Raw genomic sequence first — 63,083 nt, forward strand, 5'->3', positions numbered from 1 at the left:
CATGGAAACGTTCCCACAACCCCTGCCCCTCTGAACTGTGAAAGAACACCCTAAATTATTCATTGACTCTCTGGGAGTCGGAGAGGTCTGGATCGTGTTGGCAGCCTTTGCCTGTCCCGTGTTGGGGGAGGGATGTTAAGAGACGTCATGTCGTGTGTGTCATCTGATTTTCGTTTTTGATTTTCGTATTATCCCTGCTTCTTGGGACTGACAAAACCAACCCCCCCCCCCAAAAAAAACTGTTCTTGGTCAGAGGCTTCGGGACTTGGTAGGGGTGGGATGAAGGAAGGGATTTCTTTCTTTCTCTCATGAAGTTATCAATAAACATTTTGGTGCTAAAACATCCCACCCATAGGGGGCTCTGTGTTGTGTGTAGGGGCATAGGCAGCGACTGTTGCTGGATGTTAGAATCAGGCTCATTCAGCCTGGTAGTGCTATAACCCTGTATCTCCAGCCACTCAAGAAGCAAATGTACCCAGGTGGTGGTGGCGCACGCCTTTAATCCCAGCACTCGGTAGGCAGAGGCAGGCAGATCTCTGTGAGCTCAAGGCCAGCCTGGTCTACAAGAGCTAGTTCCAGGACAGGCTCCAAAGCTACAGAGAAACCCTATCTTGCCGGGCAGTGGTGGCGCATGCCTTTAATCCTAGCACTTGGGAGGCAGAGGCAGGAAGAGGCAGGCAGATCTCTGTGAGTTCAAGGCCAGCCTGGTCTACAAGAACTAGTTACGGCACCAAAGCTACAGAGAAACCCTGTCTCAAAACAAAAACCCAAATACTAAACTGAAACTGGGCAACATGCCTTAAATCCTAGCACTTGGGGTGCAGAAGCAGGTGGATTTTGAGTTCAAAGCTAGTCTGGTCTACAAAGTGAGTTCCAGGACAGCAGAGATACACAGAGAAACCCTGTCTTGAGAAACCAAAAAGAGAAAGAAGAAGCAAATGTGGAAGGTTCACTTGAGCCCAGGAGTCTCTGGTCAGTCCAGGCAACAGCAAAGCCCACCATTTATTTATTTATATTATTTATTTGTTTATTTTTCATGCAGGATCTCAACATGTAGTCTTAGTTTGCCTGAAACTCACTCTGTAGACTAGGCTGGCCTCGAACTCTCAGAGATCCACCTGCTTCTGCCTCCCAAGTGCTGGGATTAAAGGTGTGCGGTACCATGCCTGACAAGGCACATCTCCTGTCTCATCCTCCCTGGTGCTGGGATTACAGGCAGGCATCACAGCTCTCCCAGTTCGTGCATCTTTAATGATAAGTTAGAGAACGGGGGAGGGAGGCACACACACACCCTCTTTCAAATATGGCTGCTTTTGGCAAGAAGGGAGACTTTAGAGGCTGCGATACCAGCTGTCTATCTCAAATGCATCTGAATATGTTTAGTTCTTTGTAGACAATTTTTTATTTATTTTTTGTAGACAATTTTTAAAGTTATTTATTTATTTATATTTTATGTGTGAGTGCTTAGAAGAGGGCACCAGGTCTCATTATAGATGGTTGTGAGCCACCATGTGGGTGCTGGGAATTGAACTCAGGACCTCTGGAAGAGCAGCCAGTGCTCTTAACCCCTGAGCCATCTCTCCAGCCCTGACAATTTTTATATAATATTTTTACATTTATATCATATGTGAAAGTCAGGGGTGCTTGTGTGTGTGTGTATGTGTGTGTGTGTGCGTGTGCGTGTGTGTGTGTGTTTGTAGACATCCTTCAGGAGTCTGCTCCCTTCTTGCACAGTGTTAAGTCCTAGGAATTTAACTCAGTCCTCAAGCTTCAGGTGGCAAGCACCTTTGTTTGTACCCACTGGGATAGCCTGCTGGCTACCCTTTATTTTTGTGTAAATGTGTGTTCTTGTGTGAGGGCTGATGTGTGGCTGTCAAAGGAAGACTTCCGGTGTTGGTCCCACCTTCTGATTTGTTTGAGGTAGTCCCTCATTTGCTGTAGTACTGTGAATTCCAGGCTTGCTGGCCCACATGTGTCAGGGGAATTCTTCTGTCTTTGCCTCCTATCTTGCTGTAGGAGTGCTGGCGTTACAGACATGAGACATTGTGTCTGACAACTCACGTTCTGCTCGCTTTGCGAGGGTTTTTCTCTAAGACATCTTCTTGGCTCCATGAATACTTTCAGTTCTTGATTTTGGATAGGGAGAATTCAGACAAGGTTACCCGAGAAAAGAAAAAAACCAAAATCTGTTTCAGATTTATTGGGTGAGGCTGAATGATACCAGCTCTGTGTCAAAGGGAGCATCCAAAAATATCTGTTTGATTCATTGCGGAGGAATACTTGTAATTATAACAGCAATGCACTTTGGGTACTGATACCCTGTCTGATGAATAATAAAAACCCAGAGACAGGTATTGGGGTTCAACATGAAGATCAGAAAAACAGCCAAGCCACTAGAGAAATCTTATCTCTACCAAGGCTGGGCAACTGCAGACTGAGCTCTGAGCGTCTGTCTCCTCCCGTTTTATATTCCCCTTTAGTGCTAGGATTAAAGGTATGTAACTCACTAGTACTGGGATTAAAGGTGTGAGCCACCACCGCCTGGATCTGTTTCTGCATTGATCTTTGGTAGTCCAGGGTGACCTTGAACTCACAGAGATCCATCTGCCTCTGTCTCCCAAATCCTGGGGTTAAAGGTGTGTGACACCACTGCCTAGCCTCTAGTGACTTAATTTTACCTTCTGATCTTCAGGCAAGCTTTGTTTATTTATTTGTTTATACAAATAAAATATCACTATAATACCCAGCCAGTTGCTGTATCCTAGCAAGCTTGGATTAAGTCAGTTGCTTGCGATAACTCTGTGAGCATCTGTTTCTGTTTTATAATTTTGTTTTGAGACAGGGTCTCTCTATGTAATCCTGGCTGGCCTGGAACTCATATAGACCAGGCCGACCTCGAACTCATAGAGAGCTTCCTACCTCTGCCTCCTTAGTTCTGGGAATAAAGGTCACCTATGCCTGGCAACTGTTTTATAAGTTATCATTGAGGAGTTCTCCAAGTTCCTATAATGTTCCCTTCACAGCCTCAGTTTCCCTATTTAACAGATGAGGACATTGAGGCCCAGAAAAGTGGTTTTTCTAAACAGTCACATAGCCAGTAAGTGACAGAGTTGAGTCCCTGACTCACCATTTGCTCTCTGTACAGCATTCATGTGTGTTTAGAGGTTAGACCTAGGTTTGTTCAAATTGTGGGGCTAGGGCTATAGCCAGTGGCAGAGTGCTTGCTTAGCATGCACAAGTGAAAAAATCATGAGTGGGGCAATGATGTGTGTGCGGGACTCAGTCCCACTTGTTTACTTGGCCCAGGAATTACTGTCTACTTCCCACTTCCTTCTAAACTAGTCTGCTTCTGTGGATTTATTTTTATTTAAATTTATTTTTATTTATGTGGATGTATCTATGTCCATATACATAACATGTTTACTGGTACGCACAAAAGTCAGAAGAGGGCGCTGGTTCCACACGAACTAGAGTTGAAGGTGGTTGTGAGCCACCAGTTATGGATACTGAGACTCAAACCCCAGTCCTCAGTCCTCTAGAAGATCAGCAAGTGCTCTTCAGCAAGCGCTCTTTTTTTCAAAATTTATTTATACATTGGTGTATTGCCTGCATGTATGTCTGTGTGAAGGTGTCCTCAGGTCCTCTGGAGTTGGAGTCACAGACAGTTGTGAGCTGCCACGTGGCTGCTGGGAATTGAACTTGGGTCCTTTGTTTTTTGTTTTTGTTTTTTTTTTTTGTTTTTCGCGACAGGGTTTCTCTGGCTTTGGAGCCTGTCCTGGAACTAGCTCTTGTAGACCAGGCTGGTCTCGAACTCACAGAGATCCACCTGCCTCTGCCTCCCGAGTGCTGGGATTAAAGGCGTGCGCCACCACCGCCCGGCTAACTTGGGTCCTTTGGAAGAATAGCCAGGGCTCTTAACCCCTGAGCCATCTCTCCAGCCCCTCAGCAAGTGCTCTTAACCACTAAGACATCTCTCAAGCCTCAGAAGCAAACAAACAGGCAAAATTGTTGGAGCTGGAGAGATGTCTCAGCAATTAAAAACACTAGCTGCCCTTCCAGTGGTCTGATTTGAATTCTCAACACTCACATGATGGTTTACAACCGTCTGTTGCTCCAGTCTTGGGGTCTCTTACCCTCTTCTGGCCTCCACAGGCACTGCAGGCACATGGTTTCCAGACATACGTTCAGGCTGACATTAGTGGCCTTTAATCCCAGGATTTGGGAGGCAGACACAGGTGGATTTCTATGAGTTTGAGGCCAGTATGGTGTACACAGCGAGTTCCAGGACACTCAGGACTAGATAGTGAAACCTTGTTTCAAAAACAAAACAAAACGAAAGTAAGTAAATAAATAAAATTTTAATTTTTTTTGAAACAGGGTTTCTCTGCGTAACTCTGGCTGTCCTAGAAATCACTCTGTAGCCCAAGTTGGCCTCGAACTCAGAGATCTGCCTGCCTTTACCTCCTAAGTGCTGGGATTAAAGGTGTGTACCACCACCACCTGGCCAATCTTAAGATTTCTTTTTTTTTAAATATTTATTTATTATGTATACAATGTTCTGTCTGTGTGTATGCCTGAAGGCCAGAAGAGGGCACCAGACCTCATTACAGATGGTTGTGAGCCACCATGTGTTGCTGGGAATTGAACTCAGGACCTTTGGAAGAGCAGGCAATGCTCTTAACCACTGAGCCAACTCTCCAGCCCCAATCTTAAGATTTCTTAAAAGATTTATTTTATTTTATTTTTTTGGTTGTTGTTTGTTTTTTCGAGACAGAGTTTCTCTGTGTAAGAGCCCTAGCTGTCCTGGAACTAGCTCTTGTAGACCAGGCTGGCCTTGAACTTACAAAGATCTTCCTGCCTCTGCCTCCCCGAGTGCTGGAATTAAAGGCGTGCACCACCACTGCCCAGCAAAAAATTTACTTTTTAACCCTGCGTGTGTGTGTGTGTGTGTTTGTGTTCGAGTACACGTGCACAGGTGCCCCCAGAAGCTAGAGGTATTAGACCCCTGGAACTGGAGTTATAGGGGGTTATGAGCCACGTAACATGGATGCTCAGAATTGAACTCAGGTCCTCTGGAAGAGCAGTATATACGCTTAACTATTGAGCCATCTGTCCAACTCCAAATTTCTTGTTCTTGTGAAGGGTTGTTAATGATTTGGTGTGAGTTACACGTACTATGAAATACCTTCTAAAGTTCCTTTTGTCTCTGTTGTCTATTTTGCTCATTTTACGAATGAGGTAACAGTTTTTGCCCTCCATTTTTATGGTAACCTAAACCCCCAAGGCTCCATCTGCATTATTAGCCAAATTTTCTCATTTCTCTTGTCCCTGATTATAGACATGCACTTTTCCGCCATGTCTGCTGACCTACAAGGGAGGCCATGGCCAGGAAGATAGTCCCCCACAGTATTCACCTGGCTGCTCCTGTCCCTGCCACTTGCCTCCACCAGTACACCAAAGGAGATCGAAACGGGGAAGGAAACGGCAGGGCCCTTTGTGGTGCACACCATAAATTTCACAACCAGGAAGAAAGGTGTGCAGGAAGCCCTAATAGCATGGGACTGAAGGAATCCTTCTCTGAGTTCTTCTCCCCAGCATGGGCGGGAACAGCCAAACAGCCATCCCTGTCCACACATGGCCTGGCCTTCTGTAAGGGATCTGGGTTAGGTTTGGGTTCTGAAGTCACAAAGCAGATCATGTTACCTGGAGTAGAAGATGTTTGGAATGTGCCCAGGATGGGCTTAGAATGTGCCCAGGTAGGGTTGTGTTGAGGGACATCATAGGGACTCAGAGTTCTCAATTTCCTTGTCTACCATAAAGCTTCGCTTCAGGCCACAAATGTTAAGCAGGAGGAATCTGGAAGAATATGCTAGGATACAGATGGCTGAGCTGTCTGTCTATCCCTTCTGCCTTTGGAAGCAGCCACAGGCTACCTCTAGCCCAGGGTCCAGCTCCAGCATTCTGATTCCAAACTCCTCCTCATGCTGATTTGGTTTTGTTTTGTTCTGGAACTTGCTCTTTAGACCAGGCTGGCCTCAAACTCGCAGAGATCAGCCTGCTCCTGCCTCCCTAGTGCTGGGATCAAAGGTGTGCGTCACCCTGCCCACCTTGTTGTTTTCCAAGACAGGGTTTCTCTGTGTAACAGTTCTGGCTGTTCTGGAACTCTGTAGACCAGGCTGGCCTCAAACTCATGGAGATCCCCCTGCCTCTGCATCCGTGTGCTAGGATTAAAGGTGTGCGACCCACCTCCTGGCCCCTTATGTTTTACATTATAATGTTCTAAGGCAGGCCTTTTCACCTTGCCAAGGCCCAGCTTCCCATCCTTTGTTCAGACAAGGCTCTTTCTGTGCCACCTCTCCGGTTTGTAGAGCATAAACCAGGATTATTTCTTCCTGGACTATGGAAGATGGTGGCTTGGGATCTGGTCTTTCCTTAGAAAGGTTAGCTTCTGCTGGGCAGTGGTGGCACATGTCTTCCTTCAATCTCAGCACTTGGCAGGCAGAGGCAGGTGAATCTCTGAGTTTGAGGCCAGCCTGGTCTATAGAATGAGTTCCAGGACAGCCAGGGCCACACAGAGAAACCCTGTTAACTTCTCTCTGCAGCTTAGAAAACCATTAACCTAATTACGGGAAAAAATTTCCCCAAGACCTTCTCTTATGCATTGCTGTGGGAGGGGAGGCTAAGAGTCTGGAGAGGTAATGCACCCTGCTCAGAGTAAAAAAAAACAAAACAGAGGTGTGTGTGTGTGTGTGTGTGTGTGTGTGTGTGTGTGTACGTGTACGTGTACGTGTGTACCTTACAGCTTCCTAGCCCCCATTCCCCTAGGTGCTACCTTGTATAGGCAGGCTCCAGTGGCCTGGGGATCTCGGCAGCAGGAGAAGCAGGAGAAGGAGTGGCTGCTCCTACAGCTCTTAGCGCTTCTTCCCCAGTTGTTTCTTAGGTATCTGCAGTGAGGAGAGAGGTTTATGCTTTCTTCTTGGCCCTGTTGGGCACCCTGAGTGAGGTACCTGGTCCCTGAGACTGCTTCCCCAGGAGTGGCCCTAGCCCTGGGAAGCTGGCAGGTAAGGGTTAAAAGGTATGGGCCAGCCCAGTTCCTGTCCAGGTAGGCTGGGCCTTTACCTAGTGGGAGGCAGCCAAGGCAGCAGTCACTGCTGTTCACTTCTACTGCCAGGAGAGCTAGGGCCTGGAGGAGACAACTGTGCTTTTTGAGCTATTCGAGGCTGTCATACAGCACTTTGGCATTGGTGAGTACCTCGGAGTAATGGGCCAGGGGTGTGAGACTGTGAAGGTGCAGGGATTGAGGGCTGGCGTGTAGTGTACTGAAGTGATCTTCCAGAGAGCCTGGTCCGGCGGGAGAAGTCCATCGACAATAAAGGGTTGCGATAGGAGGGGCAATGTTCGGTATAGGAGGAGCTGGGGAGCAGGGCAGATTCCCACATGCCCATTCTCCTTTCTTGATAGAGAGCAATTTTGGGTTGGAAATGGAGGAAGAGGAATGGAGCAAAGAGACTCAGCACCCTCTTCTCTGCCCCACCCCTCTCGCCTTTTCAGAGTGGCCTCTTTATCAGGGCTAGTGCCTCAGAAAAGGCCAATGGAACTATTTAGAAACCATGTTGTTCAGGCTTCTGTTCCTCCCTCTATTTTTTAACCCAGAGTGATGGAAAGGGGTGTGCTGTGGCGGGGGGAGCACTGGGGAGCAGTCCAGACTTTGCGTGTGTATTTGTTGAAGTGGTGGCAGGATGTGGAACTGGGGGTTCTCATTGACAGTGTTGGAGTGCCACCCAGGTGAAGTATCTTGGTTGTAAACAGTCATTACAGCCAGGAATTTTTCTCAGCTATGGTGTCAGAAGGGCAGACCTGAAAAACCTGCTGGGCCTGCCTCTGGGTGTGTGTGTGTGTGTGTGTGTGTGTGTGTGTCCCCCGCATGTGCCCTCTGTGACTTCTCTTACTACAGTCAGTCCCAGCAACGGGACGCAGAGTGACAAGGCCCTGGGGCAAACAGGAGGGTCTCATGGCCTGTGTGAGGGTGCGCCAGTGGCGCAGGGATGGTGGCGGACTGCTTTCTCACTATCTTATCTTGGTGGGAGGCAGCCCTAAGTCCCAAGGCAAGTGTGCAGAGCACAGCTGAGTAGAAGCAAAGGTTCCTGAGTCAGGTATGGAGGTGTGGGGCGTTGACCCATGTCTAGCCTGCCCAGTGACCCAATGACTCATGCCCTAGCTATGTCCCTGAGGTCAGGCTGACAGGGTGGAGTCGGGGTTCCTGTCTGGACCCTGTGTTGACGTCCACGATGCTCCGATTTCCGAAAGAAGGAAGGGTTGAGGCACTCGAATGAGGAGCATGAGACTGATGGTGGCGAATGGGGTGAATGGACCCAGAGGTCAGGGGAATTGAGTTTCTGTTTGGGGTAGAAAGGGGTTCAGGCCAGCCTTGTGAAAAGTTTCCCAAACTAAAAATGGGTCCTGGGAAAAGTAGGAGTTCTAGGAGCTGAGGGATAGAGGAAGCTGAGATAGGACATCAAAGAACCCCTGCTGTACTGAACCTCAGATGGGTGGGCTTGTGAGAACCTCTGCACTGCGTAGTGTCTGGATTTGGGGACTATCTCACGTTGATGTTGAGGATCATACATGAGTCCTTTGAGGGAGGGTCACAGACCCTGTGGGACAGCCAGGAAGACGACAGATAAACTGGGGGGACCTTGTAGGCAGTTTGATTATACCCTACAGTGTGAACATGGGGAAGGAGCTTAGAGCCAGGCTTCCTTGCTTGTCTGGGTCTTTTCTAGAACATCATGACAAGCTGTGAAATTCAAGGTAGGTTAAAATGGGAACTCTGCTGTCTCCATTAGGCCTTCCCAGTTACCTACCTTGGAGGTTAGCACAGGTGGTGGGAGGTGATGTCACCTGGTTGCCCAGCGGGGGACCAAGCAGGATGTGGGAGGGAGGGAGCAAACTCCAAAGAAGCAGAAGGAGGGCTGGCAGCTAGCCAAAGCAGGCTCCATGGTCATCCAGGGCTTCTACGGACAGAAAAAAAGGCAGCTAATGGGTTATCCATGGCTGTGGATGGCTCTTCTCACCCATCCCAGCAGGATAACTTCTGTGCTAGTTTCAGAAGAGGGTGGGAGGGAATAGGAGCTGGAGGGACCCTGAGGTCAAGGGGCACTCCTTGCTACATCAGGGCAGCAGGGTGGAATTAGAACCTGTACAGAGCCAGATCGGTCCAGATACCTGGCTCGGCTCTCTTGCATTTGTTCACTCGGTTACTTGTTCAGCCAGCTGGCGTACATTTGTGGGCTACTTGCTGTGTGCAGCAGCATTTGGGGTGCTGGAGCTACTGATTCCCTGGGGTAGACCTTCTCCCTGTCCAAATGGCAGTACAGGGAGGCACAGGCTCTTGTTCAGCGGAAGCTGGGAGAGGGCAGCACTCAGGAACCACCTCTGAAAGCGGCATCTAAGCCCCAGAATGAGCTGGGCATGGTAGTGCCTGCCTGTAATCCCAGCATGTGGCAGGCTGAGGCGGGAGAATCGCTGTGAGTTCAAGAGCAGCTTGAACACAGTTACTTTCAGGCTAGCCTAGTCTACAGAGTGAGACTGTGTGCTGAAACTCAAACAGCCCCAAAATAAGTGAGAAGCAAGGTTCTGGTGGTGAGAGGCTGGAACCAGTGCTCTAGACTGTGGCCACAGCCTGGGCAAAGACCCTTCTGATGGTTGGACCGAGGTGCTCAAGAGGCAAATGTCAGGATTGGAGCTGCTGTCTTGAGGAATTGTATAGAACCAGATGGGTTGTCCTATGTGAAGCCCTTTACTGGGCAATTATTTCACCTCTCTGTGCTTTCTACCCCTCATCTCCTAAGGAAAGGTAATAATGACGGAGCTCCTGCCTGAGGGGTTTCAAAGATTCATTGTGATAGAGCAGGTAACTGTTCCAGGCACCCAAGGCTGAATACGCTCACGGTTGGTATACTCAGTTGAACCTATACCATTAATTCTCTCCCTAGGTGAGACTCCTGGCTGTGACCTATGGGCCTCTAAGGAGGCATTGTAAGTCTGCCCAGCTTCCCACTCACTGTGTCAGCACTCAATGGGAAGGGAACCAAGGTACAAGGCCAAGTGGGTCCAGACATTGACACAGACTCTGAGTGGGCAGGCCAGGTAGGTAGGTGGGTGGGGCCCGGGGTACTTTCTATTCCTAGCTGGAAGATGGGAAGTAGGACCGGCCTTGGGATTGGGGGTGTCGTGGGATATGCCTCCTTAATGCCTTCTGTGCTGCGTCACTGCCAGGCTTTGTCCAGCCACCAGCCACAGCCTCCAGACAGTACAAGGATGGAAGTCAAAGGTCAGCTGATCAGCTCCCCTACCTTCAATGCCCCAGGTCAGTGGCTGCCTCCACTTCCTGCTGTCCCCTCCCTACCCCGAGTCTCCATATGTCTGCTTGGGAAGGGTTGGTCCCTGTCCCCACAGTTGCTCCAGGATGTCCTAGTTGTCTTCATCTTTGCTCCCTCCCCCTGTGCAGCTGCCCTGTTTGGAGAGGCTGCCCCCCAGGTGAAGTCAGAGCGTCTTCGAGGGCTGCTTGACCGCCAGCGGACCCTGCAAGAGGCCCTGAGCCTGAAGCTTCAAGAGCTCAGGAAAGTCTGTCTGCAGGAGGCGGTGAGGGCCTCACCCCAGGGCTATTAGGTGGGGGTGGGGGTGAGGGGGTGGGAGGTAGGGTGAGGAGCCAGGGTGTCTAGGCAGGCAGACTACCGTGATGGGTGCCTAACCAATTGTCTGGGAGTTAGGAGTTTTCTTGTTACCCTGTGTGTCCTCAAAGTTTGACTTAGACATCACAGTATCAATGAAATATGCCAGTGCTGATCCATAGTCACTTGTGAATAATTTTAAACCTCCCCTCCCCAAAGTGAAAACTGTTTCCAAAATTGGGCAACAGCGTTCATCCTGAACTGACACAGTGTGAATTATTGTTCCCTTCCCTCCACTAGCCCATCTATCCATCCGTTCATCTGTTTTCCGAGACAGGGTCTCACTCTGTAGCCCAAGCTGACTTAGAACTCTCACTGTAGCCTAGGGTAGTCTCTAGCTCATGCCTTAGCCTCCCCAAGAACTGGAATTCTAGGCATGATCTACCACAGCTGGCTATAGCTCTGATTTACCCTTCTCAGTGTGAGTGTCCACACGCTTTTCCTGAAGGAATAATAGGGTTCAGGGGATGGGGAATTTGCTCAGTTGACCATTTAAGCGTAAGGGCCTGAGTTCAACGCTCAGAAACTATGGAAAAAGAATAGCCGGGCGTGGTGGTCAGCACTTGTAATCCTCGTGCTGGAGAAGCGGAGACTAGATGACTTCCCTGGGGCGTTCTGACTAGCCAGGCTAGCCTAATCAAGTCCCAAGCCAGTGAGAAAGAAACCTTGTCTCAAAAAAAAGTAGATAGTATCCTGAGTAACAACATCCAAGATTGGCCTCTGGCCTACACATATGTACAGCTACAGGCGCACGCACACGCGCACGCACACACACGCACTGTAATGGGATTCAGAAGACCAGCCCCTGTGTTATATGTGCAGCATATAAAGTGGGCTTTTATAATTATAAAAACTAAGAACTCTGAGCTCCAGATTTTCAAGATACCCAATGGCCCAGAGATTTTTTTTTTGGAGCCACTGAAGGACTTAGGGTCCACACTTCTACCCTGGTGGTAGAGATCTTGATAGAAGGAACCTAATCTATGTGGAGTATTGGGCAAGGCCAGTCTCCTTGGGAGATATAGTTTCTTGGCCCCTTACTACTTTATGTCATCTCTCTAACTAACCCTTGTAGTTTCTGTCCCGGGCCCCTCCAGGAGCTAACTGGCCAGCTGCCCCCTGAGTGCCCACTGGAGCCTGGTGAACGTCCTCAGTTGGTACGCCGGAGACCCCCTGCAGCACGTGCCTACCCTCCACCACACTCGAACCCAGTACACCACTCCTTGTGTCCTGCTGAGGTAAGCAGTTGGGTGTGGGGAGCAGGATGGTGCTGATGAGGGGCAGGGACAAACAAGGGCAGAAGGAGGGTTATGGCCAGGAGTGGGAGGAGCTAAGAAGGGAAAGAGTTTGAACAGGTGGGTTCCTCGTGCAGTATGGGACCCCTAACTTTGTCAAGACAAGCTTCCTATCTTTAGAAGATACATAGGCCCACCTCCTCATCCTGTCCCTTGAGGCAAACAGACTCCCCCAGGAAGAACAGGCCCCATTTCCAGTATAGATGGGCTCTGCCAACTTCCCGCTACTTGGGTACTCATTTCTATGATTTAGCTCTGTTCCACCCCTCTTGGCTTGTGCAGGAGCTGGCTCTTGAGGCCCTGGAGCGTGAGGTGTCTGTGCAGCAACAGATCGCAGCTGCTGCTCGCCGCCTGGCCCTGGCCCCTGACCTTACTGGAGAGCAGAGGCGGCGGCGGCGCCAAGTGCAAGTGGATGCCCTGCGGAGGCTGCATGAGCTGGAAGAGCAGCTCAGGGACTTCCGGGCCCGCCTTGGCCTCCCAGTGCTGCCACTATCTGCAGGAGCACTAGTCAATGCCCAGGGTGTCTGCCTGGGTACACGTCTTGCTCAGCTCAGCCAAGGTAAGCCAGGTCCCACTTCCCTCCAGTGAGTGGGAAAATGGCCCTGAGAATGGACTGTGGCTTATGCATATAGGAGTGGTGGAGTGGCTGAGCAGCCGTTGAAGGCAGAGAGGTGAGCAGGACTTACAGGGGGAATGCTCATCAAGGAGAATTGTAATAACCTAACTTGAGGTTCAGAGGACTTGAACAGTAAGCAACAGGAAGATGAATACTCAAGTTCATGGTAGTCTTGGATTCAGGTAAACGTTGAACCTAGGCCGATCAGCATTCTAGAAAATCATTCTACCATGGAGCTACATCCCCAGTCCTCTTCTTTATTTTTATTATTTAGTTAGTTAGTTAATTTTTTCTTGACAGGGTTTCTCTGTGTAGCCCTGACTGTCCTGGAACTCACTCTGTAGATCAGGCTGGCCTCGAAACACAGAGATCCGCCTGCCTCTGCCTCCCAAATGCTGGGACTAAAGGTGTGTGCCACTACTGCCTGGCTTTGTTGTTATTTTTAAAAATAGTTATTCATTTTTATTTACATGTATGTGTTCCTACGTGAGTTTACATTTACCACACACATACAGGCGTTTGTGGAGGCTAGTGGCTTTGGAACCCTTGGAACTAGAGTTAGAGACAGTTGTGAAGTGCCTGGTGTAGGAACCGAACCCAGATCCTGTGCAAGGGTAGCAAGTGTTCTTAACCATTGAGCCATCTCTCCAGCACGTTGTTTTGTTTTAAGTTTTTTTTCAAGACAGGGTTTCTCCGTGTGGCCCTGGCTGTCCTGGAAATCACTCTGTAGACCAGGCTGGCCTCGAACTCACAGAGATCCACTTGCCTCTGTTAGGATTAAAGGCGTGCGCCAGCACTGCTCGGCTCTCTTGTTTTGTTGTTGCTTTTTGAGACAGAATTTTGGCAAGTTGCCCAGTCTGGTCTTGAACTCATTCCATGTTCCAGACTGGCATTGAACTTATTACACACACACACACACACACACACACACACACACACACACACACAGCTTCATAAAGCCTCTTAGGTAGCTGGAATTATAGGTATGTGTGTCTGGCAAAGATGGATTCTTCTTGGGGAGGCGCCAGAATCAGGTAGCAGAAGACAGTGCACACAGAGATGCTATCCAGCCGTGCAGGGGATGGAATTCAGACCTTGGAGTGACAGGCTGCCTTTCCCTTTCTCCCCTGTAGAGGATGTAGTTCTGCACTCGGAGAGCAGCTCCCTCTCAGAGTCAGGGGCCAGCCATGATAATGGTGAGAACTATCCCTCAGCCTGAGCTCACCCCTCCCGTGTCCTCTCAGAATATCTGTTGGTTCAGCCCCTCCTCCTGTAGCTCTTCTTTAGCCATGCCCCATGCTCCCATGTACCCTTAGCTTCACCTTTCTCCGCCTCCTCTGCCCTAGACCTTACAGGCCAGCCTCTACGTTTGCCTTGCTTTCTCTCTTAGCTTGTCGGTGCCCCCATTTAAACCTGTCCGGCTCCTTCCAGGCCCTCTCTCATTGAATTCTACCCTATTCTCCCTTCTACCCAGAGGACCCTCATAACTGCTACTCTCTACCTGAGCGCCCCTCACCACCAAAGGCCTGGGACCAGTTTCGGGCAGTATCAGGGGGGAGCCCTGAGCGGCGAGCCCCATGGAAACCTCCCCCTTCAGATATTTATGGGGACCTGAAGAGCCGGCGCAACTCTGTGGCCAGCCCCACCAGGTAAAGAGGAACCGTTTCCTCCTTTCCTGGGACTAGGAGTGGGATCCTGAGCCTGGGCTGGCAGGAGGGCCTACTGGTGAGTGCGGTTTCTAACCTGGGTCCCGATATGGGCCTGCCATCTCTGTCTAGCCCCACCCGCTCGCTGCCCAGGAGTGCCTCCAGTTTTGAGGGGCGAAGTGTGCCTGCCACCCCTGTCCTCACCCGGGGCACTGGCCCCCGGCTCTGCAAGTAAGGGGACTCTTGAGGGTGGGACTGAGTATCAGAGGAGGAAACCTTTTAGTTCGAACTGTAGATGTTGAATAGGAATTTCCAAAAGATGTGGGACATGGGCATCTGGGCTTTGAAAGGTGGCTAGAAGCTGGCGTGGGAATTGGAGGCAGAGGCGTGAGAGATTGAATATGGGCTTTCCTGCATTTTTGGGGATAAGTCATTTTCTTTCTCTGAATCTTTCCTTCCTTGTTTGTGAAGTGAGTGTACTATCTGCCTTTGAAAGACACAGGTACAATGCATGTTGGGTAGCATGTATCAAATGCCTACTTTCTGCTAATAATCGGTAGCATTTGTGGTGGATAGCAACTCCTTTGTCATCCTAAGGTCCCTCTGAGGAGGTGCTATTATTTACATTTTATAGGTGTGGAAATTGAGGCACAGAAAGGTTAATTAAGTAACTTGTGAGTAAACCAAAGTTCTGAAGTTTGGAGCCCATGCAAAGTTTTAAACTAGTCAGCCTTGACACGCTAAACTGTAACGTTCCTTAAGTCCTTAAATGCGTACTTTTCCCATGCTGTGAACAGAATCCCTGACTTTTGGGGGCATGCTTCTGTGCATGGTGGGACAGTTGTTTGGGGCTGGTTCACAGACCTGGTGGGTTAGAGTTCAAAAAGCCTTTAGTTCCAGTCATAAGGCCTAGGGCTTTCTTCAGGAGGTAGAAAGGAGCCATGAGAATAGCCTTAGCAGGAGAATAGGAGCTGTGGGAACAGGAGGGTGCCTGTGTATGTCATTCCTTAGCTAGCGTTTCCTTCCGGTTCCCAGAAACATTTACCCCAAGAGCTTGTGGCCCTATCCCCGTGAACATTTCCATGCCCTACCCTCTGGCTTCCCGTCTGGGGCCAAATCTCAGTGGCCCTTACACACACTGCTTAGTAGCTACATGCACACGACTTCTACTACTGGACCTGTTTTAGAGATAGTGAAGGCTCAGAATGAGATGGGGCAGTCAGGGCACTCGTCATTTGTCTTCTGTTTTTGACCCTGCTCTTCTTACCGCACCTCTGTTCTCTAGACCGGAAGGCCTCCATTCTCGCCAGTGGTCGGGTAGTCAGGACTCCCAGATGGGCTTTCCTCGGCCTGACCCTGCTTCGGATCGGGCCTCCCTCTTCGCAGCTCGCACCCGCCGCAGCAATAGCTCTGAGGCCCTGCTGGTGGACCGGGCAGCTGCTGGGGGAGCAGGATCTCCACCTGCCCCCCTGGCTCCCCCTGCTGCTGGTCCCCCAGTCTGCAAGAGCAGTGAGGTGCTGTATGAGCGCCCCCAACCAGTCCCTGCCTTCTCCTCCCGCACCGCTGGTCCCCCAGACCCTCCTCGGGCTGCCCGACCTAGCTCAGCTGCCCCTGCATCCCGTGGACTCCCCCGACTCCCACCTGTGTGTGGAGACTTCCTCTTGGACTATTCATTGGACCGGGGCTTGCCCCGTGGTGCTGGTGGGGCAGGTTGGGGGGATTTGCTGCCTGCTCCTGAAGTCCCAGGACCCCTTTCCCGCAGAGATGGGCTCCTTGCCATGCTCCCTGGCCCTCCACCCATATATGCAGCTGATGGCAGCAGCCCCCTTCTCCGCAGCAAAGACCCCAACACCCGTGCCATTCGTTCCAAGCCCTGTGGCCTGCCCCCAGAAGCTGTGGAGGGTCTGGAAGTGCATCCAAACCCATTACTCTGGATGCCGCCACCCACCCGGGTACCTCCAGCTGGTGAGCGAGGTGGCCATAAGAACCTTGCCCTGGAGGGGCTCCGGGACTGGTACATCCGGAATTCGGGACTGGCCATGGGGCCCCAGCGCAGACCTATGCTCCCACATGTGGGCCCAACACACGCACCCTTCCTCCATGCCCGCTGCTATGAAGTGGGCCAGGCACTATATGGTCCTCCCAGCCAGGCACCGCTCCCGCACTCGAGGAGTTTCACAGCACCCCCTGTCTCCGGCAGGTATGGGGGTGCTTTTGCTGATGGGTAGGGGTATTGATTCAGATGCTGAATGTATCCTGACCAGGGAGCACTTTGTCAAGATAGCTGATGAGTGGGACCACAAGGAAACTAGCTGCGGTCTTGGCATGGGGTCACTTTATCAGACATGACCTGCATTAGTCCTTAGGGTCCTGGTGAGGGGGATCTTGGATGTTGGTAGCAGGAGTTCTTTCCCAAGCTTTAGAGGGATTTTTCTATTCTCCCTAGTACATGACAGCTGGCAGTGAGTCTTGAAGTCAGGGTGCTGGGAAGAAGGGACATACGTGCTCCATGGCTTTCTCTTCTAAACTCCATACCCCATGCTTAAGAGCCTGAAGGTGCTGTCCTGTGCCTGTCTCCACCTCTTTAACAAGCCTCTTTTCCTCTCTCTGTGTGTGTCTTGTCTGTCTCTTCCTCTCTTCCCTTCCCTTCCCTGTCTTCCGGATTCCTGCTGTCCTTTCTAAAGATACTACACGGACTTCCTGTATCCCCCGGAGCTGAGCGCTCGTTTAAGTGACCTGACGCTAGAGGGGGAACAGTCTTCCAGTTCTGATCCCCAGACCCCAGGGACATTGGTCTGACCCTTCCTGATAAGCCTCTTGTTGGTCTGGACATAGTCCAGTCTGGGGAATATACAGTCAACCTCGCTGAGCCCTGGGATGTGGTTGCTCTTGGTTCTGAGGGACAAGTGCTTGATCTCACAGGACCCCTGGCTTCTTTGGGGCCCAGAAGGATGTCCGATACCCCTGGCATCTCTTCTCATCCTGTGCTGGGGGACTGGAGGGCCCCAGCTAGCTTCAAAGAGGGGGATAATAGTTTGGGGACACTGCCCCTTCCTCCATTTCTGTTTACAGTTGTGATTTAGTAGTCACTGTCTTTGCCCAACACAAGGTGTTTTATAAAAGGGAAACTGTGAGCTCATTCCTGGTTGGGTTCATTCCTGTCCCTATGCCCAGCCTGTTCCATTCAGGAGCCACCACCCCACCTCAACAAAATGGACCATATAGAATCTCGGGGGTTAAGAGACCGCTGTGAACAGAACCCCCTGCCTCCTCCCACTAGAGTTCCTGGACAGATGGGCTCCTGTCCACATTTGGAAGGACGGAAGTCTAGGTGGGGTGCCTGAAGGAGCTGTTGTCTCTGTCTCTGCCCGTGGCCTCTGTGCTGACCTCTCCAAGTCAGGAGGCTATACAAGAGTTTGTCAAGAAGCAGAGCCATTTCAGTATGTCACATCCTGGGATGCTGCAGTGGTTAAACCTGGCAACTGATCGATGCCAGCAAAACCCTCAGGTGACATCTGGCCATGGGCCACAGGCCACATCATGTCCTCCTTGACATTCCTCTATTTACCACTTTTTAAACAAATCCACATAAGCTGTGTTTTCTATATTGTGTGTGACTTTCTGGAACTGGGGGTTCCCCTACCCCCTTTACCTGGTGTTAAATTTTCTTTTTGTATCAATGGATCTGGGCCCAAGACACTACTCACACTGGAAGGGGATTTCTATAATAAATGTATAAACTAAACCCCTGGATTGCTTCTTTGTCTGCTTCATCACAGGAACCCACACCTCTAGTTAAGACCAGATTATATGGATATATTTATGAGACAGGACAAGGGACCCCCTGTGTAGCCCTGGCTGGCCTGGGACTCACTTGTAGACCACATTGGCCTTGTACTCAGAGATCCATCTATACTGGAATAAAGGGCATGTACAACCACGGCCAGTCAGAAAACAAAATATTTTTATGGGGAGAAAAAACACTGGAAGTAGCTTACAATAGTGTCTGTTGGGAGCAGTGAGACCACAGATCTTGAATTTCTTGTAATCCCCTGATCTGAGTGCCTACAGCTGCTCTGAGCACGAGACCTTCAGGAGTTCCTGATGGCAGGAGAGTGGTTTCTGGTGGGTTTGGCTGGGGTGTGGCTATCTCTATATAATCTGTCCCTGAACACAATAAAGGGGGCATTCTTGGGGAATTTAAGGATGACCCACATCGTTGTCTTTCTGTCTGTCTGTGTTTGTGTATTTTAACCTCCTACTCCTTGCCTGAATCTCGCGAACTGGGTGCCAGCACACTGAACGCAGACACGGGGGCACGGTGCGCGGCAGTTGGAGGTCTCCACCGAGACCGCTGTAGGCGGCCGGCCCGTGGACTTAGTCCCTGCTCCCTCCGTGCAAAAATATTGTACACCAAGAAGCCATGGAGAAGAGAAGTGTGGATGAAACAGAAAATGGAGATGCTTTCCTCGACCTAAAGAAATCCCCCCATCGCTATACAAAGGAGGAGCTCACCAGTGGAAAGTCTGAAGAAAGAGCCAGAATCAGACTGTCCTTCCCTGGTGCGCAGAATAGCAGATCCACGAGAGCGTGTGAAAGATGACTTAGATATTGTTCTCAGCCCACAGAGATGAAGCTTTGGAGGTGGCTGCCATGTGACAGCTGCTGTTAGCTCCCGCCGCTCTGGAAGTCCCTTGGAGAAAGACAGTGATGGACTTCGCTTGCTCGGTGGGACCTCCAATTGCCGAAATCTTGGTGGAGACCTCCAATTGCCGCGCACCGCGCCCCCGTGTCTGCGTTCGGTGTGCTGGCACCCAGTTCCCGAGATTCAGGCAAGGGGTAGGAGGTTAAAATACACAAACACAGACAGACAGAAAGACAACGACGTGGGTCATCCTTAAATTTTCCATGTGTTTTGTTTTCTTGAGCTAGATTGTATGTAGCCAGGGCTGGCCACAACTCATAGTCCCCTTGCCTCAGCTTCCCCACTGCTGGGATTCCTGGTGTCACAATGTCCAGCTGTCATGTGTTGACTTCACTTGCTTTGTGAGATGGGGCAGCTTCTTTGTCTCCCTGCACTTATACTCCTGGTCCACTTATAAGAAGAGAATATCCAAAATGATAGTATACATTTCTACATCCCTGTTTTAATTAATGCTAATTCAGAGGCAGCAGGTTCGAGGGCCATAGAAGTCACCTTTTCAGCACAAACACTTAAACCCAGTCAGGTATGGCCCAGCAGAACTGAAGACAGCCACTGGGTTGTTCCTTGAAAGGTACAAGAACTTCACACAGGAGGCCAAACAAGCTTGAGATTCACTGGCTTTATTGTTGCAGGAACACTAATACATGTGCTCCATTCCCAGCAGGGGCTATTGCTAGCTAGCCCCATACCTTGGTCCTCAATACTAGGAACACTGTGGGGAAGGGAGAAAACCTCTACATAGAGTTGGAGGGAGGCTATTGAGTCTGCTGAGGGTTAGGGTCATCTGGGTTCAATGGGGTGAGGACTGAGGACACTTGGGATTTAAGCTCAAGATTTGGCCACGTCTTAACCTGGGTTCTAAGCCAGATGGGGGGAGGGTCTGAAAAATCCTTAGTTTAGAGCTCAAGAGTTGAGAATGTCCTGCCCCAAGCCCTAGCTTTGAAATATGGAAGACCAGTCTCAGATTTGGGCTAGGGGAGTATCTCTTGGTCCAGTTTTGAGATTGGCTATGGATGCTCTGGTTTAAAAAAAAAAAACAGTTTCAAGGCTCGATGTAGGTTATTGAGTCTCAAACTCAGGACTGAAGACTTTAGTCCCTAGGTAACAGGGGCTGCAGGGTAAGAGATGACTAGTTTGGGGTTGGAGTAAGCAGTCACAGGTGTCTTTTATTTTTTGCAGGCCAGAGGGCTCTAGGCTCCTATTTTAATGGCTGAGAAAAGGGTCCATCTTGGGTATGGGGTGGGGGGCCATCTAGATCCAGGATGTAGATGCCAGGGTCCTAGGATCCAGCTTCCTGCTCTTGTCCCAGTGCCTCTAGGAGCAGCCCCATTGGCGTCCGCTTTAGACCAATGCTCTCGATCTTGTTCTCAATCTTGTTTTTAAGGTTTCTCAGGCGCAGTGAAGCATGCAGCAGGATCACTGTGAGCAATACCAAGAGAGGATCAGAGGCCTTAGCTTGCAGCCCACAATGGGGAATTTACCCAGAGGCAGGCTAGCCTGCTATGGGAGATGTGGCCAGGAAGAACATCCCAGGAAATCAGGACTTGGGCAGTTTAAGGCACTTAACAAGGGAAAACCCAAAAAGGTAATAGAGATGCTCGGGAAGACATTTAATGGAGGCATGTATATCCTCCAGTGTTTCCAGTCCCCTCTTAGCCCAGGAACCAGTGCGGGGCAGGCCTAGTGTTCAAGCATGAGCAGTCCATTTCCCCAGCTAAGACAGGGAGAGTAGAGACTCACGAAGCACTGGGGTTGTGATGCAGAGCAGGAAGGTGAAAGCGCCGCCCACGGCCCAGAGAATGAGGAGGCTTATGGCAAGCACTGCAGCCAGGCAGGCTGCAGGGTGGCTGCGACGGCAACGGCGCACAGCTGCACGGGTTTCAGCAGCCCACACTAGCACACCGAGGGCCACCACCACTACCAGTGCACTCAGGAGGGTGTGCAGTGGACGAATGTACCTGCAGGAACAAGGGCACTCAGCTAGCCTCACCATTCACCCGATCCTGACCCCAAGAGTTTTTCCTGTCTCTGGAATCAGCATCCCGACAAATAGCCTCACCAGGCCTGTCTCCAGTAAGTCCAGCCTCCAGGGGTTCCTGGAACTCTGGATTCCTCGGTACTACAGTCCTATAGGATCCCCACATACTGCCAGAGGTCCTGGGTTCCCAGCACTTCTCTGGTCTTTGACTTTAGACCTGCAGGGTTTCTTTCTAGCATTCCCAGGTCCGCTCCCACATTCCTCTATGACCTTAACCCTTGCAGATCTCTCGCCAAGGCCTTCAGTCAATACATATTTCTCCTTGCAGGCTGGGCACCTTCCAGATGTCACTTCATTCAAAAGGTCCTCCACTACCCCAATTTTATATAGAGCCACCCTCCCACAGTTGCTTGAACCTATCCTTGGTTTAAGTCCCAGTCTTAGCACCCTGCTCAAGCCCTCTTCTAGATTGTCCGTCTTTGGCTTCCAGCTTCGCAATACTGGATCGTCACTCTGGGCCCAATATGAGTAGGTTTTCTATAAACTCACCTCCCAAACCCTGTCTTTACTACACCCCCACCTCTGTATTAAACCCTCCAGGGCTCCCCAATTTGCCCCATCATTCACATCACTGAACCTCTTTGGTACTCTCTCATCCTCCATATCAGGCCTTCTTTAAATTCGGGGCCACCTCCTAGCCCACATTCCTCTTCATTCCTCCCTCCCCACTTTTCCTACCCAGGTCTTCCCTCACCCCCCCACCCCCAACCCTCCTTATAACAAAGACCTCCCTCCTTCAAATCCTTCCAATCATGCCCCTCAGACCTTCCTTTTCTACCGAATTCGCCCTTCCCAGCCTAGCATTTACCCTTACGTTCCCCTCTCCTCATTCTCAAAGACCCACAAGTCCACCCTACTTCCCGCTAGTATCTTCAGCCAATCACCACCTCTCTCCCTCACCCGGCCAGAGCGAGACTGATGCCGAAGCAGAGAAGATAATTGGTTTGGTAGTAGAGGAGATTGTTGATGACGCGGTGACACCATCGTTGTGGATCGCCTGGATCTGGAGCCGCCAGACGCGCAGACCCCAAAACAAAGTCGTCTAGGGCGCGCAGCGGTGGCAGCCGCACCTCCGACATCCTGCGGGTTGCTGGACCAGCCCGAAGGGCGGCGAGACTACAACATCCGTTACCCCTCGCGGCACCGCGAGGCACATTGGGAAATAGAGTCTAGGGGGCAATGACTAGTAACGTAGGCTACTGCGCAGCTGCAGCCATGAACGTGGCCAGAAACCACCAACTATGGTAGCAGAGACTGCTGGGAAACCAAGCTTCGCCACGCGGCGGAGAAGCTCAAAACTCGAACTTCTTTCATCCCTGGGCGGGGCACCACGCCGGACTGGGCAAGCTGTGCGTTGAGTGAGTCAACGATGAGCGGACTAAGAATAGGAAGTCAAGTCCCAAGGTGGATGCCACTTCCTTCCTGTCAGGAGCCTAGGTCACATAGCTCCTGGAAAAGTATGCCCCCCACCTTGAGGTCAAGTCATAAATGCCATTTAAAAGCCTTTTATTGAATATACATCACAGAGGCTATCTCTTCTGGTAACCTTTTTTTTAAATCCCCAGGTTGGATTACAATAATCCCTTTGGGTCCCCGTGAGTATTTTCCAGACTAGGTGGCCCAGGCAATCTGTCCTTGGCCTTCGGCACACTCACAAAAAGTGCTGGGAGAAGTGAGCTTGTTTCTTTAGATACAGCTGTGCTTGAATAAAGAGTGGGAGGCCTCCTTGATGCTTGCTGGCTGCTTCAACACCCTCAAAACTCAAGATTGGCCATCTGCTACTGCAGGTTCCTAGTGTAGCTGCCAGGGCTCTTAAAAGTCATCGTCATCACAGATGTCAAGGTACACGTCAAAGGCCTCTCGGTTGCAGTTTCCGTCAGGCGTGAAGACATATTTGTGGAAGGTCCCATCTACACAGATGGCTAGAAGGTTGGGGTGTTATGAAAGGTTAGGAGATGCCCCAGCCACATACTTTAGTCCCCTCATGTCCCACCAGGGCTCACCCCTCTTACTAATTCTGAGGCTGAGCCCACACATTCCAGTTTCCTCCAGCTTCGGAAAACCCTTACATTCTTTTAGGTCCAACCTGCCGTCCTTTGCCTGTGTAGTACCCCAAGCCAAGGGTACTACAAGGTACTACAAGGGTACTACTGTCACTCACCAATTACAGAGTTGACATTCTTGGAAGTGTTTCGACCAAAGGCGCAGATGCATGCTGACTCGGCAGGCACGGTAAAGCTGGCCAGGCTCCACTGGGAATCCACGTACTGACCAATCATAGGCCCGACCTTGCCCACACGAGCCAGCCTGTAGGCAGCACTTGGTAAGTCTAGGTACGGCACATGGCCAGGGGGACTAGGACAACACAGGATAGGGCGAAGATACTCACGCAGAGCGGCGGTTGAGACGGGTGTCTTTAAGTGCAAAGATATGGACAGTGCCCTTGTCACTGGAAGCACAGAGGAAGGAGGAGTCGTGGCTGAAGTTAATGCTGCAAGACAGACCGGCAATGATGCCCAACATGCTGACTTGTAAGGGCTTGTGCTGTAAGGCCACCAGCCCAACACACATAACACTGTGCTCACCAATACAGGGTGGCAGGGTCCGTGCCTCTTCGAAGCTCTACCAGTTTTTCCTTGGACTGCGTGTCAAACAGACGAATAAGGGTACCCTTCTGGGAGGCCGATGCCACCACAGTGCCTGGCTGGTTCAGGGACACACAGGCCACATCACTCTGATGTGCATTAATGGTGAATGGAGCCGAGGAAGTGCCAGGCTTGGTGCTTGCCAGATCCTGGAGGAGGGGACAGTTTGGGCTTGGGGTGACATGGAGGAAAAGGGACCACAAGTTCACCAAGAGAGACAGTCCATCCACCTCTCTCTCCGCCCTTGCCCACTGCTTACCACAAGTTGTAGACTTCCACACTTGTGTCCAGGAAACACAAGCAGTTGCTTTTCCAGGCTTGGGCAGAGGTCGCACAGCCCTAAGTTGTGAGGATGAAGAAGGGATAGGCAGGTGAAGAGGAGGCCATGGGAGAGCTGAGTCTCAGAATAGATAGAGCTGGACAAGTAAGGGCCAGACTTTAACCCTCTGTGATATATTACCCATAGCAACCCCACATGTGTGGGCTTGCATTAAGCTCCACTCTCCATGGTCTGAAAAGGCTCTAAGAAGTTGCCAGGAAGTCATCAGAGGCCCAGGGCTTGCTGATACACTTGCCCATGTCCTCACGAGTGCTTTATGTTGTCACGTGGGGGCAGGACCAGGGGTAAGGATACGGTTGGACTGAAAGGGTTGCATCTCTTGCATAAAACCTCTCCCCCAGCATCTGAGTATATGTCCCTTCTTTCATCGCCTCCTTTTGGCCTCTTCCACAGCCCCATATCCTTACACCTTGATATCTGGGTCCTCTCACCCTTGGGGTTGTCCCGAGTATCAAACTCGAACAGCTTTCGAGGATTGTCCGGGAAGGAGTACACATAGATGCGGTTCCTTAGCACGATCACAATCCTGCAGACCACACAGAACACAGCAGGCCATGAGGAAAGGGAAACTGCCAGAGTGGGGTTGGGAGCCCGCTTACTTGCTATGGGAACCTCCTGCCCCCCACCCCAGTCTTCACCAAGCTCACTTGTCATAGCGCATGCGCACAGCCAGCACTGGCTTGGTAAAGGTAAACTCCAGCACCAGTTTGTCCTTGGAGTCCTTGCCTTCTTGGGCGTCGTCCCAGATGAGCACTGAGAAGCAGAGGGGTGGGTTGCTGAAACCAAGGTTTAGGCTAAGAGGTGACTGTGAGGCGGGGGCCCAGCCTTACCCCTCCGGGGCACGCAACCCCGAGCTTCACCTTTCACTAAATTTTCAACGTGAGCCTCACACAGCAGGAACACTTGGGGACAAGATTCCAAAGAAAATACATTCTAGAACAGTTAAGCTCATTTGGAGATGAGGAAGTCAAAGCTCAAATGAGCTGGATGTAGTCAAAGACCTTAGAGCACAGGAATGAACAGCTAAGGGATTCAGACCCAGGCCTACAACTTTCCTCTGGAACTACTTCGGTCTTCAGTCCGTATCCTCAGGAGATTTTGTGATGACGTCTAGGGTTCTATGAGTCATGTATGATACCTCTTGCCATGTCATGGATCAACAAGAAGAAAAAACTTAAAACAAGGTGGTGCTTGTGGGTCAAGCCAAGAGGGTATAGGAGAGATGACTCCAAGATATGGAAACCTATTAATTATGTGATCTTAAGTGGACCTCAGGGTCTTCATCAGTAAAAATGAGGCTAAGGAGGCTGGGACTATGGCTTAGTACCAGAACGTGCAAAGCTCTGGGTTCCCTCCATCGCACAACAAAGATGGGGAAAAGGGCTAGTGGTATTTCCTACCACACACAATTAGTTGGGCATAGCCGGGCGGTGGTGGCGCACACCTTTAATCCCAGCACTCGGGAGGCAGAGGCAGGCGGATCTCTGTGAGTTCGAGGCCAGCCTGGTCTACAAGAGCTAGTTCCAGGACAGGCTCTAAAAAAAAAAGCTGCAGAGAAACCCTGTCTCGAAAAACCAAAAAAAAAAAAAAAAAAAAAAAAAAAAAGAAAGAAAAAAGAATTAGTTGGGCATGGTAGGGCACAGCTTTAATCCCATCAGGCAGAGGCAGGAGATCTCTGTGAGTTTGAATCCATCCTGGTCTACATAGTGAGTTCTAGAAAATCAGGACTATATAGAGCACCTATCTCTAAAAACCAAAAAATGAAAAGCCTACAAAATTAAATGAGCTAATGTATGTAAAGCCAGGTGTGAAGGCGTTAGCCTAGAATCTTGGCACTAGGGAGGTAGAGAGCAATTCAAGGTCATATTTGGCTAGAGCAGACCTTATTTCAAATTAATGTTTGTATGTAAAGTGCTTAAAATAACGATTAGGGTACTCCAGGCAGTGGTGGCACGCGCCTCTAATCTCAGCACAAGGGAGGCAGAAGCAGGGGATCTCTGTGAGTTCAAAGACAGCCTGGTTTACAGAGCGAGTTCCAGAACAGTCTTCAAAGCTACAGAGAAACCCTGTCTTGAAAAAAAAAACAAAGGAAAAAAATAACGATTAGGCTCTCAGTAAGTGCTCCATTGGTAAGACTACGGCAAATAGGAGACAGACAATAAGTGGCTTTGCGTCCGGACGGTGGTGGTGCATGCCTTTAATCCCAGGCAGAGGCAGGCGGATCTCTTGTGAGTTCGAGGCCAGCCTTATCTACAAGAGCTAGTTCCAGGACAGGCACCAAGCTACAGAGAAACCCTGTCTCGGAAAACCAAAAAGAAAAAAAGCAGTGGCTTTGCTGTTTTCATAGTGTTTGGATGGAACTGAGGACCTTGAGTATACCAGGCAAGTGTTCTACCACAGAGCTACATCCAGTCCCAGAAATGTTTCCTAAATAAAAAGACTAAAGCTATGTGTAGAGCACACCTTTAATCTCCGCACTCTGTGCATTTGGAACCAGCCTTGTCAACAAAGAACTACATAGTGAGGCCTTGTCTCACTAAATAACAAAGCAAACATTTCAAGCTTACAAACTGTGCCTCACTGTGGGACTCAGGTGCTGACGATGTCATCTGCCCACAGGGTGTATGTGGGAAGTAAGGAATTTGGGGAATCTGGGTCAAGTACGGGATGAAAGCACTTACCGGAGATCTCTGAGAACTTGGGGCTGCTCCCACCGCCTACCAGGGCCAGCAGGTTGGATCGGTGCAGCATCTCTACCAGGCCCACGCTGCCTACCTGCTCGTGGTCTGCACAGAGACCAGAGTATCAGTACAGGTAGATGCCAATGCCCATATTAGTCTTTCTGCCCACTGTCCCACCTCTACTGCCACTCACCCAGATGCCCCTTCTCCATCAATGGCTCCACATTATAGATACGTACGCCTGTCTCCATGGCACAGCAAAAGCAACCTGCGGATGAAAGGAATCTGTCTGCCTCAAACTTCTAGGGCTCACAGCCATCTGACCCTTCTTCCCCATCCTTCCCACAAAGATACAATCACAAGCTTACTTTGGTCTTGGTTGAAATGGAGGCTGGTCACACCTCGAAGTGGCGGCTGAGTCATGGTGCAGGACCGCTTCCCTAGGCACAAAAATGACAGCGTTGCGAAGAGTTCTCGAGTGTCCTCTCTTAAGTCCTACAACTTCTGTCCCCGGAAGGATTTCTTCTTCCTCGCCACTTTGTCTATTTTGTTTTGAGATAGGGTCTTGCTACGTAGCCCTGGCTGTCCTGGTACTCCCTAAGTAGCACAGGCTGGCCTTGAATTCCCAGGAGTCCTCCAGCCTCCACCTCCTGATTGGTGGGATTACAGGCGTGTGCCATCACGCCTGGCTTTCTCCCCATTTTGATACTTTTCTTTCCAGACTGCAAAAAACAAAAACAAGCCGAGTATACCTCAGAGTATCTGTTCAAACCAAGACCACAGGCAGAATGAATCTTGTCTGACAATGACAGATTCACAACTGCCATAAACACCAACCCTTACTAAACCTCTCAGGAAGTAATGGGGTAGAGGATAGCCCATGATACATCCTCCCTCCAAGCCATTCTTGGCTCTAATGCTTGACATGACCTCACATCTCTTCCCACACGCTTCCCATCCTCACACCTGCACCCAGATCCACTTGTCAGGTAGTGGCCATCTCCATGAGACTGCTATGAGTGCCCATCACCCACAGAACTCCCCCTTGTGCCTTTCTAACTCTCATTTATTTGCCCCCAGGACCCCATTCACACCCTCATGCAATACATTTCCCAAACCTGTCTCTCACACTGCTAATTCTGGTCACCGAGGCAAGCCTGGAAACTCCCTCCACACCCTGGATTTATTTCCTGAAGCCCCCACCTGGCGTTCCCTTGACATTCTAAATTCTTCACACTTGTGACACACACGTCATTCCTTGTACTCTCTACCCATGACTCCTAACTGAGGTGACCCAATGCTACCCTCATAAGCCCCTTTCCCCCCCAAAATGTGTCCCTTTTGTTCCCATGTTGTCTCCTGAAGACCCTGCCCTAGGGTACAGATACTCTCTAAAGACACTTCTCCCAGTACACACCACCCAAAAAACCTACCTAGGAAAACTTCGACTTGCTTCTCTGTCTCTTGTCAAATCCCATCACTCGAAGACCTCTGTCCAGACACACCTCCTACCCACCCTCTAAGACTTTAAACCTACTTCTGCTGTAATTCCTGGGTATTGCTTCTACTTGAGCCATACTCTGAATAGCACCAGCTTCCAAGGCTCTCTTTTAGATCGCTCGTCCAAATACCCACACCAACTAAGAACCCTAATTGAAATGCCTCAACTTCTCTCAAAAGACTTGTTCCTTTCCCTTTCCATGACAGCACCGACTCTAGCCGCCTGTCCCCAACCAATCACCACCTGTCAAGACCTCTAGTAGAAACACCCACCCTGCGACCCTGACCAACCCTTGGATCGTGCTCCACCTGCGCGTTGCTTTTGCTGACTTGATCTTCACCCCTCCCCGACCCTACCCTAACTGTTGGTGCCGCCTGCGGCACGAATTTCTGACCTCCCGGGCTTTGGTTCCCGGTTCCGCTGTTTACATCAGATCTTACTTCCGGAGGAGGGAGTCTGTGACCGGAAGTGACTCATCCTGGCCCGAAAATCCGGCCACAACTCCTAGCTCCCAGTGCGCGGATCTGTGGAACATTCCGAGTAGTGGTAGAGTCCTCCGAGGGGCGTATCGGGAGGAGAAGGAGGGCCGATAGGGGTACTGGAGGCCCAAGAGACTGCCCAAAGGCAGGACTATCTGGGGGAACCCGGAGAGAGAAAGAGGGCCTGCCCCTCCCTAAACGGAAGCGGGCCAAGCATTGAGCTCGTTAATCCACCCAGAGATAGAGGGGTGAACCTCCCAGGCTAACGAGTTAGTCCTCTGAATTGGGCTAGAGTGGCTGTTGGGTGTTTGCGTTTATGGCTCTGGAAGCTCCAGGTTGGGAGGAAGATAAAAAATCTTGAAAGTTTAAGATCGCCTCGAGCGGGGGATGATGCGATGGGATTTTACTTTCTTTTCCCTACCCTCTTCCTAGCTCCAGGCGTGTTTGCGCACTCCTGTAGTCGTAACACTTGGCTAGGAAGAAGCAAGTGGAACAGGAGTTGCCTGCCTCTGCTTCCCAAGTGCTGAGATTAAAGGAGTGCGCCACCACTGCCTGGCAGCGCGACTTCCTACTTTTTAAGAGTATTGTTTTGATGCTGTTTGGTGGTGTTGGCTTTTTTTTAAAATATGGTCTCACTGTGTAGCCCTGGCTGGCCTGGAATTCACCGTGTAGACCAGGCTGGCCTAGAAATCACAGAAACCCACTTGTCTCTGCCTTCCCAAAAATCAGAGTTGGTAGCAAGAAAGCATCTTAGTGATGGTGGGGCCAGCCATAGGTTTTATGTTGGGTAACTGCTGTACCCCTCCAGTTCTGTAAGCACCGGCAGGCAAGCTGCTGAGTCCCTCTGAGCCCTGGCTTCATTAGCAGTCAAATGTATGATAAACAACACTTCCTGTCTTTACATTTGTCTGTGTGTACACATGTACTGCATGTGTGTGCATTGTTTTCGTATGAATACGCATACGTGTGAGGGCCAGAGGTGGACAGTGGAACCATCCTCAATCACTCTGGCACCTTGTTCCTTGGGGCAAAAGTAGATGTAGAGTCTAGAGTTTCTTCCCTTGGCACGGGTGGAATAGTATTTGCTGCAGCAAGGACAGCTTATCAGTGTCTGTACCACTGAAGAAAACTACACCTTCGGCCACCCAAACCATCAATTACCTAGAAGAAGGAATGGGGCCTCATGAGCCCTTCCCCCATTCATGATGAATTATTGAAGATCCAGTCCTGTGTACAACTTTATAACCACAGCTTCAGTTATGAGTGCAATTGCAGTGTCATTCATGCTTAGGAGACATACATACATACACACATACATACATACACACACACATTTATTATTTTTGGTTTTTCAACACAGGGTTTCTCTGTGTAACAGCTCTGACTGTCTTGGAACTCGCTCTGTAGACCAGGCTGGCCTCGAACTCACAGAGATCCGCCTGCCTCTGTCTCCCAAGTGTTGGGATTAAAAGCGTGCACCTCCACTTCCCGGCTCAGGAGGCATCTTTTTGATGTCATCTTGTTAATGACATCTCCACATCCTCTGGCTCTCACATTCTTTCTGCCCCTCCTTCCTTAATTTCCCCTGGGCCTTGGAGGAGGTGATATAGTTGTGTCCCATTTAGGGCCAAGCAGGCCACCATCCTTTATTCCTAACCAGTTATGGGGTTCTGCATTAACCACTGCCCTCAGCAGTAGGAAGCTGCTCTGCCGAAAGCTGGGTAAGGCACTCATCTCAGATGGCTGAACTATGGGCAGACTTAATTTTTCTTTGAGACCTTGAACTCGTGATCCTCATGCCAGTGAGGCAGGAGGAAAAAGTATGGGGACTTGAGTAAGAAAAGAGGCCTTTTAGGAGCTAGAGAGATGGCTCCGAGGTTAAGAGCACTTGCTGCTTTTCCAAGGGACTTGAGTTGGGTTCCCAGCACTCACATCAGGAGACTCAAAACCTTCTGTAACTCAGCTCCAGGGTATCTGATGCCCTTTTATGGCCTCAGGTCATCTACACTCACAAGGTATATACCTACACATATACATAAGAATAAAATCAGTCAAAGGATCCTTCTAGAGTCTGGTTGACGTTGCTTGCCCGCTGAAAATCAAGGAGGGCTCCAGCACAGGCTCAAGTGTACATGTAGTAAAGGTGGTTAACCTAGAGATAACCATTTAAATAGAAATATTGTCAAGCCGTGTTTGGTAATTGCCTACACCTTTAAACCCAGTACTTGGAAGGCAGAGGCAAGCAGATTTCTGAGTTTAAGATCTGCTTGGTCTACACAGCAAGTTCCAGGCCAGACACAGCTACATAGGGAAATCCTGTCACTCCCCCCACCAAAAAAAAACCCTTCTATTTTGTCTAAGTAGGCCCCCTCTTCCATTCTCCATCTCGCTGGCCTTTCTGAGAACTTTCTAGCTTACATAGACTCTCCAGACAAATAGCCAGTAAGTGGTTTGCATAACTTAGATTTTTCTGGTCATCTATTGGAGCGACCTGTCGTGTGTGATTAGTGCTGGGGGCTTTGTCTTTTGGAAAGGTGGCTGTGATGATTAGTATCGTTACCTTCACACAAGCTAGGATCACTTGGGAAGGGAGAATCAAGGAGGGATTATCTAGGATCAGGTTGGCCTGGGGCATGTCTGGGGGGGGGGGATTGTCTTGATGGCATTAATTGATGTGGGACGACCCAGCCAACTCTGGGTGATACTATTCCCTGGTTTTGGATATCAAACTATTACAAAAAGAGAAAGCCCTAGCTGAGTACCGGCATTAAAACATTATATCAGTAGTGAGTGTGAGTGCGCATTCTCTTTCTGCTTCTGACAGTTGATATGACTGCCTCCAAGTTCCAGCTGCCTTGACGTCATTGCTACGACGGACTGTAACCTGTGCATGTAAGCCAAATAAACCCTACTCTTTTAAAAGTTTCCTTTGTTAGGTGTTTTATCATAGCACCTGGAAAGGAAACCTGGATGTTGTAGGACGTTCTTCTGTTCATGTGTTGCTTTCATTGGTTAATGAATAAAAAAACTGCTTTGGGCCCGATACGGCAGAATTTAGGTAGGCGGAGAAGACAGTACTGAATGCTGGGAAGAAGGGCAGAATGAGAGACGCCATGGATCTTTTGCCTGAGACAGACGCTGGTTAGAATCTTGCCAGGAAGCCACAGTCACGTGGCGATACATAGCTTAATAGAAATGGGTTAAATTAAGATGTAAGAATTAGCCAATAAGAAACTAGAGCTATGGGCCAAGCAGTGTTTTAATGAATACAGTTTCTGTGTGGTTATTTCGGATGTAAGCTAGCTAGGTGGCCAGGACAAACTAGGGCCCCCCTCTCTTTGTAACACTCGGACACTGCCTGATCATATACTCTTTTTTCTTGGGATTGCCATCCTTTGAAAATTGTTTTGCAACCAGGCGGTGGTGGCACACGCCTTTAATCCCAGCACTCAGGAGACAGAGGCAGGCTGACCTCTGTGACTTTGAGGCTAGCCTGATCTACAGAGCTAGCTCCAGGACAGCCAGGGCTGTTAAACAGACAAACCCTGTCTTGAAAAAAAAAACAAAAAGAACAAAAGAAAAATTTTTTGAGGAATTCCTTAAATGTACAAGATTGAATATCATTATGATTTTGTTTTTGTTTTGTTTTGTTTTGTGTTTTGAGACAGGGTTTCTTTCTGTAGCTTTGGAGCATGTTCTGGAACTCGCTCTGTAGACCAGGCTGGCCTTGAATTTACAGAGATCTGCCTGCCTCTGCCTCCCGAGTGCTGGGATTAAAGGTGTGCGCCGCCACCACCACCCAGCTTCGTTATGATTTTTTAAAAATAATATATGTATGTATGGTATGTGTATATCAGCCGATTAAATAGTCTCTTATCCTCTGTGTGTGTGTCTTTCTTTTTTCTACTTCCTCCCTCTCTCTCTTTATTGAGATACACTCTCTTTATGTGGTTCGGACTGTCCTAGAACTCACTGTGTAGGCCCCATGCCTTCAGAGTGCTGGGATTAAAAGCATGCACCACTATTCTTGGCTTTAAATTTGTTTTTTAAAAAATCTTTTAGTGGGCCCAAGGGATGGCTCAATGGAACAAACACTGCCTGCTCTTTCAGAGAACCCAGGTTCGATCCTCAGCATCCACAGGGCTCTCACAACTGTCTTGTTATTTCAGTTCCAGGGGATCTGATCCCCTCTTCTGGCCTCCAGTAGCGCTCACTGGATCCATGTGGTGTACAGATAATACTTGCAAGTCAAACATTCATACAAACAGAATAATAAAATGACTTTACTTGTGTGTGTGTGTGTGTGTGTGTGTGTGTGTGTGTGTGTGTGTTGGGAGGTGTACTTGTTACGGTGCCTGTATGAAGGTCAGAAAACAACTTGTTGGAGTCAGTTCTCTCCTTTCATGTGGGTCCTTGGTTTTTATTTTGCTGTTTTGCTTTTTGATTTTGGAGGCAGGATCTCGTATGTGGTTTGAGATTTGAGATGTAGCTAAGAATGACCTTGAACTCTTGATCCCCTTGGTTTTAACCACTGCTGAGATTACAAATGTACAGGTGTGATCCTGTAAGACACTACATGCTGCATCTAGAAAGCATATATGTATGTGTATTGTATACATATACATATTGTATAAGCAAATATATTGCTTAACTATATATATTTCCATCCAACTGGTCCAGAAATCTTTAGCCAGGAAGAACCTTGAACTTCTGCTCTTCCTGCTTCTGCCTCTCAGTTGCCTAGACTTACAGGCCATGCCACCAAGGCCAGCAAGACCCTTTTTATCTTTTTTGTTTGTTTCTCTTTTTCTGAGACAGTGAGTTTCTCTGGGTAACAATTCTGTCTATCCTGAAACTTGTTTTATAGAACAGGCTGACTTCGAACTCACAGACGTCTACCTGCCTCTGCCTCTCCAGTGCTGGGACATATTTTGTCAAGGTCAAGAAACCAGAAGCTGGAGAAATGATTCAGTGGTTATGATGAATGAGTCCATTCAATTCACAGCACCCATATGTAAATCACAACCTTCTGATACCCCTTCTTTCTTCAACAGGCACCCACACATGTGCACATACACACATACAAATAAAAATAAGTCTTAAAAACACTATTTGGGGGCTGAAGGGATGGCTTAGAGGTTAAGAGCATTGCCTGCTCTTCCAAAGGTCCTGAGTTCAACTCCCAGCAACCACATGGTGGCTCACAACCATCTATAATGGGGTCTGGTGCCCTCTTCTGGCCTGCAGGCATACACACAGACAGAATATTGTATACATAATAAAAAATAAATATTTTTTAAAAAAACTGTTGAGATGACTCAACAGTTAAGAGTACTTGTTCTCCAGAGGACCTGGGTTCTCTTCCCAGCACCCACATGGTGACTTACAGCCATCCATAACCCCAGTGCCAGGGGATCTGACCCCCCTCTTCTTACTTCTGAAGGCTTCTACCATGCATGTGGTTCACATGCATACATGCAGACAAAACATTTATACATACATATTTTTAAAAGTTTTTATTGAGCTCTACATTTTTCTCTGCTCTCCTCCCTGCTTCTCTCCTCCCCTTCTACCCTTTCCCAAGGTCCCCATGCTCCCAATTTACTCAGGAGAGCTTGTTTTTTTCTACTTCCCATGTAGATTAGGTCCGTGTATGTCTCTCTTAGGGTTCTCATTGTTTTCTAGGTTTTCTGGGATTGTGGTTTGTAGGCTGGTTTTCTTTGCTTTATGTTTTTTTTTTTTTTTTTTTTTTTTTTTTTTTTTTTTTTTTTTTTTTTTGGTTTTTCGAGACAGGGTTTCCCTGTAGTTTCTAGAGCCTATCCTGGAACTAGCTCTTGTAGACCAGGCTGGCCTCGAACTCAGAGATCCGCCTGCCTCTGCCTCCCGGGTGCTGGGATTAAAGGCGTGTGCCACCACCGCCCGGCTCTTTGCTATGTTTAAAAGCCACTTATGAGTACATGTGATAATTGTCTTTCTGTGTCTGGGTTACCTCACTTAAAATGATGTTTTCTAGCTCCATCTATTTGCCTCCAAATTTTAAGATGTCAATATTTTTTCTGCTGTGTGCTACTCCATTGTGTAAATGTACCACATTTTCTTATCCATTCTTAGGTCGCGGGGCATTCAGGTTGTTTCCAGGTCCTGGCTATGACAAACAATGCTGCTAGGAATATAGTTGATCACATGTCCTTGTGGTATGGTTGAGCATCCTTTGAATATATAACCAAAAGTGGTATTACTGGGTCTTGAGGAAGGTTGTTTCCTAATTTTCTGAAAAATCACCACACTGATATCCAAAGGGGTTGTACCAGCTTGCATTCCCACCAGCAATGCAGAAATGTTCCCTTTTTCCCACAACCTCTCCAGCATAAGTTGTCATCAGTGTTTTTCATCTTGGCCATTCTTACAGGTGTACGATAGAATCTTCAGAGGTTTTTTTTTATTTGTATTTCGCTGATGAATAAGGCTGTTGAACATTTCCTTAAGTGTCTTTCAGCTATTTTAGATTCCTCTGTTGGGAGCTCTCTGTTTAGGCCTGTACTCCAATTTTTTATTGTATTATTTGTTCTTTTGATGACCAATTTCTTGATTTCTTTATATATTTTGGAGATCAGCCCTCTGTCCAGTGTGGGGTTGGTGAAGATCTTTTCCCATTCTGTAGGCTGTCGTTTTGTCTTGTTGACCATGTCCTTTGTTTTACAAAGCTTTTCAGTTTCAGGAGGCCCCATTTATTAATTGTTTCTCTCAGTGTCTGTGCTGCTGGGCTTATATTTAGGAAGTGGTCTCCTGTACCAATGCATTCAAATGTACTTCCCACTTTCTCTTCTATCAGGTTCAGTGTGTTCATATTAATATTGAGGTCTTTAATCCATTTGGACTTAACTTCTGTGCATGGTGACAGATATGGATCTATTTTCATTCTTCTACATGTTGATGCCCAGCACCATTTGTTAAATATGCTTTTTGTTTTTCCATTTGATATTTTTTGCTTCTTTATCAAAAATCAGGTGTTTGAAGGTGTGTGGATTAATATCCAGGTCTTCGATTCTGTTCCATTGGTCCTCCTGTCTGTTTTTATGCCAATACCAGGCTGTTTTCAGTACTGTAGTTCTATAGTAGAGTTTGAAGTCAGGGATTGTGATGCCTCCAGAAGTTCTATTATTGTACAGGATTGTTTTGGCTATCGTGGGTTTTTTGCTTTTCCATATGAAGTTGAGTACTGTTCTTTCAAGGTCTGTGAAGAATTTTGCTGGGATTTTGATGGGCATTGCACTGAATATGTAGATTGCTTCTCGTAAGATTGCCATTTTTACTATGTTAATTCTACCTACCCAAGAGCATGGGAGATCTTTCCACTTTCTGGCGTCTTCTTCAATTTCTTCCTTCAAAGATTTCTCTTTACCACTGTTCTATATCATCAGCCCTTTTAAAAATGATTTATTTAGGCCTATTGAGATGGTCCAGCCCATGTGGGCACTTGCCACCAAGCTTGACAATCCGAGTTTGTTGGTGGAAGACAAGGAGAGAACCTACTCTATAAGTTGTCCTTTGACCTCTACAAGCACACCATGGTACACATACTCCCCCCAAACATACATAAAATAAATCAATGTAAAACTTTCTTCTTCTTTTTTGGGACAGGATTATGCTGTGTAGTCTTGGATGGTCTGATTACTAGATAGTGCAGGCTGGGCTTGAACTCCTAACAGTCGTCCTTCCTCTGCTCCCTGAATGCTAGGATTACAGGTGTGAGCCACCATGTTTTATTTCCTTCTGTCCATTCATCTTTTTCTTGGCATGTGTGGGGGAGGGGTACCAAGATAGGGTTTCTCTGTAGCTTTTGGAGCCTGTCCTGGAACTCACTGTGTAGATTAGGCTGGCCTTGAACTCACCTGTCTTTGCCTCTGAATGCTGGGATTAAAGGCGTGAGCCACCACCTCCCGGCCACTCAGCCATCCATTTTTATGCCTTTCATCTATCCAGAGTAGGCCTTGGCACAGAGTGTTAGAAAGAACACTAGTTTTTCCTTTTATGCCCTCACCTGTACCTGCAGGGGTCTTGCACTAACCTCCCTCTGTGCCCTTGATACACTCCTGTGTATAAAAGCAGTCCCTTCCTGCTTTTATAGCCATGTGTGACACCCATCTTCAGAGGATGTTTGGAGGTGTTTTTATTTCTGTGAATGTTTTGTTTGCATGTAGGCGTGTACCAAGTGCTGGCAGAGCTCGCAGTTCAAGGCCACTTGTCTAGGAGTGAGTTCGAGGCCAGTCAGGGATACTTACTGAGACTTTGTGTCAGACAAAAACAGCAACAAATTTAAATCATTAAATAAAGTAATTAAACTGATATGAAGGAGCCCAAGCTGGTGGGGCCCCTTGCCTATGAATTCGTGGCCTACAGTACAGAAAGAGAGAAGTCAGACAGTAGAAAGTGTTTGCTTAAATTGAAGTGTGATGTCTTCTCCTTTAGAGACTGTTTAAAGGCAAATAAACAATAGATTATATTGAGCTGGACATGATGATCCATGCTTTTAATTTTAGAACTCAAGAGTCAGAGGAAGGTGAGTCTCTAGGGGTTCCAAGCCAGCCTGGTCTCCATAAGTAATCAGTCAGACATACAAATGAGACCTTGGCTATATATATATAGTTTTTTTCGAGACAGGGCTTACCTGTGTAGCTTTGGAGCCTCTTGGAACTTGCTCCGTAGACCAGTCTGGCCTTGAACTCAGAGATCCACCTGTCTCTGCCTCGAGTGCTGGGGTTAAAGGTGTGCACCACCACTGCCCCGCCTTTAAAAAATATTTTAAAAAGCTAAAGACAATCCAAGGGCCTCCTCTACCTCCTGGCTATTTTAGCGAACATCTATTTACTTATCTATTACTTATACAGTTAATAATATTGAGAAATTAAGTTATGTTGTGTTTTTTTTAACCAGGAATTCATGACAATCTAATGCCTCAGCCTCCTAAGCGTTAGAATCACCATAGGTTTGAGTGGCAGGCAGAACAAAAGTTCTGACAGTCCTCTATCACAGAAACTCAAATACAGCAGTCCTGAACCTGTGGGTTACACCCCATTTGACAAGTCTCTGTCTCCAAAACGATTTGCATTACTATTCCTAATGGTAGCAAAATGACAGTAATGAAGAAGCAAGGAAACTGATTTTATGGTTGGGGAGGGGGGGTCACCACAGCACGAGGAACTGTATCAAAGGGTCGCAGTTAGGAAGCTTGAGAGCCACTGCAGGGAAGACTACACTAGGATAACCTAATGCCTCACCTCCTAGGCTTTTGTCCTGAAGTATACCCTCTTGGCCCCACCTAGGAACCTAACAGACAATCTCGGGCCCTCGGCTCCCAAAACTCGGCTCTCTGCCTACCCAGTCCCACGGGACGCTAAGGCTCCCCCAGTAAATGGGTTGGGTTTCTTCCTTTCGTTTAGCCGCGCAGGCGCAATGTGTTGCAACAAGGTACAGAAGCAACCCCTTGGCCTCCCCTACCGCCGGCAGAGGGCGTGCATCCAGTAGCGCCTGGAGCTACAGGAGCTTGTGCAGGACAATTTAGCCTTGGACCCAAACCTGGGGAGAACACTCATGATTCCTCATTCAGAAGACCCAAAGAATCCCCTCAAGATAGCAGGAGCGGCTGGGCATGATGTCTCATGCTTATAATTCCAGCACAGCAGGCAGAGAGGCAATAGGATTGCCACAGGTTCCAGGCCATCCTGGTCCACATTCATGTAGCTAGCGAGGGATCACAGTGAAACCGTGTCTCAGAAGAAAAAAAAATCTCATGGAAGCTGGGCAGGTGGCTCAAGCTGCAATTCCAGCATTTTGGAGGTAGAGACAGGATTGAGAGTTCAAGGCCAGGCTCAGTTATATAAGAAGGCTGGGCTGTAGAAATGGCTCAGCAGTTAAGAGTACTGGCCAGTCTTCCAGAGGGCTCGAGTGTCGGTCCCTGTACCAACTCTCTAATCTCCCAACTCTCTAACTCCAGTTCCAGGGGATCCAATGACCCTTTCTGGCGCCAGGCATAAAGTTGTGCCCAGACATACATACAAGCAAAGCAGCGATGCGCATTAAAAAATAAAATTAGTTCCAGGACATGATCCAAAGCTACAGAGAAACTCTGTCTAAAAAAGCCAAATAATGACAACAATAATAATATAAAAATTTAAAAAAAAATAAAAAAATAAAATAAAAAAAATTTAAATGGGTAATGGATATGCATCCGTGGGTAAAGTGCTTGTCTTGCAGGTTTTAGGACCTGAGTTCAGAACCTCAGCATGCATGTAAAATCTGGGCAGAGTGGTATATCTCTAATCTCAGCAGTGGGAGGTGGCAGGGATGACAGAAGGATCCCAGGGGCTCAGTAGCCCACCATTTAGCCAAAGTGGCAAACTCTAGTTCAGTGAGAGACCCCGTGTCAAACACAATAGAGAGCCAGGTATGGGGGTACTGGCCTAGACTCTGGAAAACAGGTAGACAGACCTCCGAGTTTTGAGGCCATTCAGGGCTACATAGTAGGACCCTGCCTCAAGCAAATCAAAACTATGTACGGGGGCTGAAGATATGGCTTAATGGTTAAGAGCACTGGCTGCTCTTCCAGAGGACCCAGGTTCTGTCCCCAGTCCCCACATGGCTGCTCACAACTGTATTTCCAGTCTCAGCATATCTGATGCCCTCTTCTGGTCTCTGAGGACTCTGCATGCATGTAATATTCAGACATAGATGTAGGCAGAACACCCAAATACACAAAATACTAATATATTTCTTTTGGTTTTTCGAGACAGGATTTCTCTGTGGCTTTGACGCCTGTCCTGGAACTTGCTGTGTAGACCAGGGTGTCTTTGAATTCGCAGAGAATGGCCTGTCTTTGCCTCCTGTGTGCTGGGATTAGAGGTGTGTACCACCACACCCCGGCTGAGATGGCTCAGTCTTTAGAGCATTGGCTGTTCTTCCAGCAGACATGGGTTGGATTTCCACAAACCACAGATCCTGGCTATATCACTGTTGAGTCCCACCTTGGGGAAAAAAAAATGAGAAGCCCAGTAGAGGCTTGTGAGCCCATCAATGAATTCTAATGAGCCAGGCGGTGGTGGCGCACACCTTTAATTCCAGCACTTGGGAGGCAGAGGCAGGTGGATCTCTGTGAGTTCGAAGCCAGCCTGGTCTACAGAGGGAGTTCCAGGACAGGCTCCAAAGCTACTAGAAATTCTGTCTTGAAAAAACCAAATGAATAAAGAACTTCTCATAGGCTTTGTTTTAGACATATTCCCATATTCTGCCTTTCCCTCCTTACCTGCTTGTCCTAACTCTGGCCTTTATCCTCCTCACATCCCTCGACAGCAGTTAAGGGTTTCCTTTCGTCCCTACAGCTGGTAGTTGGTAACTTTTGGACAGTCCCTCTGGGGCTGGTACCCCCAAAATGCCACACCTGACACTGAAAATTCATCTGGAGAAAGCCAGACCGGCCATCACCCCAATCCCATAATGGCAATTAGGGACACCTCTTGAGAGGGGGGTAGGCATTGGCCAGACAGTTTAAAGGAAAAAGGCCCCAAGGAAAAGCATATCATTTCTTTTCTTTCTATTTTCTTTTTTGGCTAAAACACAAAAATGTCTGGGCACCAAAGTGTTTTGGGAAACCTGATCTTGAATCTGGCTCCTAAACAATTCTTCCAGAGAGGAAAATAGTGAAATAAAGACTTTGCAAAGACAAATTTCTTTCTAGTCAAGAGAATAAAATTTTGAACAGGGTGAAAACCTCATATTCCAGTTGGGCCTGTTCATCAAGAAACTACCCTTTGGAAGGTATCCTGACCTTAAGCCAGTGGTTTCTTTACAGCCTAAGGGCCTTGACCTAACAGGGGTTGCCTACAACCATTGGAAAATACAGATATTTACATTGCAGTTCACAAGATTAGCAAAATGACAGGAAGTAGCAACGAAAATAATTTTATGGTGTGTTGGGGGTCCCCACAACATGAGGTATTAAAGGGTTGCAGCATGAGGAAGGTTGAGCACCACTGCCGAAAGCCATGTTTAAGTCATCACTCAGAAGTAATGTACTGCTACTAGAGCCTCCAAATGATCAATGTATGCTTACTAAGTCTGAAATACAAAAGCACAATAAAAGAAGAAATAATGAGAAATGCTTGTTTTTTAAATCAAAAGCAGTCAGTCCAGCAATGACTTGTATTCCCCTAATTTCCCCATTCCCCCTTGCTTCACATTGTGAAGTTAAGTTCCCACCAGTGGGTATGATGCAATGCAGCCAACACCTCCACCTACAAATAAAAATAGCCATGTTGGCCCAGATGTGCGTTCTAGCACTTCTTTTGCCACCCTCTCCTCCAAGAACTAACTTACCTAGCTACTTTATTTTTCCCTTTGAGTGTTCTTTTGTGCAAGGCGAGATTATTTATTGCCTGTTACTAACACCATGCATACCTATTTGGCTTGGGTTTTTTTTTTCCTCGAGACAGGGTTTCTCTGTGTAGCTTTAGAGCCTATCCTGGCACTAGCTCTTGTAGATCAGGCTGGTCTCGAACTCACGGAGATCCGCCAGCCTCTGAGATTAAAGGCATGCGCCACCACTGTCTGGCGGAACCATGTAGATCAGAATGACCCGGAACTCAAAAATCAGCCTGTCTCTGCTTCCCTAGTGCTGGGATTAAAGAGGTGCACTAGCATGCACAACAGCATTGATACAATTTAAGCTGTAGTATGATGAAAGCGCCATGGCCTGGTGTGTGATCTCACTAACCTTGACAGAAAAAACAAGTACCCTCTGCTGACTTTTGACCCGCGATCAATTTTATTTTATAATTTTTGTTTTCTGAGGCAGGGTGTCTCTGTGTAATAGCCCTGGCTGTCCTGGAACTCGCTCTGTAGACCAGGCTGGCTTCGAATTCACAGATATCCGTCTGCCTCTGCTTCACGAGTGCTGGTATTAAAGGCGTGCGCCACCACCGCCCGGCTGCGAGCAATTTTAAACACTGAGGTGGTATTTGAACCCACGATCCCAGGTCCTTAAAGCCCGGCTTTCCCACGATGCCTAGCTACAGGTCACAAGCACTGCGCATGCCTAGAAGCAGTTCCGGGAACCGGGCGCAAGGGTGAGGGGTGGAGCTACGTTATTCCCAGGACCGCGCAGCCGCAGAAAGCAGCCGACCCCGAGTCCGGCCGGCGACCAATCGGAGCCCACCGGGGCAGCGCCTCAGCCAATGGCCTGCGCGAGGACCTCGGGAGCGCGTTCCAAATGGCTCGAGGGGTCGCAGGAAAGCGGGCGAACGTGCCGGGTGGGATAGCGGCGTCCCGCTGGACCGATAGTGCCATCCGCCCTCGCAGAGTGGTGGGAAGCACGCCCGGACGGGGTTTTGGGGTGAGCGGATGGTGGCCGTCTGCGGCCGAGACGCCGCTTCCCGGTTTGCCTCGCTCCTCCGCCATGGACAAGTGGAACGTCCCAAGATGGCCGCGCCCCGCAAGGGCTGGAGCCGGGCGGCGGCTCCCGAGTTCCCCCCACGCCCGACATCCATGTGGTTCAGTCCAGGCCGCCGCCGCGATCCTCGGCCCAGATGGCCCCCTCCGGTCACACGCAGTGGTTTGGGCCGAGCTAGCGTCACAGGCTGGGGAGTGGCTACTTCCCTGAGCAGCAGGTCTTAGGGTGGGTACAATCCTGAGACTGCAAACATTTGTAAGGGAACACATAGTGGAGCGACCTGGTTTTCACTTTTGAGACAGGGTCGCACACTCTTTATTGTCCAAACTGGCTGCTAACATCCTGTGTTGGCCAGATTGACCTAAAACTCAAGGAGATCCTCCTGCTACTCTGCTGAGCACTGGGGTTACAGGAGTGATTGACAGGGTGAGGAGGGGCTTGGGAGAATACTGAACGTTACTCAGATATTTCATCAAAGTAACATTCGTGAGCCCGGCATAGCGGCATACTCCCTTAATACCAGACTCAGGGGAGAGGGGCAGAGGCAGGCGGATATCTGAGTTTGAAGACATAGTTTACAAACTGAGTTCTAGGACAGCTAGGGCTACGAAACGAGACCCTGTCTTGAGTTCTCGCCAAAAACAAACAAACAAAACAAAACAAAACAAAACAAAACAACCCAAATAACAAAAATAGTAACAATAGGGGCTGGAGAGATGGCTCAGCAGTTAAGAGCACTGGCTGCTCTTCAAAGGACTGGGCTCATCCCTAGCAGCCACAAGGTGGCTCACAACTCTCTGGAACTCCAGTTCCAGGAAACCACTCTCCTGGTCTCCACAGGCACCAGGCACTCACGTGGGGCAGAGACATAGAGGCAAGCAAAACACCTAGAGATTTAAGATAAATAAAACCCACCAACAATTAGCTTCATATCTTTTTTTCATAATTCATGTCCATTACCTGCATTCAGTCCTTCCCCATTCCCTTATAGTCTTTCTTGTTCTTTTCTTTGCTATACTGTACCCCATGTATACATTTGCTTTTTTACATACATATATTATTGGCTACATTCCAAATATAACATAACATACATTTTTTCTGAGGATAAAATACATTCTGAGTTCATCCATTTTCCTGCTGTTAGCGCTGAGTAACATTCCATTGTTTTAAATATATTGTTGTGCCCGGAGTCTGAAACCCCAAAACCACCAAGAGACCAGATCCGATGCAAAAGCAAAGTCTTTTTTATTACAAGTTAAACGGGGTCCTCCGTTCCTATGTCCATCTGTCCGTCGGTCCACCCGCTGGTCCGACGGAGTATGAGGGACCCCAAGCTGCAGGGGCAGGGGGATAGAGCAAAGGGGGGATGGTCTGGGAATCTTCAAGTTGCATGGACAGTCTCAGGATAGGCACACCTCCGGGCTGGGGGAACCTGTCCCGAGCTAATTGGTCAGTTGCAGCTGGGGAAAGGTTGCTATACCTGGAAGCCCTGGGGGAGCAGTTACTGCATTCTACCATTATCAGTAAAGCACATCCAGAGCCCGCCAGCGCCAGCTAACTTCTGATTGCTTTCTTACCAAATGGAGGATACCTGGCAATTTCTTCCCAATAATTAAGGCAAGGCCCGGGGCTCAGCACATCCTGCTCAGTCAGGGGCCTATATCTTGCTGGGTCTTTTCTGCAGCCTGTCACAGTTGCCAATGCTGGGGTAGGGAGTGCTAGGTGCACTCTTCAATATGGCTAATGAAAATTTGGTGTGTGTGTTAATGGACAACTAGATCGATTTCATTCTTTGCTATAGTGATTAAAGCAGCGATAAACATGGGGGTGCCAATATCTCTATGGTAGGGTATGGGGTTCTTTGAGAAATCTTCAAACTGATTTCCACAATGACTTTATATTAGCTTGTACCACTATCAAAAGTTGATTAAGGGTTCCTTTCTCTCCACATCCTTTCCAACACTGGTTGTCAGATTTATGGACAGCCATTCTAACTGGGGTGAGGTATCTCAAAGTAGGTTTAATTTGCATTTCCTTAATGGCTAAGGATAGTGAAAACTTTTAAAAATGGTTATTGGCCATTTTTGTTTGGTTTTCCCCATGCAGACCTCAAACTCAGGTATCCACCTGTCTCAGCCTCCTGAGTGCTGGGATTAAAGGCATGCGCAGTCACTATCACCACTACCACCCTCCAGCCCCTGTTTTTTTTTTTTTTTTTTGAGACAGAGTTTCTCTATGTAACAGTTCTGACTATCCTGGAACTCACTTTGTAGACCATGCTGGCCTTGAACTCACAGAGACCTACCTGCCTAAGTGCTGGGATTAAAGGCATGTGCCACCAAACCCAGCTCATTTGTACTTTTTGATGAGTGGCAATTTTGTTTCCTTGGTATTTAATTTCTGCAATTCTTTGTAAATTCTGGCTATCAGCCCATTGTCTAAGGTGTAGCTAGTGAAGATCTCTGCTCTCGGCTCTGCCCACTGTTCCCTTTGCTGTACACGAAGTGTTCAATTAAATACAGTTCCATTTGTTGACAGTTTGGGTTAGTTCCGGTGATATATTCAAAAAAGTTCTTTAGGTCAAGCATGATGACACATGCCTTTAATCCCAGCACATGCTGGGGGTCTACAGTGAATTCCAGGACAGGTTCCAAAGCAACACAGAGAAACACTGTCTCGAAAAACCCAAAACAAAAAAGGGGGGGGGGAGAAAAACACGGAGAAGAGATGAAGGAGGAGGATAAAGAAAGGAAAGAAAGAGAAAAAAAACTACAGACCAATTTTTTGATGAACACAGATGCAAAAATTCTTAACAAAATGCTTACAAACTGAATTCAGGAATACACTGAGAAGATTACACATTATAACCAAATGGGATTCATCCTAGAAAGGCAACATTGTTACAACATACATAAACAACAAATGGAATACATTATATAAACAAACTCAAGGACAGAAATCACATTAATTATTTAAACTGATGTTTAAAACACATTGGACAAGTTCTACAAGTTTTTTGTGATAAAAGCTCTGGAGACTGTAGGAACAGATGGTAAACACCTCAAAATAGTAAAGGTTATATCCCAACATGTTATTATAGCCAACATTATATTAAATGGAGACATACTGAGCATTTCCTCTAAAATCAGGAATGAGATAAGGAAAGTTGCCCACTCTCCTCTACCTATTTTCTACAGTGTCAAAGTCTTAGCTGTAGCAATTACACAAGAGACATAAACGGGTAATAGGAAGGGGAAAGCCACACTCTATTTCTTTTTTGAGACCCACCACTATGTAGCCCTATGGAACTTGCTATGTAGACCAGGCTGGCCTCACACTCATGGAGATCTGCTGGCCTGTGCCTCCTGAGTGCTAGGATCAAAGCTGTGTGCTACCACACCCAGCCCATTTCCTGTTTTTAAGTTTTTGAAGAAAGTCTTTTGATGAAGCTCAGACTGTCCTAGAACTCATGGAAATCTTCCTGTCTCAGCTCTCAAATGCTAGATTACAGGTGTGGGCTACCAACCACACTTGGTGACTCACATCGTTTTTGTTTGTTCATTTTGGCTAGAGAGTTCAGTTTGCCTTTGTTCAACAGAGTCAGCAATTTCCCTTTTCCTGGTGGTACTGGGGATGGAACCCAAGGCTTTACACATGTTACGTACATACACCAACACTAAGCCCCATCCTAGTCCCAATTATCTTTATCACCCTGTTCTGGGGTATTTTGATTCTTTTCAATTATGCCATAGGCATTTAGGTATTTTTATCTGTGGCCCAGATCTAAGTCAAATACCATTTATTCCATGAATGACTTAAGCTTCAAATATGATTTAGAAGCAATAGTGTCTAATACTCGACTTCTCTTGTTGATTTTTATCTTACACCATTAAGCAGGAAAAAGGTTCAGGATTCTCAACAATAACCTTTTTAAAAATATAAACAGAGACACTGCATGAGTCAGAAATAGCTTTTAACCTGCAAGCTAATAATTTAGGACTAAAAGTGACTGGCTTCTTTGGAAATTAGAAGTAACCCATCCCATCTGTGGGCATAAGTCTCCATGTCTGTTCAGTGCATCCTCACCTCAGTGACATTCCTGGAGGTCTGCCCTGGATCAAGGATAACGGATGCCCTACTAGAGTTCTCGGTGGGAGCAGCAGTTTTCCCTTACTCAGACAAACTACCAGAAATAAAGTGTAAGGAGGAAAGGTCTATTTTGGTTCACAGTTTTGGAGGTTCTAAGTCATGGCCTAAGCAATCTCTAGCAGGCCGTAAGCTTTCAAAGGTCAAAAATAAGTGTTACTAGCATCATCCTGGGCAAGAATCCTTTAATATATGGATATATGGGCTAGAGAGATGGCTCAGTGGTTAAGAGTGCTTGCTGCTCTTTCAAAGGACCCAAGTTTGGTTCCTAGCACCCATGTTGCGTGTAGCTTCAGCTCCCAGGGGACTCAACACTAACAGTCTCTGAAAGCATCTGTACTCATAATCACACACTCTCACACAGGCACACACATAATATAACTAAAAATACAATAAATCTTAAAAAAAGAAAGATACGGGCCATTGAAAGCCATTCAAGATCAAACTCAGGAAGCTGTTCTGAGATGTGGCACTGGAGATTCTATAGTGTTTGTGAGAGGACAGATCTCATCATTTCTATGTTCCAAGAGGGAACTCTGTATTGGATAGGTAATTTAACTTGTCCTGCACCCTGAGCAGGGAAATGAGGCTAAGAAATGAAGTAGCTCCACCTCAGTCATCTCAGTTCCCACCTCAATTCACAGCTCACATACTGGTTTTGATGTCATCTTCCCACTTTTTAAAATGGGCTTTATTATATTCTAAATTTTGGTAAATAGTCTGGTCTATCAACTCACATCCCTGTTCTTGTACCTCAAAGGAGGATAGAACAATTGTCTCCTATCTTCTCCATGGCATCCATTGTAGATTGGAACACAACTAGTGACATCCTCGGGGATGACAGTGGTCCACATGTCAGTCTTCATCTGAGTTACTGGAACCCATGTACTGGCAGACAGCATCATAGTGGAGCTCTACAACCTGGTTCTCTCTCCCAAGTTGCACCAAAGCTTGACTCTGCACCCTGTCCCGACTCAGAAGAAGTCCCACCTGAGGAGGGATGGGGAGAGTCAGCAAGGGCAGCCCAGATCCTTAGCGATCTCCAGAATCATTTCCAGGTATGGGGACTCACCTTTCCAGCATGTGGTCCCAGCACCACCATCACACGGTGACCCTCTCCCTTGGGAATCAGGGTTTCCAGCATGTTTTCTGTCACGCCTGCAGATGAGGTAGAAAGAATGAGATCCACAGCAAGGGCCAGCCTGGCTAGATCCTGTCAGAAAGGCCTTTGCTAATATTTATTAGAGCTACTCCCTACTCGCAGACAGGGTTTCTCTGTGTAGACTTGGCTATTTGGGAACTCAGAGTTCCACCCGCTTCTGCCTCCTGAGTGCTAGGATTAAAGGTGTGTGCCACCACCACCTGGCTGACAGAGCTAATCTTCTATCCTGTTGATAGATGGAGTCCCACTCTACCCATTTCACAGGTGAGAAAACCAAGTAGTCCACAGAAATAACCACCGTACAGGAGCATTTTCCTACAAAAACTATTTACTGGGCATGTTCTCAACCTGCCCTGCAGCGTGAGCCTATTATGTACTTCTTTCTGTAAAGGCAATAGTTTTGAGACAAATAGTCATTTTAATGCTAATCTGACATGAAAAATAAACAGGGCTTAGGTAATTCCTCCCAAGAAGTATGTGCTCTGAAGAGGATGCTGGGCCTTCAAAGAAACTGACCAAGGGTTTCTTTGTGTAACAGTCCCAGTTGTCCTAGAACTCACTTTGTGTAGAGCAGACAGGTCTCAAACTCAAAGATCTGCCTGCCTCTGCCTCCTCAAGTGCTGGGATTAAAGGTGTCCACCACCACCGCCTGGATGGCCCTCTTTTTCTTTTTAAAACAAGATCTTACACCACAGCCCAGGTTGGCCTAAAACTCACTACAGTTCAGGTTGGCCTTGAACTTGTAGGAATCCTGCCTTAGTCTCCTAAATACTAGAATGGAGCCTTTCTTTCTTTCTTCTTAAAAATTTATTTTAGATTTATTTTACATGCATGAGTATTTTACTTGCATGTATGTCTATGACACCATGTGTGTGTCTGTTGCTCGCTAATGTCAGAAGAGGGCATCATATCCTCTAAAACTGGAGTTACAGACAGTTGTGAGCTGTCATACGGGTGCTTGGAATTGAACCTGTCTTCTGGAAGAGCAGACAGTGCTCTTAACCACGGAGCCACTTCTCTAGCCCCTGAACACACCTTTTCTTTATCATCCTCTAGGATGAGAACATCCCAGGTATAGTGATTCAGATTTACCTTCTAGAACTCGGCCTTCATCTGTCCGACACACACAAGTATCTGGGCTCGGGACATCTTCAATTGTCATCTAGAGAGACGAATGAGGAGGAAGTAAGATGTTAGAAAGTTAAAGGGCCTAGTCCCAGGTGAAGAAGGGGACAGGTTGTGGGGTTCATACCTTGGTGTTGTAATACCGGCCACCCTTGTGCAGTTTGTCAATGAACCTCACACGTAAGTCCCTGTGTAACCAGTGCTTGTTCTTAGTGGTTGTTTTCTCACTCTTTGCCACAGGTTCATCCTGTCTGTAGAGAAAGCCAGCACCTGGATTAGCTTTTTCTTCAGCCATGTTAAAAGCAACCTATCTTTAAAGGACATGCTGTAACACACCTACCCCACTGCTGCTCCCAGTTCCTTCCATGCCCTACCTTGCCTTGGAAGTTCTCCCTGACTGCTAGAGCCTCCCCATACCTTGCCTTCTTCTGCAAGCCCAGAGGCCCGGGCTCCTGCCCAGGCTCCTACCGGTCTGGAGGGTGTTTCCGCTTCCTCTCTGAATCCTTCTGCCTCCTCTTTGAGTCCTCCTGATTCTGGAGGGCCTTCAATGACAAGGCTGTTTCAGTTGTTCTGTTCTGCTGCTCTGTGGAAGTTTTGCTCACATGGCCTGTTCAAGGGAGTATAGGGACATCAAGGAGAAAGTTTCACTGGCATTTCTTCTCAAGGGCCAGCGTCCTCTTGCCAAAGGCCCCATTCCCTATCCACCTCCTTCAAGAAGCTCCTCTCAACCAGCCCAAAGCAAAGACACAGCAGTCAACTGCCTAGTGCTCATAACAGAGTGGAAGAACTTCAGGGACATCTAAGCTGCCCCCCACAACCATTACTGTTCTGTTTGCCTCTCCTTTGCGCACACCCTAAGCGCCCCGAGTCTCATATTTAGCAAAAGAGAGGACCATCACTCCTAAGACACAAGGACCCCCTGGTTTCCATACCCATTTCTTGCTGCTTAGAGTGGATGAAGATGCAGTGTATTAGGTCAACCCTTTCTCAAACAGAACAAACTAGGCTGGGGATATGGCTCCATGGGAAGAGTCCACTCAGTACTGTCAAAGCTGTGGGCTCTATTCTTAACACCACCAAACAAACAAAAAGTAAATGAACTATTTTTTATTTTTGTCCCTTCTCATGCTTGGCCTCTGACTGGAAGCCAGCACTACTCTTCTTCTATCCATATCTGGACTGTCCTGAAACTCACTTTGTAGACCAGGCTGGCTTCAAACTCACAGAGATCAGCCTGCCTCTGCCTCTGCCTCCTGAGTGCTGGGATTAAAGACATGATATAGATGGGTCTTCTATCTATCTGTCCCCATGCTTCCCCGAGTTTCCAGCTCTAACAAAGAGTCTCACCTGGCTGTGAGGTGTGGCTATCAAACTCCTGCTGGGAAACAGGCCGTAGGCAATACTCACTAACAGTCACAATGTGGTTGCCTACTGCTAGCCGAACCATGGCCCGCACATTGTCAGGATCAAGGCCTTCTACCTAAGGTGGGAGGAAGGGATAAGGCAGGGGGTAAATCAACTACAGCTGCTAGGTCTAAAATGTCTAGCCCTTACCTCCAAATGGTCTGAGCTCTCTGTGTCTGTCTTACCTTGCTGTGACTTTTTCATCTGCTTGGTTTGTTTTTGGATAGAGGCTCTCACTATGTAGCCCTGGCTGACCCATAACTCAAATCCACTGGTGTCTGAGTGCTCGGATTAAAGGTGTATACCAGTATGCTCAACTGGATGCTGTGACCTTAGATGCCTAGGACTAGGCATGGTTCCTTTCTACTAAACTGTGATTCCTAAGAAGTAGGACCAGGCATGTCTCCCTTAGCAAAATGTAAAATAAAGACTTCTTTGTGTGTATATGTGGTGTACATACATGTACCTACTGCTTTTGTGGTGTGTGGAGGACAGACGTTCACATGAGGTGTCTTCCTTGAATGTCCATGCACCTTTTTTTTTTGGAGACTATGTAACTAGCCCTGGCTGGCCTTGAACTTACTATATTAGCAGGCTGGCTTCAAAGTTCTAGAATCTGCTGTCTTTGTCTTTTAAGTGCTGGTTATACTTCTTTGAAATTTTTAATTTATATGTGTGTGTATTTTGCCTGCATGTATGTATTTGTACACCATGTCGTGTGTGTGCCTGGTGTCTGCTGAGCCCAGAAGAGGGTGCATGATCCTCTGGAACTGGAGTTATAGACAGTTATGAGCTGCCTTGCGGGTGCTTGGAATTGAACCAGGGTCCTCTGGAAGAGCAGCCAGTGCTCTTAATGGCTGAGCCATATCTCCAGACTCTCCCCCCCCCCTCTTTTTGAGACAGTGAACCTGGAGCTCATTGACTCAGCTAGGCTGGCTGGCCAATGAGCTCGAGTTCCACCTAGAGTCTCTACTCCCCAGCTTTGGGTTATAGAGGCATGTGTGCCTGGCTTGTGTGTGGGTGCTGTGGATCCAAACTCATGTCCTCATGCTTGCATCCGAAGTCAGTCACTTTACATACTGAGACATCTCCCCACCTCTCATTTTTTTTCAAGATAGGTTCCCGGCTAGACTAGTATTTAAGTTTCAAGGACATTGTGGGATACGTCATTCTCTCCCTTTTGGTTGAGAACTGAGGCTCAAAAAGGCCCAGCAAATTGTTCTGGAGTACCTACCGAAGCAGTGAACCAGGCAGGCCTGCAAGAGTAGGACTTACGCTGAAGAGATAGCTCAGCAGTTGACAAGTCTTACTCTTGCAGAGGACCTGAGCTCAGTTCCAGAATCCAAGCTGGGTGGCTCACAATCACTTGTTAATCCAGCTCTAGGGGCAGCCCAATGTTAAGCATGTGTCCTCACCTATCCAAACCCACATACATACACTTGTTTTTGTTGTTGTTTTGAGACAAGAGGTCACTATGTAATCTTGACTGGCCTGGAACTCACCATGTAGACCAGGCTGACCTCATATTCAGAGATCTGCCAGCCTCTGCCTCCTGGGTGTTAGGATTAAAGGCATATACTACTATGCCTGGCTACACATAAACATATTTAAGAAACAGTGCCATGAAGAGTTTTACATTGAGCGAGTTCCTTCCTTTCTCACTTCCTGGCCACTTTGGTTACTGCTCTTGGTTGGGGGCTGCCCTGAACATAAGATAAAAAGATGGTGACCACAAAGACAGCGAGGTCTCTGGAGTCAATCAACTCTAGCTTCCAGTTTGTTATGAAAAGTGAAAAGCAGATGCCAGGATACAAGCAGCATCGCTTATCCTCACCACCACCTGCCAGCTTTGAGGCAATCTGAAATAGAATACTATGCCAAAACTGGTGTCCGCACTGCCAGTGGCAGTAGCACTGAATTGGACACAGCAAGTGGAAAGTACAACAGAGTACTCTGCTGGCTTGCTAGGTCATTGTGATATTATTAGAAGCATGCCAAACAGACTGGTGAAAAGTAAACCAGAAAAGCTCTTTTTAAATAAAACTACCAGAGCTCGTTTTATTGCTATATGTGTGTGTGTAACCCTCCCACAGATCCCTCTCTACTCTTTCAAATTCATGGCCTCATTTTTACTAATTGTTTATATATATCTCCATCCCTAAATATAACCTGCTCAGTCCATATAATGCTACCTGTAAGTGTTTTCAGGGCTGACTGTTTGGCATTTAACTTTCCTCAGTTGCTTATAGTTCTTTGTGTGGGGTTGAGGCCTCATGGGTTTTTCCCCATCTAGTCTGGCATGCTTATTGATGCCATCCTTGTTCAGCTCATGCTTGGTGAGACTTTATAGATGTAGCTTCTGATTGTTGCTAGGAGACAACAATCTTATAGCAAAGTCCTCCTTGATCCTTTGGTCTTACTTTGTGCTCCCATTTCTGCAGTGTTCCATGAACTTTAGGTGCAGCAATGTTTTGTAGATGTAGCTATTGGGACTGGGCTCCACAGCTCTGTATTTTGACTAGTTGTGGTTTATTTATTTTTGTAAAAGGGTCTTGTTATGCATCCTAGGTTGGCCTTGAACTCTTGGAAATTCTTCTGCCTCAGTCTCCTAAGTGCTAGTGTAATAGGGATGTTTCACTATGCCCTGCTTCTTTCTCGTGGTTCTATTTTTTCCTGTAAAGACCTCTATGCCTTTAAATTTTTTATTTTACTTTAGAAAGTTACTAGGCTGCTTTTGGACTTACTATGTAACCCAGGCAGGTCTTGAATTTGTCATCTCCCTGCCTCAGTTCCTGGAGTATTGGGATTACAAGCATGTACGACACCTGGCTTGACTGGCAGCCTTTCTATCCACAATTCTTCCTCACTTGGGCCCTCAACGCAATCTTCCCTTCTACCTGAATGGCTTCAGGGATATGCTGGTTTCTTACCTTCCCGTAGAGGCCCCGGTAAGGGCCAGACAGGATCACAACTGCTCCTCCAGGAATCAACCCTTGAGGTTGCCCTTCCTTCTCCTTCTCTCGATCCCCATCTGGTCTTGGTGGGTGGTGAGAGCCAGTGGAGGCTAAGGCCTGGGCCTCCATCAGGTTGGCACCTAGCCCTAAACCTTTGGGCCTTAGAGAGTTGACTCGGGGCTTCACTACTCTGCAGAAAGAACACAGGCTTATGGGAGTACAAGTCATCAACACTTTCCTGCCAGTGTCCAAACACACCCCAGAAATACTTAGTTTTAATTTTTTTAATTTATTCGTGTATGTTTGTGTACCATGACACACACGTGAAAATCAGAGGATAACTTGTGGAAGTCTATTCTCTTTCTACCATGTGAGGCTGAGGTTGTCAGGTTTACGGGCAAGGGCCTTTACCTGCCCAGCCACCTCACCAATCCCACAGCTATATTCAGATTACCCTTTTTGATATCACATTAGAACTTTCTGAGCTATAAAAATGCCAACTTTTCTTTTTCGGTATTAGAGGCTGAATCCAAGGCCTCAATTATGATAAGCATACTGAGGTGCACTCTTTTTTTTTTCTTTTTTTGGTTTTTCGAGACAGGTTTCTCTGCAGCTTTTTTAGAGCCTGTCCTGGAACTAGCTCTTGTAGACCAGGCTGGCCTCGAACTCAGAGATCCGCCTGCCTCTGCCTCCCGAGTGCTGGGATTAAAGGCGTGCGCCACCACCGCCTGGCCTGAGGTGCACTCTTAGCACCCCAAAACAGCAATTGCATTTGGTTCAAGTGAATTAACTTGTTGGGCATACTAGCTATTACATCTTACCTACAAGTGTCAAGTTAGGTTTGTATAACAAATATAGTAATATCTCTATAGAAGAAACCATATGATATGTATACAGAGCAAGGGGAACAGTTCAGAAACAGTTCCATACAGTCATATTTGACTACCAAATGACTTAGGAATTCCTTGGGATTTACATCTGTGAAGGGATTCTGTTTTTCAGTCCTAGGGATGGAACTCACGGCCTTTTACATGCTAGGCAAGCCTCTATCATGGGGCTCCAAACCAGCCCAACAAAGGTATTATAACTCTATGAAGAGTAAACATGTTTAATTTCTGCTTTCTAGGGACTAAGGTTTGCCATGTGCACTTCATGAGTATTAATTTCATTTAGCTCTTGTAACAAACCTGTGAAGGCAGCACTATCACCTGCATTTTTCAGATGAGCAAACTGATCCACAAAGAGGAAACTTTATGTAGGTGGGATCTTTCTTACTGTTTTGAAGGCAAACCTGAGGTCGTTTGCTTATTGGTTTATTCTGTTGCAACAACAAACTTGAACCTAGGCTCTGTGGAAACCAGAGTTTAAAACAGTAGTGGGCAACTATTGAACTGGTGAGGGCGATAATGATCTCCCTCACCACCTGGAAGGTTCTAGATTAAACCTAACCACAGGGATCTTGTTTATACCCACTGTCCACCCCTACCCCCACCGAACTCACTGACTGAAAGTATTGCCGATGCCTTTGCCAGGTTTCCATCCCATGCCCCGCAACATGGCCAGCCCGTAGGCCTCCACAGGGACTGCCTCATAGTCGGCTTCCTCTGGCACCTATTGGTCAGGCAGGAAAAGGAAGTCAGGCTTTGCTTGTGATGGGCTGTTTGCAATGTATTTTCTGCCATTCATGAGATGACTTCAAACACCTCTGGCCCTTGAACAACATGTGTGTCCCTGGTTTCAGTGCAGGTCAGAAGAGAGCACTTGATGCCCTGAAACTGGAGGTATGGGTGTGTGTGCCATGGGACTTCAACCCAGCAGTTCTACAAGATCAACAAGTGCTCTTAACTTCTGAGCCATTGCTCTAGTACCCCTTATTCCCCAATTCTTTTTTTTTATGGTTTGAGACAGAATCTCATTGTGTATCTCTGGCTGTCCTGGAACTCTCTGTGTTGACCAGACCAGGCTGCCCTGTAACAACCTGTCTCTGTCTCCAGAGTGCTGGGATTAAAGATATGTACCACCACACCCAGCTCTCAACAAATATTTAAAAGAATCTATTATAGAGGCTGGAGAAAGAGCTCGGTGGTTAAGAGCCATTCTGCACATACTTACATGTAGGAAAAAGTTATGCACATAAACTAAAAATAAATATTAATTCCTTAAAACTTTTTAAAGGAACTATTTTGTGCAAAGTGCTATTTTAGGTGCTGAGGATAAGGAACTAATAAAATGGAAAACCTCTTTTGGGCTTATGTTCTAGTTGTCAAGACATTACAATAAATCAATCCAGAAAACATGATATATCAGGTGGTGATACAGTTTATAAAGAAAAATAAAGCAGTAATGTGCACAGTGGCACTGTCCAGTATCCTATGTTTGAGACAAGGAGGGAATGTGATTTAAAGCCAAGAATCTGATACCAGACTGGTAACACGGTAAAACCGTATCTCAGAAACAAAAACAAAATATTGGCTAAGGGCCAGGCGGTGGTGGCGCACGCCTTTAATCCCAGCACTGGGGAGGCAGAGGCAGGCGGATCTCCGTGAGTTCGAGACCAGCCGGGTCTACAAGAGCTAGCTCCAGGACAGGCTCTAAAGCTGCAGAGAAACCCTGTCTCGAAAAACCAAAAAAAAAAAAAATTGGCTAAGGGAATACAAAGAGGAGTACCACTGACAGTTAATCAAAGATTAAATAGGAGAAGGCGTGAGGCTAGGCGAAGGGTGTGCTGCTCTGAACAGACACAGCTGTAAAAAATAAAGGCCTACTGGGCCTGGAGGCACATGCCGCAGTGGAGGTGGGAGCAGATCTCTGTGAACTCAAGGCCAGTCAGAGCTCTACACTGAGACCCTGTCCCTCCTCCCCCCCAAAAAAACCCCAAAACAAGTGGGGTCTGGAGAAATAGCTCAGAGGCTAAGAGTACTGACTGCTGTTCCAGGGGACCCAGGTTCAATTCCCAGCACCCACATGACAGCTCACTGCTGTCTGTAACTCCTGTACCAGGGGATTCAACATCCTCATACATACTTGCTGGCAAAACGCCAATGTACATTAAAAAACAAACAAGGGAGCTGGAGAGATGGCTCAGGGGTTAAGAGTACTGGCTGCTCTTCCAGAGGACTCAGGTCAGTTCCCAGCATCCATATGGCAGCTCACAGTTACCATGGATACAGAGTATCTAAAGAAGTGGGGGGGTGCAGGGAGAGAACACAAAGCCTGATAGAGGTGGAGACGTGAAGACCAGAAGTCCAGGGTCATGCTTGGCAACAGAATGAATTCAAGGCCATCTTGAACTGCATAAAACTGTCTCAAAAAGAAACCCAAAGCATATTTGAAGACTGGTGATAATGGTTCAGGTGAAAGAAAGGGTACTACAAAAAATTATGAATAAAAGCTAAAAAGCTGAGTTCAAAAATGTTATTGAATAATAAAGCTTTATTCCTTTACAGCTACCCCATACACTGCAAGTTGCCTCAGATCAACACATAACACATCGATTGAACACCATAAGTGTGCTGTTCATGGGCTGTTGCTGCCATTAAAAATACGCACACCAGGCCAGGTGGTGGCACACACCTTTAATCCCAGCACTAGGAAGGCAGAGGCAGAGGGATCCTATTGCAACCCCCTTGTCTGTTCAGGATTTTCCCACAGCTCTCAGTTCATTCACAGGAAAAGACAACTCCCCTCTGTGGCTCAGAAGGCCCTTTTTCATCTGGCCCCCTTCCACCTTTATCTACGGTCTGACCCCTCATTCATTCCAATCCAGTCACACTAGCTTCCTTAGTGTTCTTCAAGTACTACAGGTTAAAAAAGAACAAAGAAGGGGTTGGAGCGATGGCTCAGAGGTTAAGAGCATTGCATGCTCTTCCAAATGTCCTGAGTTCAATTCCCAGCAACCACATGGTGGCTCACAACCATCTGTAATGGGGTCCGGTGCCCTCTTCTGGCCTGCAGGCATACAGACAGAATATTGTATACATAATAAATAAATAAATATTAAAAAAGAAAAGAACATCCCAGCACTCGGGAGGCAGAGGCAGGCGGATCTCTGTGAGTTCGAGGCCAGCCTGGTCTACAAGAGCTAGTCCCAGGACAGGCTCTAAAAAAAGCTGCAGAGAAACCCTGTCTCGAAAAACCAAAAAAAAAGAGAAAAGAACAAAGACGCTGGGCGGCGGTGGCACACACCTTTAATCCCAGCACTCGGGTGGCAGAGGCAGGCAGATCTCTGAGTTCGAGGCCAACCTGGTCTACAGAGCAAGTTCCAGGATAAGCTCCAAAGCCACAGAGAAACCCTGTCTCAAAAGCAAACAAACAAAAAACCAAAAACCAAAGCAACAAAAAAGAACAAAGAAAGAAAGAAAAAAAGGAGAAACAAACAAATGTGGTTCCAAAGAGTGTGTACCTTGATGGAAGCACTTTTTAAAAACACCATCTATTTGTTAAACTGCTAATAAGGGTGGAAAGAAGAAAGGCTAATCAGCAAGGTTTTGGGACACAGACACACAGACACACACCCTGCGATGTTTCAAGAGGATAGGCAGACAGGGTAGAGGGAATGATGTAGGAAGGAGGCAAAGGGGCAGCTCACTGTCTCAGCCTGAGGTTTGCTGTCTGTTCCTTCCCCACTGGGACTGCATCCTTTCTGGATCATAGGGATAGTAAGCGTGGGATCAACACCTGCATTCTCCCTCTCCTCCAGGGACTTCTTGGATTCTAAGAAAGAATGGGAGGGATCAATGAGGCCATACTCTCTCCTTCCAACTTCCCCCTCTTCTATCTGCACTGGGGCAGAGCAAAGTGGGGAGGTTTCACTTACCCTCAATGAGCTCCTTCACAGCCAGAGACAGCACACCATCTGACGTCAACTCAGTCCTAGTTTCTGAGGATGGCTTAGGGCTCTTGGACTGTGGTTGCCTGCGAGAGCCATTCTGGATCAATGGGATGACCAGTTCCTTGGGGGCTTCTGGAGGGTTCACGCTGATGTAGGTAGAGAGAGAAAAGGTTGGGAAAGCAGAAATATCAACCCAGTCCTATGAACCATGTTCCACGGGTTACTTTTCACAGGTCCCCGCCACCCCCCCACGCTCATTTTTTTAAACACTATCTCATTATGTAGCCCAGGACGGTCTTACTCAGTCCACCTGTGCAGCCCCCTAGTGCTGGAATTACAAGCATGCATCATCTTTCCTTGTGTCCCCAGCTTTCGATGTGACTTGTGGAAATCATTCCTAGGTTCTCAACCACAACAACCTACAGATTCTCCCCAGTTCCAGGCTAGCAAACTGCTTTCCAGATAGCTGTCTTTCAGAAGTCCTTCCCTTTGGAATTCCAGATCAGTTTCTTTTATTTAATGTATTTTTATAATTTATTTAACTTTATTTTATGTACATTGGTGTGACGGTGTCAGATCCTCTGGAATTGGAGTTACAGACAGTTGTTAGCTGTCATGTGGGTGCTGGGAATCGAACCTGGATCCTCTGGAAGAGCAGTTAGTGCTCTTAACTAATGAGCCATCTCTCCAGCCCCAGATCAGTTTCTTAATTATGCTGATGATGGCCTCCCCAAACCTGAATCTGCCTTGTTCTCCAAATCGGAAAAGCTCCCAAATAGTTCAGACTATCATTCTCCCTTCTTTCCCTTTCTCAGAACGCACATGTCCTCAAGTCCCAAAGACTTCTTCTCTTGAGAATATATACCTCTGCCTCTGGGCATCACCCATTTCACCCCCCTCTCTAACAAACCTCCTCCTTCTTGCCCTTAAATTATTAAATTTAATAATAATTAAACTAAATTTTATTTTTCTTTCTGCTTTTTTGTTTTTAAGATAGGCTCTCATATAGCCCAGGCCAGCGTTCAAATCTCGATCCTCCTGCATCAGCCCCCACGTATTGTCATTACAGGCGTTTGCCGCCACTTCTAGATGCTTCCATAAATTTCTTACGGCTGTGTTTGAGGCTTTCCAAGCCACCGTCACCAAGACAACTCATATTCTGGCCTTCCGCTTACGTCCACCGCACTGATTTGCAAAACGTGAAAGACCCAGTGTTTCACCTCTGCAGCTCCCTCCCTTCCACAGTTTTCAAGAAATCTTTCTCCTCTGAGGCCCGTCCTTCGCCGACTCCGGGGTCTACCAGTCGCCTCCGGGCAGAGGTGCGAGTAAAACCGAAAGAAATCGGGGCCGCTGAAGGGACAGCCGGCCGTGCACTTTCTGGGTCCGCCATCTTGTCCCAATTCCCAGGCTAGCGCGCTGCTTGCTGGGAAGTTTAGTTTAAGCTCGATACACTAGGGGCCCACCGAGGAGCAAAAGAACAACCTATCCCACAATGCAATGCTTCTAGGCCGGCCTAGAAGCCGTGGGAAAAAAGCGATCCTGCGTTTAAACGCTTAACGTCATAGGAACGCGCCGCGCCGCGCCTTCTGGAAAATGTAGTTCTCAGTGTAGTTCTTGGTAGAAGATCAATTCGGTTCTTGCGAGGTTTTCAAATCTTTGTAAGGCAGTTTTAGGGCATCCGATACCCACTTTCAAACTCCGTAGGCACCATGCACACACGTGATTCACATACATAAATGCAGGCAAAATGCTTATATACACAAAATGAATAATAGATCTTGTTTGACAAATACATATGAGCATCCAAAATATGTAGGACGTGTCATAAGGAGAAAACACAGGACTGTGCCAGGCATGTGGTTCAATTTGCAGTGCTGGTATTTATACCTTGGGCCTCGCCTAGGCAAACACTGTACCACTGAACTATATTTAATTTCTTTTCTCTTTTTTTTCTCCTTTTTTTTTCTTTTCCCATCTTCTTATACTTTCTTGTCAAATGTCTTTCCTTTCTTTTTGATTTATTTTGTCTTTCGAGATAGGGTTTCTGTGTAGCCCTGGCTGTCCTGGTACCCGCTTTGTAGTCTAAACCGGCCTCAAACACAGAGAGATTTATCTGCCTCTGCCTCCCGAGTGCTGGGATTAAAAACACGCGCCACCATGTCCAGCTTATTTCTTTTTATTTTATGTGCATTGGTGTTCTGCCTGGACGTATCACTGTGAGGCAGTGTAAGATCTCTTGGAACTGGAGCTACAAAGGAGGAGGTCTAAGGCAAACTCTATGTAAGCTGCCATGTAGATGCCGGAAATTGAACCTGGGTCCTCTGGAAAAGGAGCCAGTGCTCTTAACCATGGCACCACCTTTCCAGCCCTGGAGCACAGGCATTCTCTGTTGCAGTTTTCTGACCCTTTTGAGTTTTTGGATGAAGCAGTGTCTTCTGGTCTTTGCCACAAAGGACAGGGACCTTCCGGGCTGGAGCCTCTTTACTTGGGTGCCCTCTCCCTCGCTCCCTCTCTCTCTCCCTCTCTCTCTCTCCCTCTCCCTTTCCCTCCCTCTCTCCCTCTCCCTCTCCCTCCCCCCTCTCTCCCTCCCTCCCTCCTTCCTTCCTTCCTTTCTCCCTCCCTCTCTCCCTTCCCTCTTTGCCCTTCCCTTCTTCCTCCCTCCCTCCCTCCCTCCCTCCCTCCCTCCCTCCCTCCCTCCCTCCCTCCCTTCCTTCCAGCACTATTAATAAAAGCTCTGGGTCAGAAATTGGGGTTCAATCTGAAGATCCGAAAAGCAAAACAGTCAGCCACTGGCTCTTACCTCGACCTCAGTCTGAAATGGCGATCCGGCCTCCAGGAATCTGAGAATGAGACTGTCAGAGAGCTGTCTCCTCCTGTTTTATAATTCTCTCTAGGGCTGGGATTAAAGGCGTGCACCACCGTGATTAAAGGCATGCACTGTCCGGTTTCTATGACAACTAGTGTGGCTACTGGGATTAAAGGTGCGTGTTACCATAACCTGGTCTGTAAGGCTGACCAGTGGGACTGTTTTACTCTCAGATCTTCAGGCAGACTTTATTTATTAAAATACAATTGAAATGCTACCACACTTCCTTCTTTTCTTTCTTCCTCCTTTCCTTTCTTCCTTCCTTTATCTCTTTAGTTCTTTCTTCCTTCCTCCTTTCTCTCTCTCTGTCTCTCTCTGTCTCTCTGTCTCTCTCTCTGTCTCTCTTTGTCTCTCTGTCTCTGTCTCTCTGTGTCTCTGTCTCTCTCTGTGTGTCTCTCTCTCTGTCTCTCTCTCTGTCTCTTCTTGGCAGTACTGTTGTTGCAAGTTCATCCTTAACAATAGGCGGTGCTTGGTGGGGGTGTTTCAGAATATCTAGGTTATTTGAAATTCCTCCCTCCCCTTTTTTAGACAGGGTCTCATTATAAGCTCATAGGGGCCTAGAACTCACAGACATTTGCCTGTTTCTGCCTGCCAAGTGCAGGGATTAAAGGAATGTGCCACCACACCAGCCACCATATATTTTTGACCTAAATAATACTGATATTTTCCATAACAGTATTATAAACTATCAAAAACCTGAGGTTAACATTTGTGTAATGCTGATTCTTTTTAATCACCGAGTCACACCTCTAGCTCTGGGTGCAGTTCTGTTCATTGAACTATTGTCCTTTTCCCCTTCCCGTCTAGTATCTCATACACTGCAATATAATTGTATGTCTCCTTTGTCTTCTGCAATCCATGATAGCCTTGTCTTTACTGCCTTTTGAAAAGTACAGCTCAGTAGTTCCAGGACAGGCTCCAAAGCTACAGAGAAACCCTCTCTCGAAAAATAAAAACAAAAGCAAAAAAAAAAAAAGAGAGAGAGAAAAGTACAGCTCAGCTATTTTGAAGAAAATAATGTCAATATGGGTTGAATTATAACTTTTCATAATTAGACTGAGGTTATGAGTTTGGGACAAGAATTTCAGAGATGGGGCTAGGGAGATGGCTCAGCAGTTAAGAGTACTTACTGCTCTTGAAAAGGACTTGGATTCAGTTCCCAGAATCCACATACTGGCTCACAACCATGCTAACTACTTCTAGGAAATCCATGGTCCTCTTCTTACCTCCACAGGCACCAGACACATGCATGGTGCACCTGCATAGCATTCGTATGTATAAAATTAAATTAAAAAAGAATTTCAGACACACCAGACCAGTGCTTTTTTTCTCTGCCTATAGATTACGAGGTAGCTCTCAGCTACTGCTCCAAAGGCTGCCTGCATAACAGCATGCTTCCAACCATGATGAAAATGGACTATATCTCTGAAACTGTAAGCAGATCCCCAATTAAATGCCTTCTTTTATACACATTGCCTTGTTCATGGTACCTCTTCAGAGCACTAGAACAGTGACTAAGACAGATTGCTTATGTTCTAATGTATTTGCTTGTTTACAACTAATAACAGATATGTAGATTGCCCCTAAATGTTTTAACATACAAGCATAATAATCTTCAAATGTAAAGCTAACCATTTATTTTGGGATAATAAAAGAATTCTAAATACTTCAATTCTACATTTATTTTATTGGCTTTCTTCCTTGATGGGGGACTTCAGCCAATCGCGTGCTGTATAAGGTGTGGCCCCCCGGAGGGGGGGAGTCCAAATAGCCTATAAAACCATCGATGTGCGCTTGTTTTTCCTCTTTGGTTCCCTGCGTTCCTGGTGTTCGTGGGATCTTTGGTCATGTAAGTTTTCCCTTTTTCCTCAATTATTAAAAACTAAATCTTTTGTAAAAAAAAGAATTTCAGAGATGATATGCCCATCTGATTATGAATCAGAGTTATGACAATGTTAATATGTTTTATTACATTTTTTTCTGAATTTTTTAAAAAAAATTTGACACCTGGGTCTCATTTAGCTCAGGCTGACCTTGAATTCATTATATATCTGAGGCTTGCCTTGAAATCCTGATTCTTCTGCCTCCACCACCCAAATACTGAGACTATAGGCATGCAACACCACGTCTGAATGCTGTACTTTTTTGGTTGTTAATTAGCTTTATTTATTTGCCTAGCATTGCAAATATACCTGAACTCCTCATTCTCTAAGCACATACAATTATATAACAGCTGAAACAACAATTAAATAAATCAACCTTAGTAAAAAGGTCTTGCTCTGATCTTAGTCCTAGAAATAATCACTTATTTTTTTTAAGACAAGTTCTTTCTATGTATCAGGACTGCCCTGAAACTCACTTTGTAGACCAGGCTGGCTTCAAACTCACAGAGATCAGCCTGCCTCTGCCTCCTAAGTGCTGGGATTAAAGACATGATATAGGTGGGTCTTCTATCTATCTGTTGCTTTCATTGGT

General features: G+C 47.4%; 4 protein-coding genes across 9 annotated transcripts; 1 reads left to right on the plus strand and 3 right to left on the minus strand.

Moving 5' to 3' along the window:
* The first annotated feature begins 7,058 nt into the window (after positions 1 to 7,058).
* Positions 7,059 to 18,035, plus strand: Ccdc120 (coiled-coil domain containing 120). The gene is given in 11 exon segments (XM_038317342.1): positions 7,059 to 7,244; positions 9,996 to 10,097; positions 10,100 to 10,149; positions 10,279 to 10,369; positions 10,511 to 10,644; positions 11,831 to 11,971; positions 12,311 to 12,587; positions 13,778 to 13,840; positions 14,119 to 14,293; positions 14,423 to 14,521; positions 15,576 to 18,035. Coding segments are annotated over 10 exon segments (1,992 nt in total). The 5' UTR covers positions 7,059 to 7,244; positions 9,996 to 10,078; the 3' UTR covers positions 16,519 to 18,035.
* Positions 18,036 to 19,599: 1,564 nt separating this feature from the next.
* Positions 19,600 to 22,399, minus strand: Praf2 (PRA1 domain family member 2). Its single transcript, XM_038317394.2, has 3 exons — positions 21,934 to 22,399; positions 20,736 to 20,953; positions 19,600 to 20,414 (listed from the first exon to the last, which is right to left on the minus strand). The coding sequence occupies exons 1-3, from the start codon at positions 22,110 to 22,112 to the stop codon at positions 20,275 to 20,277; spliced, it is 537 nt and encodes a 178-aa protein (XP_038173322.1). The 5' UTR covers positions 22,113 to 22,399; the 3' UTR covers positions 19,600 to 20,274.
* Positions 22,400 to 22,522: 123 nt separating this feature from the next.
* Positions 22,523 to 28,674, minus strand: Wdr45 (WD repeat domain 45). 5 transcript variants are annotated; one of them, XM_038317391.1, is made up of 11 exons: positions 28,595 to 28,674; positions 27,068 to 27,139; positions 26,893 to 26,967; positions 26,700 to 26,804; positions 24,666 to 24,771; positions 24,450 to 24,544; positions 23,938 to 24,017; positions 23,619 to 23,827; positions 23,423 to 23,524; positions 23,195 to 23,340; positions 22,523 to 22,955 (listed from the first exon to the last, which is right to left on the minus strand). In XM_038317391.1, exons 2-11 carry the CDS (start codon positions 27,120 to 27,122, stop codon positions 22,846 to 22,848), a joined length of 1,083 nt encoding a protein of 360 aa, XP_038173319.1. In that variant the 5' UTR covers positions 27,123 to 27,139; positions 28,595 to 28,674; the 3' UTR covers positions 22,523 to 22,845. The 5 variants fall into 5 exon arrangements, with proteins under 5 accessions (XP_038173319.1, XP_038173318.1, XP_038173317.1 ...); XM_038317390.1 differs by having other exon boundaries at positions 28,557 to 28,642; XM_038317389.1 differs by having other exon boundaries at positions 28,491 to 28,628.
* Positions 28,675 to 45,513: 16,839 nt separating this feature from the next.
* Positions 45,514 to 60,704, minus strand: Gpkow (G-patch domain and KOW motifs). Of its 2 annotated transcripts, none has more exons than XM_038316797.1 (11): positions 60,543 to 60,704; positions 57,728 to 57,888; positions 57,500 to 57,624; positions 54,413 to 54,522; positions 52,888 to 53,101; positions 49,901 to 50,033; positions 49,022 to 49,160; positions 48,681 to 48,804; positions 48,521 to 48,590; positions 47,339 to 47,424; positions 45,514 to 47,256 (listed from the first exon to the last, which is right to left on the minus strand). In XM_038316797.1, the coding sequence occupies exons 1-11, from the start codon at positions 60,674 to 60,676 to the stop codon at positions 47,122 to 47,124; spliced, it is 1,431 nt and encodes a 476-aa protein (XP_038172725.1). In that variant the 5' UTR covers positions 60,677 to 60,704; the 3' UTR covers positions 45,514 to 47,121. The 2 variants fall into 2 exon arrangements, with proteins under 2 accessions (XP_038172725.1, XP_038172724.1); XM_038316796.1 differs by lacking the exon at positions 60,543 to 60,704 and adding an exon at positions 58,963 to 59,177.
* Between the last annotated feature and the right edge of the window lie 2,379 nt (positions 60,705 to 63,083).

This window comes from Arvicola amphibius, chromosome X (genome assembly GCF_903992535.2).
Source record: "Arvicola amphibius chromosome X, mArvAmp1.2, whole genome shotgun sequence".
NCBI classification, from domain to species: Eukaryota; Metazoa; Chordata; class Mammalia; order Rodentia; family Cricetidae; genus Arvicola; species Arvicola amphibius.

Bases quoted from the DNA above. Each gene is read 5' to 3' on its own strand.
- Praf2 (XM_038317394.2), bottom strand. From the start codon at position 22,112: ATGTCGGAGGTGCGGCTGCCACCGCTGCGCGCCCTAGACGACTTTGTT. The intron at 20,954-21,933 runs GTGAGGGAGAGA...TTGTTCCTGCAG, and splicing joins ATCAGTCTCGCTCTGGCCGG to GTACATTCGTCCACTGCACA. The intron at 20,415-20,735 runs GTGAGTCTCTAC...TATTGCTCACAG, and splicing joins CATCACAACCCCAGTGCTTC to TGATCCTGCTGCATGCTTCA.
- Wdr45 (XM_038317391.1), bottom strand. From the start codon at position 27,122: ATGACTCAGCCGCCACTTCGAGGTGTGACCAGCCTCCATTTCAACCAA. The intron at 23,525-23,618 runs GTGAGCACAGTG...TCTGTCTTGCAG, and splicing joins GACCCTGCCACCCTGTATTG to CATTAACTTCAGCCACGACT. The intron at 23,341-23,422 runs GTGAGTATCTTC...TGCTGCCTACAG, and splicing joins CGTCTCAACCGCCGCTCTGC to GCTGGCTCGTGTGGGCAAGG.
- Gpkow (XM_038316796.1), bottom strand. From the start codon at position 59,132: ATGGCGGACCCAGAAAGTGCACGGCCGGCTGTCCCTTCAGCGGCCCCG. The intron at 57,889-58,962 runs GTGAAACACTGG...TACCTACATCAG, and splicing joins GAAGGGAGGGAGCTGCAGAG to CGTGAACCCTCCAGAAGCCC. The intron at 53,102-54,412 runs GTGAGTTCGGTG...TTCTTTCTGCAG, and splicing joins ATCGGCAATACTTTCAGTCA to AGTAGTGAAGCCCCGAGTCA.